Source organism: Salvelinus namaycush, chromosome 32 (assembly GCF_016432855.1).
Source record: "Salvelinus namaycush isolate Seneca chromosome 32, SaNama_1.0, whole genome shotgun sequence".
NCBI lineage: Eukaryota > Metazoa > Chordata > Actinopteri > Salmoniformes > Salmonidae > Salvelinus > Salvelinus namaycush.
The window spans coordinates 7191354-7244693 of NC_052338.1; the positions used below are offsets into that span (position 1 = coordinate 7191354).

The 53340-nt window shown below is 43.4% G+C and overlaps 4 protein-coding genes across 6 annotated transcripts in view; all 4 read right to left on the reverse strand.

Moving 5' to 3' along the window:
- Positions 1-3568: 3568 nt before the first annotated feature.
- Positions 3569-21874, reverse strand: LOC120026777 (intermediate filament family orphan 1-like). The gene is made up of 10 exons (XM_038971494.1): positions 21247-21874; positions 20895-21114; positions 10446-10506; positions 9827-9922; positions 9422-9562; positions 8962-9143; positions 7115-7235; positions 6381-6473; positions 5732-5862; positions 3569-3731 (listed from the first exon to the last, which is right to left on the reverse strand). Exons 1-10 carry the CDS (start codon positions 21872-21874, stop codon positions 3569-3571), a joined length of 1836 nt encoding a protein of 611 aa, XP_038827422.1.
- A 5029-nt stretch (positions 21875-26903) lies between these two features.
- Positions 26904-30373, reverse strand: LOC120027392 (glyceraldehyde-3-phosphate dehydrogenase-like). The gene is made up of 9 exons (XM_038972309.1): positions 30270-30373; positions 30092-30182; positions 29682-29797; positions 29025-29106; positions 28595-28734; positions 28357-28447; positions 27620-27703; positions 27256-27347; positions 26904-27149 (listed from the first exon to the last, which is right to left on the reverse strand). Exons 1-9 carry the CDS (start codon positions 30371-30373, stop codon positions 27083-27085), a joined length of 867 nt encoding a protein of 288 aa, XP_038828237.1. The 3' UTR covers positions 26904-27082.
- An 8571-nt stretch (positions 30374-38944) lies between these two features.
- LOC120026946 (glyceraldehyde-3-phosphate dehydrogenase-like) lies at positions 38945-46866 on the reverse strand. Its single transcript, XM_038971729.1, has 12 exons — positions 46788-46866; positions 46184-46229; positions 44185-44284; positions 43966-44075; positions 43580-43670; positions 43205-43320; positions 42871-42952; positions 40874-41025; positions 40634-40712; positions 40403-40486; positions 39787-39884; positions 38945-39229 (listed from the first exon to the last, which is right to left on the reverse strand). Exons 2-12 carry the CDS (start codon positions 46204-46206, stop codon positions 39160-39162), a joined length of 1005 nt encoding a protein of 334 aa, XP_038827657.1. The 5' UTR covers positions 46207-46229; positions 46788-46866; the 3' UTR covers positions 38945-39159.
- Positions 46867-51540: 4674 nt separating this feature from the next.
- Positions 51541-53340, reverse strand: part of LOC120027299 (inhibitor of growth protein 4-like) — a 5783-nt gene continuing 3983 nt past the window's right edge. For 2 of the 3 annotated variants that reach the window (XM_038972219.1, XM_038972220.1), the window contains 2 exons: positions 52978-53039; positions 51541-52824 (listed from right to left, as the gene is read on the reverse strand). In XM_038972219.1, the coding sequence (XP_038828147.1) occupies positions 52785-52824; positions 52978-53039 (102 nt within the window). In that variant the 3' untranslated portion in view covers positions 51541-52784. Of the gene's footprint in view, positions 52825-52977 lie in introns of all 3 variants that reach the window. The other variant, XR_005473280.1, reaches the window with a different exon arrangement.

Below are 53340 nucleotides of genomic sequence, written 5' to 3' on the forward strand. Positions count from 1 at the left end.
GGAAAACAAATGACTGCCATAGAAATGAATGGAAACAAATAAAACTCCAGGGACCACAGTCTCCTTCAAGATATTTTATTCTGTACACCCCTTCCATTAATACATAGATTGTTTACCTATTGTTTCCAGATTCCTGGAGGTTGTGATGTTACACAGATACATTGTATACACAGTCCCAGATTAATTATATTGGTCTCAACGGAGTACAAGTCTTTTTTTTGCAACCACTTAATCATTATAACGTCTCTGTACAATGCTGCTGTTTGACAAATTCATATTTGTAAGTCACCTGCATTTCAATCATGTTGACCGATATACACTGAGTGTACAAAACATGAAGAACACCTGCTCTTTCCATTACATAGACTGACCAGTCAGTGATGGGCAATTCCAGTCCGAGGGCCTGATTGGTGTCACAGTTTTGCCCCAGCCCCATCTAACACACCTGACTCCAATAATCACATAATCATGATCTTCAGTTTAGAATACAATTTGATTAATCAGCTGTGTTTGCTAGGGAGGGAGAAAAAGTGTGACACCAATCAGGCCCCCGAGGACTGGAGTTGCCCACCTCTGCGTGAACGCTATGATCCCTTATTGATGTCACTTGTTAAATCCACTTCCAATCAGTGTAGATGAAGGGGAGGTGACAGGTTAAAGAAGGCTTTTTAAGCCTTGAGACAATTGCGACATGGATTGTGTATGTGTGCCATTCAGAGGGTGAACGGGCAAGACAAAAGATTTAAGTGCCTTTGAACGGGGTATGGTAGTAGGTGCCAGGCTCACTGCTTTGTGTCAAGAACTGCAATGAACAAGAATGGTCCACCACCCAAAGGACATCCAGCCAACCTGACACAACTGTCGGAAGCATTGGAGTCAACATGGGCCAGAATCCCTGTGGAACGCTTTCGACACCTTGTGGAGTCCATTCCCTGACGAATTGAGGCTGTTTCAATATTAGGAAGTTGTTCCTAATGTTTGGTATACTCCGTGTATATCATTTGAGACTGGAAATGTAATGTTCAACTCTTTCACCACATATAATCGTAATTCTTACACAGCTGTTGCTAATATTCATATTTCAACATTGATGTTTTCAAAAGTTTACTTGCTGAGCTTCTGTACACAGTTGCATGACGAGGTATGGTAGTCTATTGATGGCTATGGCGATGCAAGTTTTAAGACTGCTTTTGGTGTTGTTGTTTTCTTCTGTACATTCTTCTGTGTTTACTCTTTTGCGGTAAAGATGAGAGAATTTACTAGGCAGACATTCAAGTTTTATAATATGAAAGATATGTTTTGAATCCCCAGAGAGGCGAACAAGTAAACTCTGAAACATTCTTGCAATACAAGACCGACAGCACTAGACAGAGGTACATGCACACCAACAAAGCTAGTCTTAGAACACCCAAAGACACTCCCTATACAATGGCCACCGTTTCATTCATACTGTCTGAAATCGCTTTCTGAAATCTCACATGCATTCCTGGCTTCTCTTACATGGATTTGTCTTCTCAGTGTACATTGACATGTTATTTACATTCAGTAACAGCTAGTACAGGTGTTATATGTTTGCACTTTTTATACAGTGTTTACCATTACTGTTGAATATAGATCCTTTTGTGCAACTTATATGTGGAGATGTACAAACTGTACAATATAGGGGGGGGGGGGGGGTATTTACAATAGGCTTTCAGACATTAATAAACAAAGGAGCGGCTCGATTCAATCCGGAGCGCGGACAATCTGTGTTGTAGTGTGATTGAAATGTAAAGGTCATTTCTGATTGAGCCGACCCATGCAGCGTTTACCGTGAATGGAGTCTCCGCGAACGCGGAAACATTGCTTTGAAATGTCAACGCTGATCTTCTGCGCTACTGATTTGAATCGAGCCCTAGATATGATTGTTGTTTACGTTTTCTCCAACTGTAAACACTGAGCATGTTCAAGTGCAATGAAACTGTGCAACATCCAGACACAAAACCACAGATCTCACAAAGCAGACGGTTAAACACACTAGGTGGTGTGCCCGTGTTCAGATAATGAAGGTCTCACGTGCTACATATAACATGTCACAGTTTGAGTGCCCTTGAATGAGCTCCTAAAGAAGTTATTCATCTGCTAGCAGTATGTTAGATTGTCCTGAAGAGGACCAACATCTACTGCAGCCTACTTGTCCCTTTGTCCACAGCCTTTAAACTCATACCTCTTGGCTGTCCATTTGAAAAGTGCACCAAAATTCGCCGTTGATTGATCAGAGAGCTTTTTTAAGTTCAAGATAAAGTCACTGCTGGCTGGGGTTTGATACGCTAGCATTGAGCGTGTGCTTTTGTAGGACTTGTTTATGTGGGTTGTGATATCAACACTATCCATGGGTCTAATGCAGTATGCTTCTATGTTTGCTTATAGTTTGGAATCACAGCAATGTGCATGACAGTGCAAAGCTAACGGTACCAATTTTTTACTTTTAACTCTAAACTTTATAGCAATGGCTTTTGTGAATTATCTTTGCAAAACTACATAATATTATCCCCTGCATTTCATATTAAAAAAATCTATCAACTATCATACTTTCTTTATAGTGATTTTAATATAAAATAAATACATAGCTATCTGAATTTCAATGACGACTGAAAAAGTGCTGAACTAAATGAATCAAGTGTGTATGAATATGTAATCAAATAAAGTAAATAATAATAAATTCAACATAAATACAAATGTTGTGAACTTCTGTTAATAACATGTTGTGTATATACGAATGTTGTGAACTTCTGTTAATAACATGTTGTGTATATACGAATGTTGTGAACTTCTGTTAATAACATGTTGTGTATATACGAATGTTGTGAACTTCTGTTAACAACATGTTGTGTATATACGAATGTTGTGAACTTCTGTTAATAACATGTTGTGTATATACGAATGTTGTGAGATTGAAGGATGTAAAGCCTTTTTAAGCAATCTTTCTACAGGTTTCCTAGAAGTGGTACTTTTAAAAAGGGAAAGTCGATCATGAGAAGGACATTAATTATAAAGAAAATACATTTTCATAGATGGCTATCAACAGCTAGGTCCTTTCCCTTTAGCAAATTGCAAATGCTCATTTTGTTTGACTGCAACAGACTACTAGATAATTACTTATCCTGTGCAAGTAGTTTGCAATTTTTTTTGTTTGCCTTCAAAAATTCAGCTGTGGTTTCAAATCTGTAACTGCAATGTAACATAAGGCATTTATTCCACAAAAACTGTGTGCAAATAGTTTTTGGTTGGACCTTGCTACGAACAGCAAGATCAATGTGCAAACTTAACAAAAATGTATATATTTTGATCGTTCATATCATATAAGAAGAGATATAAATAGCACAATGTTAAGAAATTCATTGAAATGTTTTTAAGTGCCATTTAGTCCTATCCTCAGATTAGGTGTTTTAATAACCTGAACCACAAGAGGGCAGTGGTGACATATGGCCCTGGAAAGAGTCTGCCGGTTTTACATAATTGATGGGAAAAATGTAAACAACAGCACTATCCAGACTATGGTACATCTACAGGGTATCATCAGTAAGGGTTAGGACTTCCTCCATGGTAAGTGAGGGACCGTACCACTATTAACCTGTGTTTCACAGTAGGGTTCATCACTTTCAGAGTCTGCGGGTGGAGACGCCTTTTTCCACTCCTTCTCTCCGTCATCAGAGTCTTCCATTGCCGCAGTAACGAGAGGGGGAGATTTCCTGAAAGGGAGACAGAGAGGTGGAGTCAATACAACAGGCAATGAATGTCCTCGAGACAAGATGACTCAACGGTCCGTATTCATAGCCTGGTCCCAAATCTGTTGAGCCGTCTTGCCAACTCCTATGGTCATTGGAGTAATAATGACCATAGGAGATGGCAAAACAGCACAAACTAATCTGGGACCAGGCTACCATACTCACAGACGGGTCAATGTAACGATAGTACAGTGAGGTACAGTGTGGCTAATGACAGTACCTGTATTCTCCATTGTGTATACCTGTCTACAATCTTGTGTGTTTATCGCTGCCATTGTATGATATGTTGTACTTATCCCTCTGGCATAGTGAAATAGAATATTGTGCTTCTGTCACTAGCATTTCTGTCTGTCTAGTATTGCATAGACATACCTACATCCACGTCTCTTTAATATACTGTATGAAATCTATCAGTACAGTTGGGAGAATTAAAGAGTTAACCTGAGTGCCAAATCTAGGTCAAAAAGGCTCATTAGCTTCTACCCCCAAGCCATAAGACTGCTGAACAATTAATCAAATGGCTACCCGGACTATTTGTATTGACTCCCCCCCCCCTCCTCGTTTATTATCCATGCATAGTTCCTTTACCCCTACCTACATGTACATATTACCTCAATTACCTCGACTAACCTGTACCCCCGACTCGGTACCGTGCCAATGTGACCACAGACAGTGTGGTGAAGAAGGCACAACAACGTCTCTTCAACCTCAGGAGGCTGAAGAAATTTGGCTTGTTACCTAAAACCCTCACAAACTTTTACAGGATACCTATGGCACCCATCCTGCCGGGCTGCATCATCGCCTGGTACGGCAACTGCACCGCCCATAACCGCAGGGCTCTCCAGAGGGTAGTGAGGTCTGCACAATGCATCACTGGGGACAAACTACCTGCCCTCCTGGACACCTACGGCACCCAATGTCACAGGAGGCCAAAAAGATCATCAAGGACAACAACCACCCGAGCCACTGCTTGTTCACCCCGCTACCATCCAGAAGGCGAGGTCAGTACAGGTGCATCAAAGCTGGGGCCGAGAGACTGAAAAATTGCTTTTTTCTCAAGGCCATCAGACTGTTAAACAGCCATCACTAACACAGTGAGGCTGCTGTCTACATAGAGACTTGAAATCATTGGCCACTTTAATAAATGGATCACTAGTCACTTTAATAATGCCACTTTAATAATGTTTACATATCGTGCATTACTCATCGCATATGTTTATACTGTATTTTATACCGTCTATTGCATCTTGCCTATGCCGCTTGGTCATTACTCATCCATATATTTATATGTATATATTCTTATTCCATTCCTTTACTTAGATCTGTGTGTATTACGTAGTTGTTGTGGAATTGTTAGATAACTTGTTAGATATTGCTGCACTGTCGGAACTAGAAGCACAAGCATTTCGCTGCACTCGCAATAACATCTGCTAACCATGTGTATGTGACCAATAAAATGAGATTTGATTTGATACCGGTACCCCCTGTATACAGCTTCGTTATTGTTATTTTATTCTGTTACTTTTTTAAACTTTAGTTTATTTAGTAAATATTTTCTTAAAACTGCATTGTTGGTTAAGGGCTTGTAAGTAAACATTTCACGGTAAAGCCTACACCTGTTGTATTCGGCACGTGACAAATTAACATTTGATTTGATTTTGATTTGACATCTTGCTATCTTTTACCTCTTTCTGGTATCTAATACCAGGGTATCTCTAGGTATCTCTAGGGTATCTCTAGGGTATCTCTAGGGTATCTCTAGGTATCTCTAGGGTATCTCTAGGTATCTCTAGGGTATCTCTAGGGTATCTCTAGGTACCTCTAGGGTATCTCTAGGGTATCTCTAGGGTATCTCTAGGGCATCTCTTTGACCGATTGGATATCTCATACAGGTATCTCATACCTAGGGTATCTTTTTGAGCGTTTAGGGTGAGTGTTCAGCACCATGCGGAGGTGTCTGATACCTGTCTCCACTCTGGGTGATGAGTCTCCTGCACGTCTCCATCTGCACGTCCAGGCCTCGCTTCATGGAACACATCTCCATGTACTCGTGCAGGTGTCTGTTCATGTCACTCTTAGCTGTGGCCAGCTCCAACTGTGGATACGTAACGTAAGACAATCCATACTGTAAGTTTGCTTTCTGGTTTAAAGTGTCACCACAAAAATGTGGGAGTGGTGAGGGGCAGGATCTTTGCAAAACCAAAAAGGCTGCAGTCGTTTGCATAAATCTTTTTTTCTAGTTTGTGTCTTCTTTTAGGTCGATTGTATTTGTACTTCCTATCGTTGCCACGGGGAATAGAGGAATTAGCAAATGAGGAAGCAAGAGAGCTTCTGGAAAGACTGCACTACCTTCAATGTGTTACTTCAATTTATCTTATCATCTACATAGGGACTCATTTCAACAGTGATTCATGTAAGCACATGGAATGGCTGTCTTGTTTATTTCCATAATTTAATCATCCCCGGGAAACGTCTATGTATTTATGGCTCTGTTTACATCTCTGCAGGCGTATAAATAGCCTTATCCTGCAGCAAAGTCCTCATATTGTACAAACTGCAGGCGGACAACTGGTACTTATAGAGAAGGGCTTTGTATGTTTGAGTGTGTCTCACCTCGATCTGGTCGATTGTCTCCTGATATTCCTTCTCTCTAGTCTGGAAGAGGGACTCTGTGTCCTTTATCACCTTCTCTATGGACTCCTCCTGCTGCGTGATGTGTGTGCGTGTGTATGTGTGTGTGCGCGTGCGTGTGAGAGAGAGAGAAAGAGAACACATTGTTTTGTGCTTATTTGCCTAATATACATGAGATAAAAGGAACGTCAATCAGTATATGGAAATGCAATATACTGCCAATCCATTGGATAAGTACAGCTCAATTCCAAAGTGTCTCTATTGCCCTGCCTCTCTTTGTGTGTGTGTGTGTGTGGGGGGGGGGGGGGGGGGGGGTGTGTGTGTGTGTGGGTGTGGGGTGTGTGTGTGTGTGTGTGTGTGTGTGTGTGTGTGTGTGTGTGTGTGTGTGTGTGTGTGTGTGTGTGTGTGTGTGTGTGTGTGTGTGTGTGTGTGTGTTTGCTACCAGCTTATCTAATTTACACTGTGATCCACGGATCAGGACATGCCAATGTCACAGTCATACATGCAATCTTTAAAGTAGGAGAGAGACACACAGACAAGGCAGCCCAACCATAAGAATAATTAACAAGCAGGAAGTATAGTGGCTTCGGTTGAAACACGCACTTTAACACAGTTCTGGGATCAGCTTACCCTAGCCAGCTCCTAACATTAACCATTACAGTGGTAAATACAAAACTTAGATCAGCCAGTGACTAGTGGCAGGTATAGTGGCTTACCTCTCCCTGGGTCTCCACTGCTCCCAGAGTGTATCCTGGAAAATCCTCCCACAGCAGCAGAGTCTCCTCAGTCTCCTCCCAGGCCAGGCTGTCACAGTCGTCCTCAAACTCACACTCCCTCCTGCAATAGTATGGATTACTAGTTGTACATCTATTCATATACTAAACAAAAATATAAATGCAACATGTAAAGTGTTGGTCCCATGCTGAAATAAAAGAACCCAGAAATGTTCCATACGCACAAAAAGCTTATTTCTCAGATTTTTCCTGCTAGTGAGAATTTCTCCTTTGCCAAGAAAATCCATCCACCTGACAGGTGTGGCATATCAAGAAGCTGATTAAACAGCATTATCATTACACAGGTGCACCTTGTGCTGGGGACAATAAAATGCCAGTCTAAAATGTGCAGTTTTGTCACACAACACAATGCCACAGGTGTCTCAAGTTTTTAGGGAGCATGCAATTGGCATGCTGACTGCAGGAATATCCACCAGAGCTGTTGCCAGAGAATTGAATGTTCATTTCTCTACCATAAGCCGCCTGCAACATCGTTTTAGAGAACTTGGCATTACATCCAACCGGCCTCACAACCGCAGACCACGTGTAACCACGCCAGCCAAGGCCCTCCACATCTGGCTTCTTCACCTGCGGGATGGTCTGAGATGAGCCACCCGGACGGCTGATGAAACTGGGTTTTCACAACCAAAGAATTTCTGCACAAACTATCAGAAACCGCCTCAGGGAAGCTCATCTGTGTGCTCGTCATCCTCATCAGGGTCTTGACCTGACTGCAGTTTGGCGTCGAAACCAACTTCAGTGGGCAAATGCCCACCTTTGATGGCAACTGGCAGGCTGGAGAAGTGTGCCCTTCATCGATGAATCCCGGTTTCAACTGTACTGGGCAGATGGCAGACAGCGTGTATGGCGCTGTGTAGGCGAGCGGTTTGCTGATGTCAAAGTTTTCAACAGAGTGCCCCATGGTGGCAGTGGGGTTATGGTATTGGCAAGCATAAGCTATGGACAACGAACGCAATTGTATTTTATCGATGGCAATTTGAATGCACAGAGATACCGTGACGAGATCCTCAGGCCCATTGTCGTGCCATTCATCCACTGCCATCACCTCATATTTCAGCATGATAATGCATGGCCCCACGTCGCAAGGATCTGTACATAATTCCTGGAAGCTGAAAATGTCCCAGTTCTTCCATGCCCTGCATACTCACCAGATGTCACCCATTGAACATGTTTGGGATGCTCTGGATCGACGTGTACGACAGCGTGTTCCAGCTTCACCAATATCGAGCAGCTTCACACAGCCATTGAAGAGGAGTGGGACAACATTCCACAGACCACAATCAACAGCCTGATCAACTTTATGCGAATGAGATGTGTTGCGCTGCATGAGGCAAATGGTGGTCACACCAGATACTGACTAGTTTTCTGATCCACGCCCCTACCTATTTTTTTAAGGTATCTGTGACCAACAGATGCATATCTGTATTCCCAGTCATGTGAAATCCATAGATTAGGGCCTAATTAATGTATTTCAATTGACTGATTTCCTTATATGAACTGTAACTCAGTAAAATCTTTGAAATTGTTGCGTGTTGCATTTACATTTTTGTTCAGTGTAGTTTACTGGCTGACTCTGGTCCGCTCATTGCTTACAAGTGACAGACTATAGTCCTGGTGATGAGCAGTGTGCAAGCTTTTTATCCAGACACACTCTTAACAGTCCTGATTTAAATAATCATGGTCTGAAATTTCGAGTGGCTCCCCAGTTGTGGTGTTTGATACTTTATCAGACCTCGATTGCTGACCATTTCCACATAGTTAGGACTCACAGCTGGTTCAGCATCCTCTGCATCTCCTCGTTGATCTGATTGGCTGACGTGCTACACGACTCCTCATCCTTGCCCCTTTCGCTCTCAGAGATGCTGGTTGGTTCATCCCCATCACCGCCTTTAACCGACTGGGCCGCCTGCTTTCGGGGCCGGCGAGTCAGAGTGGAAGGAGGTGTGGCCATCTGCTAGATAAAGGTGGAATAACAGTGTAATAGCAGTGTAATAAAGGTGTAATTAACATGAGTTGCCCTAGAAGATATGAGTGGACTTGCTTCCACAGAATCGGTCATGCTGTAATTATAACAATCGACGATTGCTCCAACAGATCTAGAATCAGCTTACCTTGGGAAAATCCTACACTTACCCATTATGGTGGTAAATGCTAAACTGATCTCATATCAGTTTCTAGGGGCTACCTAACATATAGTTAGGTGTATAGTTGCCTATAAGCAGTCCTGACCTGGAAGATCTGGATCATGTCCTCACAGTTCCTCTGCTGGGCCACATCACACAGGCGAGCCGTGATGTCGATGCGTCTACAGATGTCCATGTCCACCTTCATGGCCTTCTCCTGGATCTTACTGTCCAGATCCGACAGGTTCTGATAGAGAGAGAGAAGCAGAGGAGAGTGAGTGACCCCCGCCAAAGGAAATATGTGTTCCCAAATCTTATTTATATTTTAAAATACATTTTTGAAGTAAACCGCACCAATGAGTTACCAATTAGAGATGTTCTACGATTTTATAACTCAAAAGTGAGTTGGGCAAAATTCCTATTCTAAGCCATCTCTCATGGGACTACTTTTGAGGTATACAAATCTCAACAACTTGAGTGAGCTATTCCAACATTGCTATGAGGGACTCACGTTGCTCATTAGGCCTTTGAAGAGGACCAACTCAGCTTTCAGCTGTTTCACCCTGAGGGCCAGCTCATCCTGACACACCTCACTCTCCTGGAGATCCTGTACACACACACACACACACACACACACACACACACACACACACACACACACACACACACACACACACACACACACACACACACACACACACACACACACACACACACACACACACACACACACACCTTATTTGCATTGCATGTATGACAGAACATAACTAATTATAAGTATGCATAATAAATAGAATGGGTGGTGCATTGAATAGATCATTTGTAGTTCTTTCCAGCTCAAGTTACACAATACACTCTCTACCTCTATACTATTGCTTTCCAATCAACCCAGCTGATCTGAGGTGGAATCATAATGTTCGTGTGATGTGAAATATTAAAAGGGGTAACCTGCAGTTCAAACAATAACAAAGCAGTCGCCCACTTCTGAGGGGGTTTGACTGTTGAATTAAGCTCACGAGGCATTTCTATATGTTTTGTTTTTCAAGAATCAATGGCCATATATCATTGATTAAAACATGTATGTAGCAATCGCAGATTGCCCTTTATCATTGACACAGCTAAGGGCTTACCTCCTCCAGCTCAGCCACTTTCTCCTGGAGGTCCACTCTGAATGTATACTCTTCCTCCCATCTGTTGAAACACACACACACACACACACACACACACACACACACACACACACACACACACACACACACACACACACACACACACACACACACACACACACACACACACACACACACACACACACACACACACACGCAGTGATCATATAGATGAGAATGGAGATGGATGAGGAAGTCATCACCACAACATCGCACTATCATCACTGTCTCTTCTGGGGACACAACTTCCAATTACACACCCAATTTTAGCAGTTCAATCCCACAATCACCATTATTTTCTATTTAGGCTATTCTAGTACCTCAATTTTCCCGACCATCTGTGACTGAGGGTAGATAACGTTGTCAAAGGCCAAAATGTCTCACAAATAGTATAATAGTAACACTGAATCGCATCCCCAAGCTGACAAGGTAAAAATATGTCGTTCTGCCCCTGAACAAGGCAGTTAACCCACTGTTCCCTGGTAGGCCATCATTGTAAATAAGAATTTGTTCTTAACTGACTTGCCTAGTTAAATAATTGTTAAATAAAAAATAAATGTAAAAAAGTTACAAATAACAGATAGAAACCATGCAGATAGCCAAATACCATTTCCTATAGGCTACAGTGTTGTGCTAATGTGGTTCAATTAACCAATAAGGCCCGAGGGTGTGTGGTATATGGCCAATATACCACAGCTAAGGGCTGTACTTCTGCACGATGCATTGCAGAGTGCCTGAACATAGCCCTTAGCCGTGGTATATTGGCCATATATCATAAACCCCAGAGGTGCCTTATTGCTATTATAAACTAGTTGCCAACCAGTGGAGGCTACTGAGGGGAGAATGGCTCATAATAATGGCTGGAACAGCACAAATGGAATGGCATCAAACACCTGGAAACCATGTGTTTGGTGTATTCAATACCCTTCCACTGATTCCGCTCCAGTCATTACCACGAGCCCATTCTCCCCAATTAAGCTGCCACCAACCTCCTGTATTGCCAAAATAATTAGACCAGTAAAAATAAATGTTTTGTCATACCCATGGTATACGGTCTGATATACCACAGCTGTGAGCCAATCAGCATGCAGGGCTCGAACCACCCAGTTCATTCTGAAGTTTGATGGAGTTTGTGTATCCACGTTGTGTGCCTAATCTCCCTTACTCAGCTGTGTTACGGAACAGGACACCACGCAGTATGCATATAGAGCAACCTGCTGCAACACTTACTGAAGATGAAGTGGCCTAACCCAGGAGGGCGCATTGTGCCATAGTCCACATTGCCTATACACACTGTTATCAGTCTGCTCAAGTGTGGATGCAGTGTATAGGCCTACAGTAGCCTGTTGTTAATAACAGTATACTTGGGTAGCCTATGCTGTAAGTTCAACCTGGTCTCATAGCATTCTGTATTATTCCCTACGTAAATCCGAGACACTCCATTTAGTATGATATTGTCACGACTTCCGCCGAAGTCGGCCCTTCTCCTTGTTCGGGTGGTGTTCGGCGGTCGATGTCACCGGCTTTCTAGTCACCACCGATCCATTTTTCAGTTTCGTTTTGTTTTGTCTGTATTACACACACCTGGTTTCAATTCCCCTATCATGTTCCCTATTTACCCTCTGGCATACATTTCTGTTCTGTCCGTGATTGTTTGTTTCGTTAGTGGTTGTTGTTAGTGCTTGTGTGTTTGTTATATTCCCATTGAGGAATTTTTGCTTATATTTTGAGTAAACGCCGTTGTTTTGCTCAACACCTGTGTCCTGCGCTTGACTCCGCTACATCTCTGCACACAACCCTGACAGAATCACGGACCTGTTCAAATGGAGTCAGCAGGTGCAGCCAGCCCTTCTCTCCCAGTAGAGGAGCAAGTCCAACAGCACGCGACCATGTTACACAGTCTAGGGACAGCCATGGATCGCGTGCTGCAAACAATGGACAGATGGGAGAGAGGAGGTCTCCCGGTCAATCATACCCCATCACCTCCGCGCGCACCTCAACCTACACCGATGTCCACCCCTCCATCGTCAGGACCCAGTGGGATTCGGCTCTCGCTCCCAGGAGCGTATGACGGAACAGCAGCCGGGTGCCAGGGGTTCCTACTACAGCTGGAGCTCTACCTGGTGGCTGTTCATCCGTCCCCTTCGGGACGCGAGAGGGTGGGCGCCCTCATCTCCTGCCTGACTGGTAAAGCTCTGGAGTGGGCCAACGCCATCTGGGGAAGGGAAGGCCTAACTCTGGATGACTATGAGGACTTCTCTCGCCGCTTCCGGGCAGTCTTTGATCATCCACCTGAAGGGAGAGCGGCGGGAGAGCGATTGTTCCATCTGAGACAGGGGATGAGGAGCGCTCAAGAATTCGAACTCTGGCAGCTGGTGCGGGATGGAATGAGCGGGCCCTGATCGATCACTACAGGTGTAGTTTACGAGAGGACGTTCGTAGGGAGCTAGCCTGCAGGGACACCACTCTCAACCTGGACCAGCTGGTGGATTTATCTATCCGGCTGGATAACCTAGATCGGGGTCCGCCCGTTCCATTACCCAGCACCTTGGATCCAACACCTATGGAGTTAGGAGGGGCTGCTAGGAGGGAGACCGGAGGGGGGACCATTCCCTGCACCAACTGTGGTCGCAGAGGGCACACTGCTGGTCGGTGCTGGGGTGTTTCTCCTGGAAGTCGAGGTAGCAGGCGGAGCACTGGTGGGTCATCCCAGGTGAGTAGGCACACAACTCACCCAGAGCCCTCTGTTGCACACATGTGGTTACCCATAGAATTTCCTGAGTTTTCCCCGCATCCCCAGCATAAGGCGCTAGTAGATTCAGGCGCAGCTGGGAACTTTATTGACCGCTCTTTGGCACATAGATTAGGGATCCCTATTGTTCCTGTTGATGTTCCCTTCCCTGTACATGCCTTAGATAGTCGTCCTTTGGGGTCGGGCTGATTGGGGAGGTCACAGCGCCCATTGCTATGAGAACGCGGGGGGATCACGAGGAGAGAATTAGTCTCTTCTTGATCGACTCTCCTGCGTTTCCTGTTGTGTTGGGTCTTCCCTGGTTGGCCTCTCATGATCCGATTATTTCGTGGCAACAGAGGGCTCTCAAGGGATGGTCCTGTCAGTATTCACGGAGGTGTGTAGGTGTTTCCTTAGGTGCCACTACGGTGGAAAGTCCAAACCAGGTTTCCACCATGCACATTCCCCCAGAATATGCCGATTTGGCACTCGCCTTCTGTAAAAAGAAGGCGACTCAATTACCACCCCATCGACCGGGGGATTGTGCGATAGATCTCTTGGTAGACGCTGCACTTCCCAGGAGTCACGTGTATCCTCTGTCACAGGAGACGGTGGCTATGGAGACATATGTCACCGAATCTCTGGGACAGGGATACATTCGGCCTTCCATCTCACCTGTCTCCTCGAGTTTCTTTTTTGTGAAGAAGAAGGATGGAGGTTTGCGCCCGTGTATTGATTATCGAGGTTTAAATAAGATCACGGTAAAATACAGTTACCCGCTACCACTCATAGCCAGTATGACCGAGTCATTACACGGGGCGCGCTTCTTCACAAAATTGGACCTCAGGAGCGCTTACAACCTGGTGCGTATCAAGGGGGAGATGAGTGGAAGACAGCATTTAGCACCACTTCTGGGCATTATGAGTACCTCGTCATGCCGTACGGGTTAATGAATGCTCCATCAGTCTTCCAATCCTTTGTAGATGAGATTTTCAGGGACCTGCACGGGCAGGGTGTAGTGGTGTATATAGATGACATTCTAATATACTCCGCTACACGCGCCGAGCATGTGTCCCTAGTGCGCAGGGTGCTTGGTCGACTGTTGGAGCATGACCTGTACGTCAAGGCTGAGAAATGTCTGTTCTTCCAACAGTCCATCTCCTTCCTAGGGTACCGCTTTTCAGCGTCAGGGGTAGAGATGGAGAATGACCGGATTTCAGCCGTGCGTAATTGGCCGACTCCAACCACGGTAAAGGAGGTGCAGCGGTTTTTAGGGTTTGCCAACTACTACCTGAGATTTATCCGGGGTTTTGGTCAGGTAGCGGCTCCCATTACCTCACTGCTGAAGGGGGGACCGGTGCGACTGCAGTGGACAGCTGGGGCGGACAGGGCTTTTGGTCACCTGAAGGCTCTGTTTACCTCGGCTCCCGTGCTGGCTCATCCTGATCCTTCCTTAGCATTCATAGTTGAGGTGGACGCGTCCGAGGCAGGGATAGGGGCTGTGCTGTCTCAGCGCTCGGGTACGCCACTAAAGCTCCGCCCCTGTGCATTCTTTTCGAAGAAGCTCAGCCCGGCGGAGCGAAACTATGATGTGGGGGACCGGGAGTTGCTGGCTGTTGTCATGGCTCTGAAAGCGTGGAGACATTGGCTTGAGGGGGCTAGACACCCTTTTCTCATTTGGACTGACCACCGCAATCTGGAGTACATCCGGGCGGCGAGGAGAATGAACCCTCGCCAGGCAAGGTGGGCCATGTTTTTCACCCGTTTTGATTTCACCCTTTCCTACAAACCAGGTTCCCAGAACGTTAAGGCAGACGCACTGTCCCGGCTGTATGATACAGAGGAGCGGTCCACAGATCCCACTCCCATAATTCCAGCCTCTCGCCTGGTGGCACCGGTGGTGTGGGAGGTGGACGCGGACATCGAACGGGCATCACGTGCAGAGCCCACTCCACCTGACTGTCCAGGTGGACGTCTGTACGTTCCGTTTGATGTCCGCGATCGTTTGATCTGTTGGGCTCATACGTCACCCTCCTCTGGTCATCCTGGTATCGGTCGGACGGTGCGCTGCCTTGCTGGGAAGTACTGGTGGCCCACTTTAGCTAAGGACGTGAGGGTTTATGTTTCCTCCTGTTCGGTATGCGCACAGTGCAAGGCACCTAGACATCTGCCCAGAGGGAAATTACAACCTCTTCCCGTTCCACAGCGACCGTGGTCACACCTATCGGTGGATTTCGTGACGGATCTTCCCCCGTCGCGGGGTAACACCACGATCCTGGTCGTTGTGGATCGGTTTTCTAAGTCCTGCCGTCTCCTTCCTTTGCCCGGTCTCCCTACGGCTCTACAAACTGCGGAGGCCCTGTTCACCCACGTATTCCGGCACTACGGGGTGCCTGAGGATATAGTTTCTGATCGGGGTCCCCAATTTACGTCTAGAGTCTGGAGGGCGTTCATGGAACGCCTGGGGATCTCGGTCAGCCTTACCTCAGGTTTCCACCCCGAGAGCAACGGGCAGGTGGAAAGAGTCAACCAGGATGTGGGTAGGTTTCTGAGGTCCTATTGCCAGGACCGGCCGGGGGAGTGGGCGGTTTACATCCCCTGGGCGGAGATGGCCCAAAACTCCCTCCGCCACTCCTCTACCAACCTATCACCTTTTCAGTGTGTGCTGGGTTATCAGCCGGTCCTGGCACCATGGCATCAGAGCCAGATTGAGGCTCCTGTGGTGGATGAATGGTTTCGGCACTCAGAGGAGACATGGAACACTGCCCATGTGCGGCTACAACGGGCCATCAGGAGGTAAAAGGCGAGTGCCGACCGCCACCGCAGTGAGGTCTGGCTCTCGACCCGAAACCTGCCCCTTCACCTGCCCTGCCGGAAGCTGGGTCCGCGGTTTGTGGGGCCATTCAAAGTCCTGAGGAGACTGAACGAGGTTTGTTATAGGTTACAACTCCCCCCTGATTATCACATTAACCCCTCGTTCCATGTGTCTCTCCTCAGGCCGGTGGTGGCTGGTCCGCTCTAGCAGTCTGAGGTGCGGGAGGTTCCTCCGCCCCCTCTTGACATCGACGGGGTCCCGGCGTATATCGTAAGAGCCATCATGGACTCAAGGCGTCGGGCGAGGGGCCTTCAGTACCTCGTGGAGTGGGAGGGGTACGGCCCGGAGGAGAGATGCTGGGTACCGGTGGAGGACATTCTAGATCCGTCAATGTTACAAGAGTTTCACCGTCTCCACCCGGATCGCCCTGCACCTCGCCCTCCGGGTCGTCCCCGAGGCCGGTGTCATCGCGCTGCTGGAGCCGCGCGTCAAGGGGGGGGGTATTGTCACGACTTCCGCCGAAGTCGGCCCTTCTCCTTGTTCGGGTGGTGTTCGGCGGTCGACGTCACCGGCTTTCTAGTCACCACCGATCCATTTTTCTGTTTTGTTTTGTCTGTATTACACACACCTGGTTTCAATTCCCCTATCATGTTCCCTATTTAACCCTCTGGCATTCATTTCTGTTCTGTCCGTGATTGTTTGTTTCATTAGTGGTTGTTGTTAGTGCTTGTGTGTTTGTTATATTCCCATTGAGGGATTTTTGCTTATATTTTGAGTAAACGCCGTTGTTTTGCTCAACACCTGTGTCCTGCGCTTGACTCCGCTACATCTCTGCACACAACCCTGACAGATATGTTATGTTTCGTATGGCATGTATTACATTGTGGATGTCCATCACTCATTTCGTATAATATGTTACGAATTACAATACGTACTATATGTTACGAATTTGAAAAATTATATATGTTAACCTTTGGGTAGACGATCGCATTATATGCCCACCCATCCACCCAGACCAACTACTCTTTTACCCCACAGGCCATAAACCTCCTGAATCTGCACATCAAATTAAATAATGTATATTTATTGCTGCATTTTTACACAATGAACTTAATCCTAGTAAAAATTCCCTGTCAGTTAGGATCACCACTTTATTTTAAGAATGTGAAATGTCAAAATAATAGTAGAGAGAATTATTTATTTCAGCTTTTATTTCTTTCATCACATTCCCAGTGGGTCAGAAGTTTACATACACTCAATTAGTATTTGGTAGCATTGCCTTTAAATTGTTTAACTTGGGTCAAACATTTCAGGTAGCCTTCCACAAGCTTCCCACAATAAGTTGGGTGAATTTTGGCCCATTCCTCCTGACAGAGCTGGTGTAACTGAGTCAGGTTTGTAGGCCGCCTTGCTCGCACATGCTTTTTCAGTTCTGCCCACACATTTTCTATAGGATTGAGGTCAGGGCTTTGTGATGGCCACTCCAATACCTTGACTTTGTTGTCCTTAAGCCATTTTTCCACAACTTTGGAAGTATGCTTGGGGTCATTGCCCATTTGGAAGACCAATTTGTGACCAAGCTTTAACTTCCTGACTGAGGTCTTGAGATGTTGCTTCAATATATCCACATAATTTTCCTGCCTCATGATGCCATCTATTTTGTGAAGTGCACCAGTCCCTCCTGCAGCAAAGCACCCCCACAACATGATGCTGCCACTCCCATACTTCACGGTTGGGATGGTGTTCTTTGTCTTGCAAGCGTCCCCCTTTTTCCTCCAAACATAATGATGGTCATTATGGCCAAACAGTTCTATTTTTTGATTCATCAGACCAGAGGACATTTCTCCAAAAATTACGATCTTTGTCCCCAAGTGCAGTTGCAAACTGTAGTGTGGCTTTTTTTATGGCGGTTTTGGAGCAGTGGCTTCTTCCTTGCTGAAAGGCCATTCAGGTTATGTCGATATAGGACTCGTTTTTACTGTGGATATAGATGCTTTTGTACCTGTTTCCTCCAGCATCTTCACAAGGTCCTTTGCTGTTGTTCTGGGATTGATTTGCACTTTTCGCACCAAAGTACGTTCATCTCTAGGAGACATAACGCGTCTCCTTCCTGAGCGGTATGACGGCTGCGTGGTCCCATGGTGTTTATACTTGCGTACTATTGTTTGTACAGATAAACGTGGTACCTTCAGTCATTTGGAAATTGCTCCCAAGGATGAACCAGACTTGTGGAGGTCTACAATTTTTTTTCTGAGGTCTTGGCTGATTTCTTTGGATTTTCCCATGATGTCAAGCAAAGAGGCACTGAGTATGAAGGTAGCCCTTGAAATACATCCACAGGTACACCTCCAATTGACTCAAATGTTGTCAATTAGCCTATCAGAAGCTTCTAAAGCCATGACATCATTTTCTGGTATTTTCCCAGATGTTTAAAAGGCACAGTCAACTTAGTGTAAGTAAATTTCTGCCCCACTGGAATTGTGATACAGTGAATTATAAGTGAAATAATCTGTCTGTAAACAATTTTTGGAAAAATTACTTGTGTCATGCACGAAGTAGATGTCCTAACCGACTTGTCAAAACTATAGTTTGTTTCCAAAGAAATGTGTGGAGTGGTTGAAAAACGAGTTTTAATGACTCCAACCTAAGTGTATGTAAACTTCCGACTTCAACTGTATATGGTTGTCACTGTTTTTAATGTTGTTTTTTATTGTTGAACCCTGACTGCACAACACATTTCCCAATTGGGACAATAAAGATAACTTGAACCCTACTTTCGGTTTTGCCTTAGGTATACACTGTATAAATTGAATGGAAAATGAGGTTACATTCTATTCTAGCTTCCCACAGCCCCCTGGAGACTTATTACACAAAAATTAATTGTATGTTATTGTATTTGTCACGACTTCCACCGAAGGTGGCTCCTCTCCCTGTTCGGGTGGCGCTCGGCGGTCTTCGTCGCCGGCCTACTAGCTGCCACCGATCTCCTTTCTTTTTCGTTTGGTTTTGTCTGTCTTGTGTTCACCTGTGTCTAGTTTAGGCTAATCAGTGGGGTATTTAATCTCGCCCTACCCACTAGGTTTTGTGCGGGATTGTTTGTGTTACTGTCGTTGGCTTGCAGTTTTCCCAGTTAAGCTGGTTTATTTTCACGGGACTGTTTTTCCCGCACGTTAGTTTAGTAGAGGAGTGTGTTCCTCCGTTTTCGACTAGACTGCGTTCCTGTTTTCTAGTGGCTGCTTTTGTGGTCCTGTACCTGTTTTGTTGGTGGACCAGCAAATAAAACGCCCTTCTTGAAATTCTTGCTCTCCTGCGCCTGACTCCACACCCACCTCTCCTAGGGAGATACTGACAGTATTGTTATGAGACAGTTGTTTTTCATGTGATCTAAGGCAGATGATTGGAAATGTTCCCATGTTGAACAATTTGATCTTCTCAATAAAAGAGAATTACAGGAAGGTGTTTCGGCTGGCAAGGCTTGAGGCTGTTAAACAGAGAGTTAACGTTGCCTTGTTGCCATTAACATTCAGACAGTGGACTATAGACTGTAGCGAAGGTTACTGGTGTCATTTAGTGATTTCAGCGTCTTCTCACAGATGCTGCAGAAGGCGAGTGCTCGTATGCGAGGGGTGAGAGCGAGAGAGCGAAAGAGAGAGGAACAGGGAGTTTGTGAGTGTAAGAGCGAAATATAGTGGGAGAGGGTTCAAGTGAAAAAAGAGAGAGAGGGAGTGATAGAGTGTGAGAGGAAGAGAAAGTGGGAGCGAGAAAAAGAGAGAATAATGTGAACAGCCTCTAGCGGCACCACTAGCGGTCACAGATTTCAGTACAGTGCTGCATTGCAGGTGGTGAGACGAAACGCAGATGGGCGGGAGAGGGAGCGCGAGAGAGAGAGAGATAGAGGCCATGTGAGAGAGAGAACCCAGTGTACTGTTGAGTTCTCCCCAGCCAATTCAGCCCTCTCTAGATAATCCTCCTATTGGATAAGATATTGGCCAGTGCTGTTCTTTTAAACGCTGTGATTAACCATGTTTGAACTATGATCCCCAACCAGCCTATAGCGAAGCCTTGTAACGGCATATAATTTGGGAAGTACAGGGGCATTTTGAAGACAAAAAGTAGAGTGGCTGAAACACTTCAAGATTTCCAGAGTAACCGGAAGCCATCATATGGAGGATGATGATGATGATGATGACAAAAACAACAACAGAACAGATGCCTCATTTCAACTCAGTTGTAAGATAGTAGTATTTTGGCAGCATGATCATAAGCTGGACAACCATAAAGCCTGTAATATAGCGCTGCCTTATATTTCAAGATGCGTACGCAAATCATGTAGACCTTGCATGATGATGTAATGTTCTTTTCTTGTGTTCTGGGGTGTAATTTGGTATGAAGAAAGCAAAAACACACTACGGTTGATTAGGCTCATATCAGGCTACTGTTAGTTCAGATACATTCCACCCCACATTTGTAACAGGAGAACCCACTGTAAGTTGATACAAACCTTAATAGACAATATGTCTAACTCAACGTTTTTGATTGTTTTCTATGACAAGACAACTTTTATAATCCTATTCTGACAAGACTTCGGCAGAAGGACACAGGTGTTATGGTATCTGTAACTATAAAAAGGATCACTGATTAGTAGAATCGGGTGTGTAATTAGAGCAGGGCTGGGGGGGAAAGCCTGCACACCCCTTCACTCTCCAGGAGGAGGGTTGGTCAATCCTGGGGTAGGGGTGTTGCCCTAATAATGGTGGGATATAGAGACAATAAATGACATCACACATCAGGCCTACAGTTGACAATAACATAGGCTTAAAGCCCCAGGCCTTTAACTATAATGGTTAGACCGCTTCATCCATACCTGCGTTTATACTCATCCCTCTCTCGTTTCACCTTGCCCAACACGTTGTACAGGGCCCGTATCTCAGGGGTGATGGTGTCGATTTGTACACCTACTCCGTCCGTTTGGGCACAAGGCACACCCATGTCTGTAACGCGCGACTCCCTCCCCGCGCCAAACCTGCGGTCGTGGTTGTAGGACCAAACGGTGCCGGGAAGGAACCGGGGAGGCGGGTTAGTAGACATACCAGTCCCAAAACGGACATATTTCTCGTTAATGTTGGATATAGTCTCGAAAGGATCAGTAGGGGTTAATAAAGGACTGATGGAAATATGTGGAGTGAGTTGGTTGGAATTGAGGTTGCAATTCGAGTCCGTCAGAGTCGAGTTCCTAAATAGTGATTTGCTGTTGGACTCAAAGACGGGAGTTGTAGGTCTGTTGAGTGATGGAGAGAGAAGCCCTCCGGGCAGGTATGCAGAATTATTGACGTTCTGGAGGGGGATATGTCCAGGCCTAACTGCGATGGGCCCTACGAAACCAGTCTGGACTCCCATTTCCTTAGTCAATGGCTTTTTCCTGTGTCCTTCTCCTGAATTGTCCTCGTTATTTTCCAAAGCCTGCTGAAGCTGTTTCTCTAAAGCTTTATTCCGACGCTCCAGCTCATGAACTTTAGCCAAAAAGCAACGGAAGCGCAAATTCAAGGTCTTGAGAACACTGATGTTGGAGCCCAAGTCGTTACGCAGGGCCATCGCTGCGGGGGGCGGCGGCGCACGGTGCATGTTGTTCAGGTGCAGATACGCGAGTCCCGAAGGTGGCAGCGCACTAAATTCCAGGCCAGATAGCCCATCTTGTCCAAAGCCAGTGTGCTCACCCAAGATGAAGCCTGAGTCAGGTGCACCGTATGAGTCTAGGCCTGTCATGGAAGAATCCAAATTGCTGCCCATCTGGTTATGCTGCTGTTGCTGAACCAGGTACGCGTTCTCTCCCAATAACGGATTCATGCTTGAGTATGAAAACCTGAAATGTTCAAAATCCGGCATGAAAACAGACTTCTTAATTTAGCTTGAAAGCTAACTCCTGATGCAAATAATAGCCTTACTTGCTCTATCCCTAATAGCCTTGCCCTGTGAAGACTTAGCCTATGCGTCCTACCAAGACAGAATAAGATAACTGAACTAAATAAAATAATTTATAGGCTATTGAACAAGTAGAATATTCCACGTCTTAAAATTACACCCGTCAGTGACTGAAAAAGCCGCAGCAATCAAGCGGTGAAGGCTACCTGGCTGGCCGCAGCGCAACTACTAACTTTGGCGTAGGGATGGATGTCTGCCGAAGTAACAGTACAGTCAAGACCATGTCCAGGCAGAAATAAACAAGCTACTGCGGGTTTTAACTACCGCCATGACTAGAGTAAACGCGCAATCACCTACTGCTTGGCTTGAGTAAATTCTCGACACGTTTCATTAATATCACATTGTGTGTTTATTTTACCCTACACGTGAGTAATATCAATGGCATTATTGTCTGTAAGTCTAACTTTGTCACCATTATTTCAATCAATGATGGCTCACGATTTAGGAGTTTTACGGCACCCTCAGCAACCCTTGGGGACGTCAGAGAGAGCCCATATTGACGTTGCCTGTAAGGTTCTCTGCTCATATTGTCTAGAAGCTATGGGCTACTGGCTTACTGAAACTTTTGGACTGTGCTATGTGCAAAAGTAGGCCTACACCTAGTTGAAATGTATGCTACACATGCTCCATTAGACAATTTCCTGTTGTTTGATCGAGGAGGGCTGAAATATGGTAAAATACATTTGATTTTATTTGACAACCTTTGACACATACATAAAACAATAGAGAACATACTCAAAAAAAGTTGAATGTTGTCAATTGGATCAGTGGAGAGAAGGGCTAAACAGACTTGAATTTATGGATGTTGGTATCTTCTCAGGGGTTGTATTCTGCATTCTGGTAGCATAGGGAAGGGCATAAATCCAAGATGTAGTTGGTCTCTTCTCAATAGTAGCTATGTTACCATGGTCCTGTCCTGAGCGAGTGAAAGGACAGAAACAATCAACTTAAAGTGATCGTTTTCTACAGAAAGCCCTGTGAAGTAAACAATGCATAGAATGTGTTTGCCACGCTTCTCTAAAAACATCCCAAAATACCTTGTCGATACTTAAATCAGACTTCTGTTGCCACAATATCCCTCCAGGAGATCTGTGTTCATCTATGTTTATGGAACAGAACTTTTCCCAAAGATTTTTAGTATATGTTTTTACTCCCAAGCCATACATAGTTTACTTCATAGGGCTTTCTGTAGAGCCTGTATTTTAAACAAGTCGTCTGTATTTTAAATAAGTTAGAACACAAACCAATTAAGATTGCAGTAAAAACCCAGAAAGCTATCCCTTTAAGTCGTAGTTAAAGGTATGTATATTAATTAAAGGTGAACTCATCTTCTACAGTGACAATGTCAATCTGACCTACCTGTGTTAGTAAAGTAGACAGAGGCAGTTAGAGAGCTGGAATGGAGGAAAGTGTTTTTTCCTCAACATCTTTCTCCTCAACATGCCACGGTTTTGTCTTTGCACTGACTTGTGGATGTGGCACTGGTAGGAACAACTGTAGTCGGACTGGAATAGGTTTTCCCAACATGATAATCCTCCTCTATGAGACAGAGGAAGATAGAAAAGTAGAGCGAGAGATGGGGCAGGGAAACCCATTTAGCTTTCAAATTTAAAGCCACAATCTGTAACTTTGGCAGCAAGATGAAGAAAAAGTACTTGCTCTCACTTCGAAAGCACTTTCACCCATTTTATGTAGCCTAATATTTAAGACTTCACCAAATGGTAAATAAGAGATTGCGAGGACCGTTTTAACAAGTTACAACAAATATATATTTTGAAGAAATGCAAATATGTAAAAAAAAAAATATATATATATTATAGCCTTAAATATTGGTTTGGGATTGCCACAAAACTGCACCTCACTTCAATTATTTTGTAGTGCCTTTATAAGGCTAATGTGCCCTCTCAAATTGTCCAAAGGTAAATAAAAGTAGGTATTTCATGGCCTCCCAAGTGACGCAGCGGTCTAAGGCTGCGGTCACTACTGACCCGGGTTTGATCCCAGGCTGCATCACAGCCGTCCGTGACTGGGAGGCCCATGAGGCAGCGCACAATTGGCCCAGCGTTGTCCGGGTTAGGGGAGGGTTTGGACTGGCTGAGTTGTCGTCGTCCAATTGCGCTCTAGTGACTCTTTATGGCGGGCCGGGCACCTGCACGCTGACTTCGGTTGCCAGTTGTACGGTGTTTCCTCTGACACATTGACGCGGCTGGCTTCTGGGTAAAGCGAGCAGTGTGTCAAGAAGCAGTGCAGAGTGGCAGGGTCGTGTTTCGGGAGGACGCGTGGCTCTCGTCCTTCGCCTCCCTTGAGTCCGCACGGGAGTTGAAGCGATGGGACAAGACTGTAACTACCAATTGGGAGAAAAAGGGGTAAGAAGTAGCTATTTCAGCTCATACTTACCCTGGGTGATTTCATCTTGATCACTGTCTATATTTATAAACTATATCACAGATGCAGAGATCGGATACTAGTGGGAGAGATCAGATATATTATCAGTGATGAACTATTATCTATCAGCTATAAGGGACTACCCCGAAACCAGTAACAAAGCCATTAAAACATACAATTAAAAAAGTAGATTTAAATAGAACAACTATTTTCTTCAACCAAATGCCCCAGTTGTCCCTGTCTTGGAAAAAACAATAGTACATTTACAACAACAGTCATGAATAAAGTATAATAAAGTTAAAATACTTACATGAACAACATATAATCTCTTTTCTTGTTGTCTTGTTCCTGTCCTGTTTTTTAAAGAGCAGTGATATGTCTGTGATTTGAATGCACTGATCTCTTCTTGAGTTGTCTGGCTCACGTCACCTGTTTTTCCTCTTCCAAGGAACCAAAAATAAGTTCATTCTTCTTCTTTAGAAGTCAATGCACCACTGTACATTTCTTGTTGCCCTGGGAATGGTTGCTCTAAGCAGAAGGGTTGCTTCACAAAAACAGTTACACCCATGTGTAAACGTGATATCTCAAGAACAAGAGATTCTGGATGACAGTTAAAATGACTCAGCAACTGCTACCTTTCACTACCTAGCTGTCAGTGACGGTCAGTACCGTTTCACGAGAATGGCCTTATTTCTATTACAGCATGTTGGATGACTCATTCAAAAACAGAAATATACAAACAAGAGTAAATAAACCTAACAGACAGGGGTATTACAAATCGAGATACATTTTCAATCTGTCAAAAACTTTAATGGTGCGTATTTCTTTTTTGTTTTTACATTTAATGATCATTTCAAAATAATATTTAAATTCTATCTTCAACAATGTGAAGAGGGGTTTGTTCTCTGCCCACTTCATTTGATGGATAAAGAATCTTCCATGAAAGATAAACAAACTAACAACGAAAGTTAAATCAGGGTCCATATCATTTGGATCAAAATTAACATTAATAGTTGTTTCTTTTAAAATAAAATCTTCTAACTCACTCCAAAATATTCTGATATAACAATAGTCCCAAAATAAACATATCAGAGTCTCTCAGATTAACATTAATAGTCGTTTCTTTTAAAATAAAATCTTCTGATATAAGAATATAAGAGTTTCTGGGTCACAACCACAGATATAAGAGTTTCTGGGTCACAACCACAAAATACACATTTGTTATCAATAGCTATTTTAAATCTGTGTATTATAAAGGTCTTTACAGGGTAGATTCTATGAATGAGTTTGTATGAGACTTCTTTCACGTTATTAGATATACAATATTTACCAGACAACGAGACTTTGTTCCAGTTCACTTGTCCTAGGACTGCATTCCAGTACATTTTAGCAGAGGGAATAGTAACATATTGACATAGTTTCCTTATATAAATGTTATTATATATATAGTTTAAAATGTCAAATCCTTCTAATTGTATTGAGGCTACAAAATCCTCAACAGTTTTACTTGGAGTACTGTTATATTCTCCTAAAAGAAGAAGAACACCTTTGGGACAGCTCTAACAACTATTTGATACTCCCCAGGAGTGAATGTAACATTGTGTGTTCTCATAAATTCTGGATAATCATATAGTTGTCCATCATTATTCAATAATTATTTAACCCAGATAATGTTGTTGTCAAACCAGTTCTGGGAAAAATAAAGACTTGTTTTTGTATTTTATGTCTTTATTATTCCAGATTGTATACCTATGAGGGGGAGAATTGTGTTTGTACATGAGGTTCCAAGTTAGAAGTACTTGTTTAGGAAAGTTTGCAGCTTATTAATAGGGATTTTACCCACATCGAAGTTGCATTTGAATAAGAATTCTAGACCACCAATCTGTTGGAATATTAAATGAGGGATTATATTCCAAATGCAATCCTTACTTCTTTAATAGTTTTGTAATCCATTTGATCTTAAAGATTATATTAGAGGTTTTAAAATCCAGAGCATTCAACACCATGGTGCTACCCTACAGAGTGCTGTTGAGGCTACTGTAGACCTTTGCAAAATAGTGTGTTTTAAATCTATTTGGTGACATGTGACAATATTTAGTATAGCTTGATCTAAAAAGGTTCACTTTAAATGTTTTACCATTTTAATTTTGGGGAAATTCAATGAGGATGGTCCTCCCCTTCCTCCTTTGAGGAGCCTCCACTGCTAGCTCTTGAAAATAAATAGTTTAACCATTATCTTGTCATGATAATTAAATGAGTTTACTATAGGTGGAAGAAGGTTCCTGTTGTCAGACTGGAGTAAATGACTGGCAGATTTTGGCATGCCATTCATGGTCCAAATGCTTTGTTTCACAGCCTCTGTGCAGCTTTAATGAAATGTACCATGACAAGTCTGCTAGAATGTACCATGAGAACACTTCAACAACAGAAGACGACAAACACTTCACAAACAGAATACTTTTATTGTGTGACCGAGTGAATTAAGGACAGAAATATTTTGCAGGCAAAAACAAGACTCCATCCTCTGAACAGAAATGTCACTTATTTTAAATCTGTTGCCATGTACTTTGCTACCGGTTCTTTCTCTGGCGGTGGACTGGTGGGATGTCCGTTCAGGAGAAGGAAGATGTCATGGGATGTTGGTGGTGTGCTGTGGAGACTTTACACCTTGACCTATGCACATGGCACTCAAGGAGTAAAGGAGTAAAGGTAAAGGTCAATAACACGGTTGCTATTGCCATACTCATTGTCGTACCTATGGGAGAGGGAGCGAGAGGAAGGAATCTTTATAATGTATATATACACTCAAAATTACTACATATATTGTGTGTGTGTGTGTTTGTTTAGGTCTGGATACATACCATGAGACCAGCTTGACAAAGTGGTCATTGAGTGCAATGCCTGCGCCGGCGTCGGAGATTGAGGAACGTTTGTCACCGTTGAAGTCAACAGGCTCATTACGTGAAAAACAGAAATGTTTTAGTTCATATGACCTTTAGGTTCAGCACATAAGAGCAGGGAAAGCTTGGGCCCTGTTCACGTAGTCTTAAAATGCATCCTTCCTTATTTCCTTCATTGTGGTACTCACTGACATGATTAGGGACTGCAACACAGACCCTTGCTTACACCTATCAAATCACGTTCGATCAGTGATTTCTATAAGTATGGAAGGTATGATGCATTTGATAGTATTCAAGCAGAGTCTTGGAATGGGAAAATATTTACCTGGTCCTCTGTGTATCCCAGAATTCCTTTCATGGGTCCTTTGGAGGCCTCCTTGATGACTCTCTTGATCTCTTCATAAGGGGCCTGAGGCAGACAGGAGAAAACATTACATGTAGAACAAGAATGTACCTAAATGGAAACAAATTACTATGTATTAAGTGCCTGTTGTGTGTTACGTTTACAGTAACTTAAGGAAAGGTGCAAAAACAAGGGTAGCTTGTAGTTGGGTTGGGAGGGTGGTCAAGGGGAATTAAGTAGAGCTACTCTGAATTCCTGTTTTTTTACCCCTTTTTCGTGATATCAAATTGGTAGTTACAGTCTTGTCCCATCGCTGCAACTCCCCTACGGACTCGGGAGAGGCGGAGATCAAGAGCCATTCATCATCCGAAACACGACCCTGCCAAGCCGCACAGTTTCTTGACACACTGCTCGCTTAACCCGGAAGCCTGACACATCAATGTGTCAGAGGAAACACCATCCATCTGGCGACTGAAGTCAGCTTGCAGGCACCCGGCCCGCCACAAGGAGTTGCTAGAGCGAGATGGGATAAGGACATCCCGGCCGGCAAAACCCTCCCCTAACCCGGACGACGCTGGGCCAATTGTGCGACGCTGGACCCTCGTGGGTCTCCCGGTCACGGCCGGCTGTGACACAGCCTGGGATCAAAGAGTAGTGCTACTTGTGTAGAACATCTTGTATTTCAATAAAAAAAAGTGTAGAGAGGTGACAAGACTTACGGCCTTCTCAAGACGGACAGTCAGGTCAACCACGGACACGTTGGGGGTGGGGACACGGAAGGCCATGCCGGTCAACTTGCCGTGGGTCAAAAGGTTCAGTTAAAAATGTTCATGCTTTCGAATATTGAGACACGCCCTTAGTGAAAAGGACTATAAAAATCCCATCCATTATCACTATGGATAAAACCTCCATTACGAAACCAATGGTCCTGGATTGGTTCATACCCATTCAGCTCAGGGAATAACCTTGCTCACCGCCTTAGCAGCGCCGGTGGAGGCAGGGATAATGTTCTGGCTGGCACCACGTCCATCTCTCCACAGCTTACCGGAGGGCCCGTCAACAGTCTTCTGAGTGGCTGTGACGGAGTGAACTGTGCTCTGGGGGAGGAAACAAGTGATATGGATGCTAGTCTAAGCAGGGTTTTGTTTATTAGGCACCAAAAGGAAGAAAACAGGAAGTTACTATCTGAAATTAACCACATTTTCTTTTTCTGTTGTGTGCTCTGATAAACACGACTCAGGACTTGTGCAGAGCAGAAACATGAGCATTGTTAGCATGTACATTAATCGAGATGTCAATGTTAGCATCAGTGCTGACCCACTTTTATCACTACATCCCAGTCCGTGTGATAATTGTGCTTTTTAACACAATTATCATCTGTTCTTACCATGAGACCCTCAACAATGCCAAAGTTGTCGTTGATAACCTTGGCGATGGGAGCCAGGCAGTTAGTTGTGCAGGAGGCATTGCTGTGAGGACATGACATCATTATCAACATAATCTATATCCTCCCACTAGGAAAAACCCTACATCATTTCAACTGTATCGTCAGCAGCACGAAATCACGCCTCCACCCACCTTTGACCCACATTAAATCCTGCCTTTCCGAAGTAAAATAGTTTCCCCTGTTACCCAATCTGAATTGTTTTCTTACCTCGAGGAGTTATGCAGCTGCCATAGAATTTGAATATAAGGTTTATGGAAAGCAATGTAAAATAAACAATGCATAGAATGAGAGTACATTTTTCTTTACAAAACCATTGTTGAAAACAGTTCTGCTCCAAAATCTGTCAAACACAGGACCTTGTTTAGTGATATTGTCCCAAAGTTTAATTGAAGTGTGTGAGCAATTGTAGGATGTTTTTAGGCCATGTTTCACACTCGCATTCTCAGTAAGACTGAGGGATGATTTTTGTCCTGCTGGAACTGAGTGACTGTGTGCGTCTGTTTGTACATGTGACATGTCACCCTGTGGCAGGAATGTTTGTACATGTCACACTGCTCCTTTAAAATAATGTCATGGGTGGAGGGGAGAGGGGCTTACCTGACAACCTTCAGGCAGTTATCGTAATGATGGTGGTTGACACCCATCACGAACATGGGGGCATCGGCGCCTGGGGCGGAGATGATGACTCTTTTGGCACCTCCCTGCAGGTGAGCCTGTGGGGGTAATGGGTAGGGTGAGAGGTCAATGGGTATGTTTGTGTAACAACAAATACACAGCATCAAGGCTGCCTTGCTTTGTTCAGTCGCATACAGCTGATGATATGGAAAAACGGCAAAAATTAAGGTATCAATGTAAACAATTTACAGCATAAAAATACATACAGCATTGTGCTCACTTGCTGCTCACCCACAACCTTATAGCCATGAAGTCTTATATATATATATATCCACCAAATTCAAGTATAGACCATTGTCAATATGACCTACTGCTAGCGAAGAGGTACTTACAGAGGCCTTGTCGATGGTGGTGAACACACCGGTAGATTCCACAACATAGTCAGCTCCAGCCTCGCCCCACTTGATCTGGGAAGGGTCCCTCCTGAAGATGGCAAAGAGATAGAAGTTAGGATTATACCATAAAACTAGTGTTAGAATTACAGAGGTAAAGAAAAGGAACAACACTTACTCATGGAAAACTGGGATGTGGATGTTGCCAATGATCAGCTTGTCATTCTCTTGCCTCACTTTCCTGTGCTTCCAAACACCGTGGGTGGAGTGATATTTGAACATGTAGACCTACGGAACAGTGGCAGTGGTAGAGAGCTGGTCAGGGATATTACATACAATCTTTAGGGAGGTGTTGAATATGTGTACAGTAAACTTGTGCACCTGAGATATTTCTTGTTTAACCGAAACAAACCTGACCCACTCAAGGTCTGACTTCAGTGAAACAGGTTTATATTTTTCAATTTATTTCAATTTCCGTACCCTATAAATGGTATATTTGTCAGTATATAAAGCAGTAGCGAAATCAGATAGTTTTACGATTAATCCCCATGTATCCATATGACCACACCATACCAGCAGGTGGCAGCAGCCCTATACTGACAGCTCTACAAGGCCTGCCAACCTTGACTGATAACAATACTTGACATTTGCAGCCCAGAGCCTTTGTTTATGCCTAATATGGTTGGGTTTGTGCTGCGTACTGACCCATAGAACAGACAAGTGCGGGTTGAGCACACAAATTGTAGAAGCAGGGAAGGGACAAGGCTGGTCAGTGTAACACGGACTTCAACAGAAGACCACTTATGTATGAAAACAGTTCAGCAACATGGAGTGTAATTCCCCTTTAAATGCCCAGTTGCAGCATAACTTGGGTGTAAAGTTCAGTGGAATACATACTGTATGCACGGTATGCACCGTTCCCTTTACTGTTTAACTCGAGCAGACTACTGATAGGCCCACATTAGTCAAACACTGTCAATGCTGGAGACTTAAGTTGTCACCACTCACAAGCAGTTGAGAAATGTCTAGATTAGACTATTCGCCATATTGCAGACTCTTGTAGCCAGCTAGTGAAACGATATAGAGAGAGCTAGATAGACCAATCAAGTCCACCGACAGTGGAAGATCAAATCTTTGTGATTGAGGAGTTGGTGTGACGATCGTTGTTCTAATAGAACATATTGGAACGTTGCCCAGTGACACAAGCAGACAAACCCCCAACTAAAATGAGTCCTGCACACAAGGGTCAATGTATGGCCCAGCAAAATAGTCAAAGTAGGTCAGAAAGGAGTCAGTGTACAGTATGTCAGAAACAGTGGAGGCTGCCGAGGGGAGGACGGCTCATAATGGCTGGAACAGAGACGAATGGAATAAAACTGTGAAACCAGGTATTTGATACAATTCCAACTCTTCCGTCCCAGCCATTACCACGAGCCCGCTCTCCACAACTAAGGTGCCACCAACCTCCTGTGGTCAGAAACAACACAGGGCGAAAAACAAGTGTTTGGTGACAGTTTGGTCAAAGTCATTTTGTTCTGCGCCCGCTTTCCCAAAAGCCTTAAGATGCTAAGTTCATTGTTAGAACCATAGAACCATAGGATCCTATGGTTCTATGATTAACTTAGCCCTAAGATGCTTTTGGGAAACCTGGCCCAGGTCAATAAAGTTAAATCACAACTATACTCCGCAAACCATTTTTCAATGGGTCAACAAGATTGGCTTTACCGGAACTGTGAACAGTCAGCATGATCAATTAGTCAGTCATTACGAGACATCATTTAGTTACCATACTAAGGTTGATCAGCAGGAGTGAAATATCCAGCTGCAAGGCACAGCGTTTGGTCTTTCAAGTAGGTACAGTTAAACATTCAGGTTGATTTGTGGAAAGGACCTATCAAAACAAACGTTCATCTTCCTGTGGCTCAGTGACAGCTGCAGATTGGTCAAATAAAGGTTAGAGGGATATGATTGGTCCAACAGCTCCTCCAAACAAGTCTCAGTGTGACCTCTGAACTTTAGCTGAGAAGGTTAGCAGGATATTATTAGATGGATAGCATAAAGGAATGTGACAGCTGAGGAGAGATACAAGAGTGTTGCAGAGAGGCGGTTGGAAAGAAGTAGAGAATGGTATTGGCCAGACCAGGGTCTTATTCATTAGGGCACAAGGTGGCAAAAAAAATTGCAATGGAAAATGAAAAGCAGCATCTTATTGGACAAGTTCAGGTAATCCCTTCTCATTTCGTCCTGTTTGCTTCCGTTTCGTTTCTAGTGAAAACTGTACAACCCAGGCTTGTGAATTTAAGAGCAAGCACCTATGGTATGTACAGTACAGAAGTGCAACACAATCCAGGATCTGTCCTGTGACCCGATCCTGTCAACAGCCATTCCTTATGTTCTCTTTAAGATATGCAATTTTAAAAATGCAATTTTAAATATGCCATATAAAAAAAAATTGCCCAGTGACAGAAGCAGACACACCCCCAACTAAAAAAGGAGTCCTACACACAAGGGTCAATGTACGGCCCAGCAGTTTGGTCAGGCTTCATTTTAATAAGCAACTAAAATCCTCTAGGTACATCACTACATTAAGCATCACTGATTAACAGTCACTATAGAAAGAAACTAGCAGTGATAGATACGGATCTATTTTGTGGCATCTATAGAATCCCCAAGAATTGTACAGTGCAGACATTACAATCATTTCAAAGAGCCCAGTTAAAATGTTTTGCTCCCCTAAAATATTCAACTATGCATGCCAGGTAATTTATTCTCTCATCTACACCAATTGTAGCCTACATCTTTTCAAATTGCAGTCATACAAGACACCTATTCAAAACGCCAGGTAGGACTTCACCTGCCGAAGTGCAAACTGCCACATGTAATCAACGCATAATTGTATAATTAAATGTCAAGTTGGTTACGAAGGCATAACGAGCTAAAAATAACAAAATTAAAAAAATACAGTTTGTGCGTTGCTCTGTCCACAATGTTGGCAAGGTGTGCTCGCAATTTATGCTCCTATAGGGTACATGGACACACCCCCGCGTGAACACAAACTCATATGCGCACGCCCCTTCAGAATGTCAAGCCACAGATGGACAGCAGAGCCAACTGGTCGTTGTCCCAATCGACTTTAATTTTAATTACAGAACAGGACATTCATTTGGATGACACCCCCCCACTACTGATGTGGTCGTCATGGCAACATTGCATATGTAATGAACTGGATGCATCTTTGCAAAAAAGAGGAAGATGAGGAAAACCCCCAAAAACAAGAGTCACTGGTGGTTGACATTTACCCCCCCCACTACAATAGGCTACTATGCATGCAGCATTCAAGCCTAATTTATAGCCTACGTAAGTATGCAACGCAAGAGCTACAATTAGCTACAGTTGAAGTCGGAAGTTTACATACACTTCGGTTGGAGTCATTGAAACTCGTTTTTCAACCACTCCACAAATTTCTTGTTAACAAACTATAGTTTTGGCAAGTCGGTTAGGACATCTACTTTGTGCATGACACAAGTAATTTTTTCCAACAATCGTTTACATACAGATTATTTCACTTATAATTCACTGTATCACAATTCCAGTGGGTCAGTGGGATCGAGGATAGCGGACGTGACTTGGATGGTGAGTCTCTTGAGTCGCTATGCCTCACACCCTCGTTCCTCACACTCTTCCTCCTGTTCTACTGTCCGTTAAGAAAACCTGTTTAGGCCCCCGAATGACGCAGCGGTGTGCTTGAGGCATCACTACAGACCCGGGTTCGATCCCAGGCTGTGTCACAACCGGCAGTGAACGGGAGTCCCATAGGGCGGCGCACAATTGGCCCAGTGTCGTCCAGGTTAGGGTTTGGCCGGGGGTGCTTTACTTGGCTCATTGCGCTCTAGCGACTCCTTGTGGTGGTCAGTGTTTCCTCCAGCACATTGGTGCAGCTGGCTTCTGTGTTAAGCGGGCGGGTGTTACGAAGTGTGGGTGTTTCGGAGGACCTTTCGCCTCTCCCGAGCTCGTTGGGGAGTTGCAGCAATGAGACAAGATCATAATTGGATTGCAATTGGATATCCCGAAATTGGTTAGGAAAAGGGGGTAAAATAAAATAATAATTATTTTTTTTTTAAACAGTTTAGAGCTATGCTGGTAAGCTCTGACACCCACTTCAGCTCTTTCTCAAGCTCCCCGAAACTAAGCCTTGCTGCAGAAGATAGCAGAGACATAAAACAGGGGGATGGTAAGCTTCCCACTGTGCCCAGACTTCTAGGTTTCTAGATATAACAATAATATATTATTATTAATAATAATACACTGACACGTACAGTATCTCAAAGTGCTTAAAACTCGAAACAAAAAGCAAATTCAAACATACTGTAGCGTACAAAAACAGAAATATGAGATCAGGAAGGGAGTTGAAGCAGTTTGTCTTTGGAGGAACGGAGCATCTCAGCCACCTGTAACTCTCTGTAACTCTCAGTGACCTGAATGACCAGGCATCCCATCGGTCCCATTACAGCCTGCCCAGAAAATCTCCTCACCTCTCCCGCTAGCCACGGTTTCCCGGCAGCCGTTCTGAGTCTCAACACCTGGCACCCTATCTTCTGAGCGGCTCTCATAAAGTTGAGTGCATATTCAACTGTAAGTTCGGCATTGCTGTTCCTATTCTTATTCATTGGGTCGAGTTTGTATTGCTACCTTTATACAGTCCTTTGTTATCTTAACGTGGTTGTTTCTCTACTGTGCTATTGATAGTGTGTTTATTATTCAATTTCATCTGCACTTCCATTTCATACTTATTCTTCCTGTTGTATTCATTACATTCATGCATATAATCCTACTTCTGTGTCAGGAGGATGGTTTCTTACCACAGTCATATCACCCAGCAGAGGAATCTACGGTGGATCCAGAATTGCTGCTGGAGGTTGGACCAGGGCCAGGCAAAGATCTGGGGAGGGCTTTGGCAACCACTGCTGGTGCCGGACAAGACTCCACAGTTGGAATCTTCTAAGGTTTCCGTCCAAGTCATAATATGTCTCAATTAAAGCCAAAGGCAAATGTTTACATAGTGATTTGTATACGGGCTATTTGGCTGAAATACCTCTGGCATCCTTTACAGTAAAGCCTTTCAACTCCGTTCCTTCAGGGTCAGATGTTGGCAATTCCTCCAGCACCACTCTTCATACCATCACTCATGACGCATTTGACAATTTAGTTATGTAGCAGATGCTCTTATGCAGAGCGACTTGCAACCACATAGCTTAGTCATTGCATCTAGACCCTTCTTCAAAAGGTTTGATTCGTTTGATAAAACCCACATTTCCATTTAACGACACACCACTTTTAGGATGTTATTTGAGCTTTCAACATCATGTCTCGACTAGACTGAACTTGGGAGATTTTGGGGTATTAAATTTGATAAATTGATGAGTAACAATACGACATTTGCTGCATAGTCAGTGTCCCTGCGGATATTATCACTCACTGAATGGAGATGAGTGATTCGACTGTAGCTTGTTCAACTTGCACCCTACAGTGAGCTTCAAAAGTATTGGGACAGTGACAAATTTTTTGCTGTTTTGGCTCTGTACTCCAGCACTTTGGATTTTAAATGATTCAATGACTATGAGGTTAAAGTGCAGACTGCTACCGCTATGGTTAATCCTGAATGAATCGTGAATAATGATGAGTGAGAAAGTAAGACGCACAAATATCATACCCCCCAAAAAATGCTAACCTCCCCTGTTATTGGAATGGTGAGAGGTTAGCATGTCTTGGGGGTATGATATAAAATGCTAACCTCCCCTGTTATTGGAATGGTGAGAGGTTAGCATGTCTTGGGGGTATGATATAAAATGCTAACCTCCCCTGTTATTGGAATGGTGAGAGGTTAGCATGTCTTGGGGGTATGATATAAAATGCTAACCTCCCCTGTTATTGGAATGGTGAGAGGTTAGCATGTCTTGGGGGTATGATATAAAATGCTAACCTCCCCTGTTATTGGAATGGTGAGAGGTTAGCATGTCTTGGGGGTATGATATTTGTGCGTTTCTTAACTTTCTCACTCATTATTCATGAATAATTCAGGAATATCTGTAATCATGGTAGCATCCACATGAATGTAGAAGTGTTTAGAAACATATTCTATTTTTATGTACGATAATAGTGTCTCCAACATGACACAGTACATTATTTACCATTCATTTCTATTGGGCACAGAATAATCTGAAACGCAACCAAAGCAAACATCAAATGCATCCAACAAGTTTGTAGTCACAAGCTTGATGTAGTGATTGCGTGCTAGGAATATGGGACCAAATACTAAACGTTTGACTACTTTAATACATATACTGTATAAGTGAATTTGTCCCAATACTTGTGGTCCCCTAAAATGTGGTGACTATGTACAAAAAGGGTTGTAATTTCTAAATGGTTCACCCGATATGGACAGTCTGCACTTTAACCTCATAGTCGTTGTATCTTTTGAAATCCAAAGTGCTGAGTACAGAGCCAAACTACAAGTTATAACCAATAGGGCCATGGTCTGCCCTCTTCATGGACTACAAGTTCTAACCAATAGGGCCATGGTCTGCCCTCTTCATGGACTACAAGTTATAACCAATAGGGCCATGGTCTGCCCTCTTCATGGACTACAAGTTATAACCAATAGGGCCATGGTCTGCCCTCTTCATGGACTACAAATTATAACCAATAGGAAGGTGGTTTGTTGGAGGGAAAAGGATGCTCAGTTCATAGTTGAGGGATAGCTACATTTTTAAAATTCAGTTTAACCAACTCAGGGTTAGCTTTGAGTTCAGGGAATACTTAAGTGAAAAGTACAGCAATTATTTTCAGTCTAGAGAAGACGTTACAGTATCAATGTAGCTTTTATGTTATTTAAAATGGTTATAGTTCCCAAGTGTAAATGGTATCAAAAAGCTTTTGACGAGCAATTCAACTTCACATTTCAACATTGGTTTAGCGTTCGGAGCTTTAATGATTCCAGAGCAGTGGTGAATCCAAAATAGATTATTATAGCCTATGGAGCTTTTATGCAAATAGTTATAGGTAAAAATTGATAAATTGAATGTTTAAGTTGGTTTGGTGATTGTGACTTAAACACTAGACAAGCACATTTGACCCTGTTCGCTTACTTTCACATGAAATGAAAACATTCAGACAGGTTATGGATGAGCATATAGTGCCTTCAGAAAGTATTCACACCCCGCAATTTTCTGGCACCTATGTGCAGTGTGGGCATGGGTGAATGGTGGGTTTGGATGGTGGTTGGGCCTTCTTTCGAAGCTGCCACTTGTCTTCTGCAGCATGGCGGAGAGCTTCTTCGTACCGGGCTACTCCCTCGTGGACAGTTTTCCTCCACGTCAACTTCTCTTTTCCAGTGTCCTCCCAGCTGTTCAATATTACTGAGCACTGAAGCTGACATCATGCATCAGTCGCAGTATTCTGGTGCATTTGTCAGGGCAGCCAATGACAGAATCAGCCAGAGGGCAAAGCAGTTCAGAGTCAAAGGCTTTTTAAGGTCTAAATGGTTGTTCCTGGCATTTTTCTTGCAGTTGTGCTGTGAAGCTCATGTCTGGTGCCAATTGGGGTTTTGCAAAGATGAGTAAGTTCCTGCATACACACCAAGAGAGCCCCTTGACATAGGTCAAGTGTGATGGCGTCGTGGATTGAGCAGCAGACACTTGAAGTCTGGACACCACCTGAGGGATGGTGTGAAAAAAAATGACTACTGCTCCCGTGTCTGAGGTTAGATTTGACCGTTTATGACTGAGGCACAGGACATGAGTAAGGAAAGCTTGGGCCTTTTTCAAGACTCTTAAATGCATCCTTACCTCCCTTTCTTGAATCCGACATGGTGAAAGCGAAGGAAGGCTTACACATCAATCCAGGTCAGTGATTTTTCCCGAAATTACCAGGAAGTGGTTTAACTTTGAACCGTCGTTAAGCACTGCTTTTTATCCGCAACAAGTTGTGCAAAGACAACTGGTGGGAAAAAGCTAATTTTATTAATGTGGGAATCTGTTCCCAATTTGATGGGAACCTAGCTTTTAAGTATTAACATGGAATTTGTTGATTTAGTAATTGAACCAACCCTGACCCTTGACACTAAACGTGTAGGAAATACTGAGACTTGCTTGGCTACCCAGATGCCTTGCTCCAACCAAGCGCTATGCCACGCCCACAGACGTTACGTTTCCTACAATGAGTCTGGATCCGAGTACCTCCTTAAACCCGTCCAATTTCATTCTGCTACTCAGTTCTGGATCAGTCAGGCTAGACTTACAAGATGGGTTGTCAGGTCACAGACAAGGGTGGTCCATGGAAGGCCATGCTGGCCGGCTTGCAGGGCAAAGTTTAATTTAGAACCACACTAAACAAATGTCCTAAATTTACCAAAGAATATGTAAAATACTGTAGTTTATCTTAAGTTAAACCCTTTTTATAAGTCACAGTCGGGTACGTCAACTACTTCAGACCAGCTGCATAGAGCTGCATCTCCATATGACTGATTTAGAATTGAGATTTCACCCGAGTGAAAAGCAGTACAAAAATCCTATCCATCACAGGTGATAACCTATTAGGGACCCAGTGGTCCTGGATTGATTCATACCACAGCCTTAGCGACTGGAGTGATGTTCTAGCTGGCGCCTCTCTCCAGCTTACTGGAGTGCCCGTCTGTTCTACGGCGACGTGAACAGTGGGCTAGGGACGTTAGTCCATGCAGGGTGGTTTATTAGGCAGCAGCTGGAATAAAACAGTGATTTATTTTCCGTTGCAAAAAGTAAAGATAATCAGAATGCCGTTGAGCACCGTAATGAAAATGTGCTCTGGAAGAACGAGGACAGTTTTCACAAACGGGACTTTTATTGTCTGAGTGCAAAATTAAGCCATAGTGCAGTAAAGATATCCTCTTCAAGCAAAAATCACACTAGTGATATTTTATGAAAATGTTGCCTTGGAGTTGCCTATAGGCTCTTTCTCTGGCGGCGGATTGGTGGGATGTCCGTTCAGAAGGAATATTTCACGAGATGTGGGGGTTCGGAGTTGTGGAAGCTTCACTCCTTGGAGGCCATGTGCAGACACAAATCAACGACACGGTTGCTGTAGCCAAACTCGTTGTCGTACCTATGGAAAAGAGAATTTAACGAAAACACAAAACCCTACAAATTACAGAAAAGGCTATACTAATTCAATGATTGTTGTTATTCTGTGCCAGCACACCATTGATTGTATCTGGGTGAGCGACTTAAACCCATGAACTGCATTCAACAATGTGGTCCAACAAAAGTAATTCATTTTCAAGGTAGGCAGTCCTGTCCTTTTAACACCAGCTGCTACACTAGGCATTGTTTGCCACAAGTTAAAATTGTCCACCAAACCACACTTGTTGCATTTCACCACCCCACAATAACAGGACATTTTATTTAATAAGCTATTGTGTATACAATTTTTGGCCTGGTTTAGATTCTGACAAGGCATCAACTTGTTGATTGAAACTCAAATTAAAGGGAAGTTGGTGTTACTCAAGGCTCTGCTCATTATATATACACTGACCTTGGCAAGGTTATAACAGCACATTCACTGCAATGCGAACAATACACCGCTGTACATCTCAATGAAACTTTGAGTCGGTGGACACCTAGTGAGCGATTGCAAGGGTGTGTAGGTTCCTGCATACATACCATGAGACCAGCTTGACAAAGTGGTCGTTGAGTGCAATTCCTGCACCGGCGTCAAAGATTGAGGACCGGCAGTCACTGTTGAAGTCTGTGGACACCACCTGCGGGGGGGGGGGGGGGGGGGGGGGGGGGGGGGGGGGGGGGGGGCACTTGGAGCTTAGACATTTCAGCCTGACTTTGAGGCCTCGGGCATTAGAGTTAGGAAATGTTGCCTGTTCTTTAAGTGTGCACTACATCCACAGTCGATGCATTCTAGAACTAGCACAGTGGTCAAATTGTCAACTAATAATCCCTCATTCAAATCAGATGGGCTAGTTCTGGAATACATCAAATACGAATGGCTGGGGACTTAAGTTTGAGGAAACTGATCCAAACTGCACGTTTTGGTTTTTGCCCTAGCACTAGACAGCCGACTCAAATAATCAAAGCTTGATAATGAGTTAGTTATATGAGTCAGCTGTGTAGTGCAAAGCAAAAACAAGCATTGGGGGGCCCCAGGTCAGTTTGGTAAACGGATCTAGACTAATCTAATAATTGTTTTACTCATAAGGAATAGTATACAAGTGCACACTAAGAAGAAAAATAGACAGATTGGGATGGAGTTAGTGGGGAAATTTACCTGGTCCTCTGTGTATCCCAGAATTCCCTTCATGGGTCCTTCAGCAGCAGCCTTGATGACCTTCTTGATCTCGTCATAAGGTGCCTAAAGCAGACGAACATGTTAAAAAAGGTAGACCATACATATATGAAGTGCCGGTTGCTGTAATGCCGGTAACTTATCCCAAACTCCCAGTTTAACCCTAGTAGACAAGCAAAAGTATATATTTGTTTAAAGTGGTTGGAGACTTACAGCCTTCTCAAGACGGACAGTCAGGTCAACCACAGACACATTGGGAGTGGGGACACGGAAGGCCATGCCCGTCAGCTTGCTGTGGGTTAGAAAGACCAACAAGGTTCAGGAGCCACACCATTACACAATTCAAGTATTAAAAAACAACTTGTCACTAGTAAAAAAACTAGGGCCATATAAATCCCAGCCGTTATCACCATTGTCAAAACCGTCATTAAAGTGATCCTGATTGGTTCATACCCGTTCAGCTCGGGGATAACCTTTCCCACGGCTTTGGCGGCACCGGTGGAGGCAGGGATAATGTTCTGGCTGGCACCACGGCCATCTCTCCACAGCTTACCGGAGGGCCCGTCAACAGTCTTCTGTGTAGCTGTGACGGCATGAACTGTGCTCTGGGGGGAACCAGTGGTAGGGATGTTAGTCTAGGCATGGTTTATGGACGGCACCAAAATTAAATGGATATAACATTCCAGAATCTACAATTTGGAAATGTTCATACCTCAAAAGTAGTCAATTGAGAGACGCCCATTACTCATCAATACTTTTACGATCTGAATTTCAGAGAAATTGATCATTCATTGATATACTAATAAATGAACCAGGAGGGTTTGGATAGATTGATACACTAATTTGAAAATTTGATTTTGGGCAGTAATGACCTTTAATGTTCACACTGATAATGTAAATGCTAAGTACACACTTTACTACTGAACAAAAAAAGTTTATTTTTCAGGACCGTCTCTCAAAGAATTTGTAAAAATCCAAATAACTTCAGATCTTCATTGTAAAGGGTTTAAACACTTTCCCATGCTTGTTCAATGAACCATTAACAATTAAACATGCACCTGTGGAACGGTCATTAAGACAACAGCTTACAGACGGTAGGCAATTAAGGTCAGTTATGACAACTCAGGACACTAAAGAGGCCTTTCTACTGACTCTGAAAAACACCAAAAGAAAGATGCCCATAGTCCCTGCCTTAGGCATGCTGCAAGGAGGAATGAGGACTGCAGATGTGGCCAGGGCAATACATTTCAATGTCCGTACTGTGAGATGCCTAAGACAGCACTATAGGGAGACAGGACGATCAGCTGTTCATGCTCGCAGTGGCAGACCCCGTGTAACACCTGCACAGGATCAGTACATCCGAACATCACACCTGCGGGACAGGTACAGGATGGCAACTGCCCGAGTTACACCAGGAACGCACAATCCATCCATCAGTGCTCAGACTGTCCACAATAGCCTGAGAGGCTGGACTGAGGGCTTGAAGGCCTGTTGTAAGGCAGGTCCTCACCAGACATTACCGGCAACAACGTCACCTATGGGCACAAACCCACCGTCGCTGGACCAGACAGGACTGGCACAAAGTGCTCTTCACTGACAAGTCACAATTTTGTCTCACCAGGGGTGATGGTCAGATTTGCATTTATCATCAAAGGAATGAGCATTACACCGAGGCCTGTACTCTGGAGCGGGATCGATTTGGAGGTGGAGGGTCCGTCATGGTCTGGGGCGGGTTGTCACATCATCATCAGACTGAGCTTGTTGTCATTGCAAGCAATCTCAACGCTGTGCGTTACAGGGAAGACATCCTCCTCCCTCATGTGGTACCCTTCCTGCAGGCTCATCCTGACATGACCCTCCAGCATGACAATGCCACCAGCTATACTGCTCGTTCTGTGCGCTATACTGCTCGTTCTGTGCTGGCCATGGCAGAATATTGACATTTCTGTCTTGCAGGAGCAAGACAGAAATGTCAATATTCTGCCATGGCCAGCGAAGAGCCCGGATCTCAATCCCATTGAGCATGTCTGCGACCTGTTGGATCGGAGGGTGAGGGCTATTCCCCTGCAGAAATGTCGGGAACTTGCAGGTGCCTTGGAGGAAGAGTGGGGTAACATCTCACCGCAAGAACTGGCAAATCTGGTGCAGTCCATGGGGACATGCACTGCAGTACTTAATGCAGCTGGTGGCCACACCAGATACTGACTTGATTTTGACCCTCCCTTTGTTCAGGGACACATTCAATATTTGTTAGTCACATGTCTGTGGAACTTGTTCAGTTTATGTCTCAGTTGTTGAATCTTGTTACGGTCATACAAATATTTACACATGTTAAGTTTGCTGAAAATAAACTCAGTTGACAGTAAGACATTTCTTTTTTTGCTGAGTTGACATTCCAGTAAGTACTGCACTTCGACAAAGTCAAACACTGAAGGAAAATCTGTTCTTACCATGAGACCCTCAACAATGCCAAAGTTGTCGTTGATAACCTTGGCGATGGGAGCCAGGCAGTTAGTTGTGCAGGAGGCATTGCTGTGAGGACATCACATAATTACTATCATACCAGCACAAATGTTAAATAAATAAACATTTTGCAACAAATGCATTAAACTCAGCTTAAATGCACGGTTTATTTAAATTGAAATAGTATTACCTCAGGACTGAGGGTAGGAGTCTAAATAGAGCACACTAAGATGGTTTCAGCCATTCCATGTACACATTATCTTTTGGCCATAGGGAATTACCACTGCTCTTTTAAGATGCAACGAAGGGGGGGGGGCTTACCTGACGACCTTCAGGGAGTTGTCGTACTTCTCGTGGTTGACGCCCATTACAAACATGGGGGCATCTGCGCTGGGGGCGGAGATGATGACCCTCTTGGCACCTCCCTGCAGGTGAGCCTGTTGTGGCAGTTGGGGTTAGAGGGCAAAGGACATTGTGGAATAGCAAAGCCAGTGAATGAACCGGGACAGACAACCTTTAGGCACAGAGTTAAAAAACCCAGCTATGTTAAAAAGCAGTAGTCTAGAGGTAAAAAAATGGTGTTAATGTGAAGTGGGGTCACGGCAAAACATGCCTACCAAAATTATGACTGATCGCCAATATAACTATAAAAATGTGACCATGGCCTTCCTACTGCTAGTGAACGGATGTTCTTACAGAAGCTTTGTCGATGGTGGTGAACACACCAGTAGACTCCACAACATAGTCAGCTCCAGCCTCGCCCCATTTGATGGCAGTGGGGTCCCTCCTGAAGATAGAAGTTGGGATTAAGAGCCACAAACCTAGCATTCAATTAAAGATATCAAATGGTTCCATTTGGTGTGAAACCCATAGGCATCCTAACATAAGTGGTCTAGACCGATCAAGCACTCCCAAGCGTCAGCCTTGGCACGCCCAAGAGTCAATGGGGCAGTTTCCCAGAACCAGGGAGAAATTTCCATTGTAAGTGCTTTTTAGTCGACCTCTAAGCTTAATATGGGTGCAGGAAAGCATCCAAATGTGTAATTTGAACCAATGTACTTAAAAGAAAAAGGAAAACTCACTCATGGAAAACTGTGATGGTGAGGTTCCCAATGATCAGCTTTCCACCCTCCTGCTTCACTTCACTGTGCTTCCAAACACCGTGGGTGGAGTCATACTTGAACATGTAGACCTACGGAACAGGGGCAGGTACAGTCAGTCATGGTACAGTAAAAACCTGAGGTTTAGTTTACATTTTTTAAAAGTGTACTGCACTTCTTAATGCAGTATGAAGTTCTCACCATGTAGTCCAGGTCGATGAAGGGGTCATTTATGGCGACAACCTCAACTTTTCCACTCTTGGCAGCAGCACGGGTAACCAGGCGCCCAATACGGCCAAATCTGAGAAGCGAAATCAGATCATTTTACGATTAATCCCCATGTATCCATATGACCATACCAGCAGGTGGCAGCAGCACTATAATGACAGCTCTACAAGGCCTGCCAACCTTGACTGATAACAATACTTGACATTTGCAGCCCAGAGCCTTTGTTTATGCCTAATATGGTTGGGTTGGTGCAGCGTGACGAGAAAGTGCGGGTTGAGGACAAATTGTAGAATCAGGTTAGAGAAGACAGATATGTAAGCTTGGTTGGCCTGCGCAGTTAGTGACATTACCGACCAAATGCAAATAAATGTTATCATAGTGTTTAAACTAGATTAAGACACATTGCCATCAGTTGTGTAGGTCTAGTTTCAGCATAATGTCAGTGAAGTGTTTAGCGCAATCCACATAGGTGAAATAACTTAAGTCTGATGGTTACTGTAACTCAAGCGGATTACTGACAGAACCACAGTCAAATACTGAATGCAGGAGACTTCAGTTTCAGTTAGTGGTTGAGAAATGTTTAAGGTCAATAATAAGGCATATGAATCTAGATGACACAAAGTAAACTGGATTGTAGTCTAGAATTGTTTTCAGTCTTAATTTATAAAGATAATGTCAGTTCTGGGCAGCTGAAGTATTAACTTCCTTGTAGATACCGTCAGCAGTCAATTAGCGCAGAGCTGTCTTGTGGTATATAGATATATATAGAACAATCAAGTTCACAGCGTGTATACTAAAACTCTTGAGGATTCACTGTCATGAATTGTGATTATCGTTATGTTTAAACTCATTTGAACTTTGTCCAGTGACGCAAGCCGACACACCCCCAACTCCAAGGGTGTCCTGTTCACAAGGGTCAATGTATTGACCAAGAAAGGACTCAGTGCGTCAGAACAGAGTAAAAACAGTGAAAAACAAGTAGCCCACTTGGTAACGAGGTAAACAGTTGGTGTTCTGGAACAAAACCCTTGTTATCCATTCCCATTAACAAGTCCTGTTCTAGTCAATTGATGTCATGGACGTCCATGACATCAGTTGAGGGAACAAAAAAACAGAAAACAAAACACGTCCATGACATCAGTTGTGGGAACTGAACAGTCAGGAGGATTTATTGCACTCTGATAAGAACATTTAGTTTCCACACCATATAAAGGTCAATCAATACAATCTCATATCAGTGTTTCCGGTTTAAAATGTTACAGGTTGTCTTGGACTTCATGTTTATTTGAGAAAGGGCCTATCATATCCAACTTTAATCTTTGTGCAGCTCAAATATTCAGTCATTGGGCTCCCAAGTGGCGCAGCCATCTAAGGCACTCTGTGCAAGAGGTGTCACTTCAGTCCCGGGTTCAAAACCAGGCTGTATCACATCCGTCCGTGATCGGGAGTCCCATAGGGCGGCACTCAATTGGCCCGGGTTTTCCCGTCATTCTAAATAAGAATCTGTTCTCAACTGACTTGCCTAGTTAAATAAAAGGTTACATTTAAATAATATATTAACTTATAGCCATCTATTTGCCAAATAAAGGTTATAAGGATAGGATTGTCTAAGAGCTCCTCCAAACAATCTGAACTGAACTTTAACAGGGTATTATTAGATAGAATAAAGACATGACAGCTGAGGAGAGGATTTCTACAGGAGTGTTGCAGAGGCGGTGTGACACCCAAACTATAAATAAGTAGAGAATGGACAGGGGAAGTGTCCAGACTTGGCGTATGAACTAGTAGCTACAGTATGGCTGTCCACCACCTTGGTTCCAAAGTACACAAACTGTATCAAGGGATTTGTGCAATGCAAGCCAAGGTCTCGTGACCTTTTACAACTTGGTTATCTAGCTTTGACACAAGTCAAATTCAGCCAGTGTTAAAATATTCAAGACTATTTAAGCTAAATATAACAAATGCAACTTACCCATTGATCCCAATCTTCACCATTTCGCCTGATATGGTCTAGTCCGCTGAAAGTAGAAAGTAGTAAACTTTGTATCACAAGTAATATGAGCATAATGCAAAATTTGAATTAGCATCCATGTCAGTGTTACTCAAACTAGTTTTGTCTTTCACCCTAATAGTAGACAGCTGATTCAAATGATCAACTCATCAAGTTGATTAGGCTATTATGATTCGCTGTGTCGTGAAAGCAACAAAAACGTTCACTAATTGGGGTCCCCAGGACTGAGTTTGGGAGACGGTGTACGTCAATCAAGACACTGAATAAGAGTCATAGAAAAAAGAAAATATTAAAATTGCCATGAGAATCTAGTCTGTGGCAGTGAGTCATTTATTAATGTAGACAGTTGACCAAACAGTCTTGGAAAACGTTGAAAGAAAAATGAAGTGACTAAATATGCATGCCAAAGAAAACATTTAAAAAACGATGCGCAGTCATAGAAAGCAATTAAAAACGCCAGATAAGCCTAGGCCTACAATGAGTAGTGCGTAAATCACATACAATAAACACATATGAAACTGTCAATTAAAGTTATTTTTTAAGGAATAACAAAGTTTTAAAGTACCGTTCTTGTATAGCCTCTGTCTGTCCACTTGTTTGCAAGGGGAAGCGGGGACGAGCAAAGGTGCGCTCGCATTTTATCTTCCCATTGAGTCCTTGGACACGCCTCCGCGTCCGCACGCCCTGTCAGAATGTCAAGGTCGTTGTCGCTTATCAATCGACAAGGAAGTACAGAACTAAAAACCTACATTAATTTGGACGGTGGGTGCATCTTGGCAAAATCATGTTTTAAATCATTTTCAGTCTAATTTTATATTTAAATTAATTTACTAATCAATTAAAATGGTGGGTTTGGATGGATTGATTAACTAATTTGTCAATTTTTAATACACATGGACTAAAAGCCAATGTATTATTGATCTGGCAATACATTTCTGGAGGGTGTGACACAATAGAGTCCCAAGGTGGAGGTGTCATAATACCCATAAAACCTAGCATTCAAACAGGGAAATGGTTCCAATTGTTTTTCCACCATTCATTTTCCCCATAGGGAATATTAGAAACACTTAAAATAAGGGCTGTGTTTTGTGTAGGCTTGCCCTGGCGTAACATTTTGATAACCATGTAAATCTCTCTCGGACAACGCGACATTTATCAAAATGACATTAATTGACGTAGTCAATATAACAATTTGTTCAGTACTTTTGAAATGTACAGCGACATAATTCAGAACATGGGCCGTACAGTATTCTCCCTGTACACCAAGTCAGAACCGTAGGATAAATAAAGGGGGCATTTTAGCAGACAAAGGAAGCTCTTACAATATCCAATGATTCAATTTCTCAAAAACATGCTATAGGCTACATGTGCACCACCAAGTCAGAACAGTAGGCTGAATTCTGAAGGGAAAAGGGACCAAATTATTAGGGTGAAGCACATGGGCTACTAACAGCTTACTACACAACATACACTTAGTATTACTTTCTTGGCTACAGTATACATATCTCCCTGGAATATTGCATCATTTATTGTTGTGCTGTGCTCACTTGAACAGGAAGGTGGCGCGGCGGTTCTTCGTGGGAAAATTTTGTCATCAATCTTTGTCATCAAAGTCTGGCATTCTCTGGATTTGTGGTGCTTTCAAGACAAATGGGAACTCTTAAAAAAACAAGGTTGAATCATGATGACGTCAGTGATCTTCAGGTCAGAGATGTAGAAAGAGGCCCAAGTTCCCAACTTGCCATTCCGAGTTGGATGACCGTTCAAAACATATTTTCTCAGTCTGAGATCGTTTTTTTCCGAGTTCCCAGTTGTCTTGATCTCACTGAAGTCTGAGATTTCCCATTTCCGAGTTTCCAGTTGTTTTGAGCGTGGCAGAAGTCATGCGTGAATGACAGCATGGTCAATGTTGAATGTGTATCCTTTTTAGCTTGGAAAAGAGACCCTTAACCCTAGACTTGGACCACACGCCCACTCCACTGAATAGCAGGCTAGTGATTGCTTTGCAATGCTTGCAGTTAGCCACTGATTCCTTCCAAACCACTCATTGTTGAATTAGCGATTTCCAACTTGTGTAAAGTTTATGTCCAATGGTCGATGAGCGCCGATACATTTGATCTATAATTTCTCTTCATTATTTCTCTCCACATGACAAGGATTGAAAAGGATTTGCCAGTAGATTGTCTACTTGATTCATGATGTTGATTGCTAGCTTGCTAGCTAAGATTTTGAAAGTATGACGTTGACATGATCAGTCCAATCAAAGCTACTGTAGATATAATGTGATTTGACATCATTGTATCTGTGGCCAATGACCTTGAGCCTTCTTGGATGGCACTTCTAATGTAACTCTGTGGCAGCACCCAAGAGGCTTGAATTTTCAAGCTCTACCCGTAGATTTTGCGGTGACGCTGTGTCCCCATGAGTGACCGAACACTGAGCCAATCACAGCGCAACTAAAGAACATTACCAACCCCTAAACTCCATATTTTCCGCTGGCTGCCCCACCACCAGAGAAAGCACTGTGCTAGGCTGAAACACCTGCATTTTGGAGCTGCCTTACTCAAGAAAGCAAAAAACTGACCAAGTTTGTTTGCAGCTTTATTAACTAAATTATAATTTTTTACATTGTTTGTAAACTGATACGTGACACGTATTAATGCAAAAATAACATGCAAAACCCTGAATGACGGGTCGCCACTGATTATGACTCATACTGTGGTACTCTACTGCGAAGCCTCCGGAGGTTTTGCAGAGGCCAAATCAAGCGCCATACCACATTGCCGTGTGCTTCCCAAATGTTTTAACACTGCGGCAGCTGTATTGACATGATTGGTTGATGTTAGGTGGGGGTGGGAGGTCCTGTATAAACACAAACTCACTTCCTTGACAACTTCCTTCACAACAGCTCTGCTCTGCTACACAAAGCGCAAGAAGTATGAATGCCCTGACTTCTGCAGAGGCCAAATTGACGTAAATGCTGTTCGGCCACTGCAGATATTGGATTGACCATGCAGAGCCTTTAAAAGGTAGACTCAGCCAAATTAAGTTACCGGAGGCATGCCTGCCAGATCTTACAATGCCTGTAGGCAGGTCCGTCGTTTCTGGGCCCGCCCTACCGAACCTCCTTGCTTGTCCAAATAAAATATTGATCATTTATTTGACCAAGACACGTGCCGACAGAAAACGCATCAATCTTAGTTAACGTATCCGAGCGAGCAAAACAGTGCCCCTCTGTCTAAGTATGTGTAGACTATGTATCTGATGCTTTTTGGCAGGAATGAAATGCTTTTTGACATGTCCCTCCCACTTTCTGAAATTGCATTTTTGTCCCTCCCAGTTTAATAATTGGAATGTAATACAAAACGTGGCAACGGTGTGCTTTAGGACGATGTGGACGCCTCCGAGCAGTCAGGAAGGCTGTTTGGAGTGTTTATCCGACTAGATAAAAAATTCAAACAGTTATGTCGCCCCCACATCTAAAACCAAAGTTGCGCCCCTGCTTTTTGGACCAAAAGAGTATGGAATGTCATACTATTACTGGCAGACAGCATAAGATACATGGGCTACATATAGAGGGGCACTGTTTCTCTTGCTCGGATGCTTTCTCCAGTGACATAGTTTGAGCAGAGAGGAAGAGACAAAATGAGATGGCTCACTCTCACCAAAAGCTATCCAGAATAATCCCAATGCGTTTCTATGGGCGTAATATGCAGACCTAAGCTTGTCGACTGCCCTCCGGCCTTTGGGACAAAGACTTCCATTGTTAGGAAGGAGACATGAAAATTTGTCAGTGATAAGCATCTAAAATATGTGTGAAGATAATGCCTTCAGTATAATGTAAAATTTGATTTGAAATGTTGCAACAAGAAGCGGAGGGGTGTGTGGAAAACATATGGTGTGTCTCTCTCCAGAATGCAGGCACTCAGCTCTCCAGAATGTGTTCAGCTCTCCCACCAATTATTGTACATTCATTGTTTCATTGTGTGAATTGGTTGCCCTATGAATTTGTTTTGTTTTTTATCAATTCCCCATTACATACACTACTGGTCAAAAGGTTTAGAACACCTACTCCTTCAAGGGTCTACATTGTAGAATAATAGTGAAGACATCAAAACTATGAAATAACGCAAGGAATCATGTAGTAACCAAAAAAGTGGTAAATCAATCAAAAAATATTCTATATTTGAGATTCTTCAAATAACCACCCTTTGCCTTGATGACAGCTTTGGACACGCTTGGCATTCTCTCAACCAGCTTCACCTGGAATGCTTTTCCAACATCCCAAACCATCTCAATTTGGTTGAGGTCGGGGGATTGTGGAGGCCAGGTCATCTGATGCAGCACTCCATCACTCCCCTTCTTGATAAAATAGCCCTTACACAGCCTGAAGATGTGTTGGGTCATTGTCCTGTTGAAAAACAAATGATAGTCCCACTAAGTCTAAGCCAGATGGGATGGCGTATCGCTGCAGAATACTGTGGTAGCCATGCTGGTTAAGTGTGCCAAGAATTCTAAATAAGTCACAGACTGTGTCAGCAGCAAAGCACCCCCACACCATAACACCATGAAGAACGGGGGAGGAGGTGTTATGGTGTGGGGGTACCTACGCATTAGTGTCTGGAACTCTGGTGTCGCATCCTTCCAAAATTCTTCCACGAGAAATTTAATAATTTAATCCACTCGTGCCTAGTGGATGGTGGTATAGCCATTGTAGCCAAAATAATGGGCAACTGGGCCTGCCCAGCATTTTTATACATGACCCTATGCATGATGGAATGTTACTTGCTTAGGAATTTCTCAGAAACATCTGTGTGGAAGCACCTGCTTTCAATATACTTCGTATCCCTCATTCACTCGTGTTTCCTTTATTTTGGCACATGTATTTTATATGATTCACTAGTGTCATATGAAAAAGGGAAGACAGACACCTTCTGGAATTTTGGAAAGCACAGGACATGATAGAGCAGTGATGAGACTTTTAGCCGGATTGAACACTGCACTGGAGTGGGGGTGATGGGGTTTGAAATAGTACGGGGATTTTACACTTAGGGAATGGGCCAGCTGTGTACAATGTTGGAATTATGAAGTTATTTGATGTCTACCAAAATAACAGTGGGTAGAAGGAAAGAACATCTTAGAGTGATAAACTATTGGAGGACTTCAGATTGATATTCTGTCAATACTATCCATGCAAAGATGTGTCTATCTTTCTTAGACATCTCGCACATTGGGCCAAAAAAATATTACAGGCAGGAAATACAGCAGGAATACACATGCTAAGCTAATGAGAATAGAGCAACTTCTAGAAACAAATGTCACTTTACTATTTTTTTTAAAGCTTTATTGCTTAATGGAAAAACACCAAACAGCACCCAATGTTTCAGTACAGTATTCAATTACACTTTGAATACAAAAAGTAAATGTCAACAAAATACATTTTCATTAGTTTAACTTGAAATAATATTCTTGAGGCACCAGTCAAAACCTACTGAGCAAAGTATCAAGTAACTCTGATACTTTTAAGCATATTTAAATTGTTATTCTTACAGTAATGATCAATAAGGCTCTTCATAAACACAGCCAGTCAAAGATATGCCTCTCCATAATAGAAATATACAGGACATTGTTGAATGATGTGAGTTGGGGCCTATCAAAATGTCCATATATATTTCAAAGTGTTAGCATTTAGATTCCTTTAAGCAATTCCATTTCCAGCGCACTCATTTTGTGCAAACAACCTGCAATTCAGGTCATTGCTGTTTAAGTGAATGTGCGAGAGAAATTCTGTCCAGTTTGCTTCCGACTGCATTCTGAACTAGGACATCTAGATCTGTATATTCTCATTGAGTCAAATCTATCAACTAAATCAATGACTCTGCTTAATCAACAAATGTTCTGTCCCCCAAAAGTCTGATATGGAAATAACCAGGGGTGAATTAAGAGAACAGATGGAAAATAAAAGAGTTAACATGTGATCTGCGTGTATCAGGGCTGAATAGTGTTCAGTATAAAAGCATCCAGTAGGAGTCGCTGTTACAGTCTGTCATGAAGCAACCGAGTGGCTGAGAGCCATATAGAACCACCGGCTGTAAAATAAGGGTATACGTCCCTGTATTACTCTGCATATTAAAGCATTAAAGCAACCGCCAAAAAAAGTTCCAAAATAAAATGCAACATAATAGTCATGATTGGGGAACGTCTGTAACTTCACCTCTGCCAAATGTCCTTCATTGCTTCTTTCTGTTTAGCAAAGAGAATTATACAGGATAACAGACCGGAAGGACCCTAATACTGGGGGGGGGGGGGGTCGTATTCATTAGACACTGAACTGAAGAATATGGACTGATACAGGGAAGGGGCTACTCTGGACTTGTCCAATAGGAAATGCTCATTTTGGTTTTGCGTTTGAAAACAATTTGCGACGGTGTGACCTATTAAACATGACCCTGCGGAGTCCATGTTAGGATTTATGGAGGGTTTCCCCATGTTCCAATACAAACACTGAACCCTCCTTTGTAAACTCTAGCGTTATGATTGTTGGTTATGATTGTCTCTGGGTTCATTTTTTCTTCCTCTCCTGAGTACACCTTGGACAGTACCTGGGCGTAAGAAATGATAGAGAGGAAAAGAGAAAAGAAAGGGTGAGAGATAAATGGTGGTATGTTCAGGGTCTTGATCTCTTCCATGTTATAGGTGAAAAATCCATATTTTCCAATCCTAAATTCCTGATTTCCATCTCTTCCTTGACTTACCATTTTCCTCTGGGTTTTGTTGTCAGCCCCACGCAGGCGAAGTGGAACCACTCAATGGAGCACTGCAATGAGTCCAACACAATACATTCTGCTTAGTATTCCATTAGTGCCGGGAGAGACTTTTATAATGCTTTACTGCCCTCTAGTGGGCCAAAAGGAACTAGTCTTTATTTAGGTTTTACTTAATTCATCTTTGATTGAAGTGCCAAAAATTCCAAAGCCATCGCTCATTTCTAAACACTATTTTATAAATCAGACTTTTAGGTAAAATCACGCATTCATGTCAATGTGGTATTTTTTGTAGGAACATTCTAGTGCCCAGATAACAGGTTAGGATTTGGATCATAGTGAATAGTTGACCCA

Excerpts from the sequence above, each read along its gene's own strand:
- LOC120026777 (XM_038971494.1), bottom strand. The coding sequence starts at position 21,874 with ATGAATCCGTTATTGGGAGAGAACGCGTACCTGGTTCAGCAACAGCAG. Across the intron at positions 9,563-9,826 it reads TCAAAGGCCTAATGAGCAAC|AACCTGTCGGATCTGGACAG; the intron begins GTGAGTCCCTCA and ends TCTCTCTATCAG. Across the intron at positions 6,474-7,114 it reads CAGTGGAGACCCAGGGAGAG|CAGGAGGAGTCCATAGAGAA; the intron begins GTAAGCCACTAT and ends CACATCACGCAG.
- LOC120027392 (XM_038972309.1), bottom strand. The coding sequence starts at position 30,373 with ATGTTCAAATATCACTCCACCCACGGTGTTTGGAAGCACAGGAAAGTG. Across the intron at positions 28,735-29,024 it reads GCATTGTTGAGGGTCTCATG|AGCACAGTTCACTCCGTCAC; the intron begins GTAAGAACAGAT and ends TTCCTCCCCCAG. Across the intron at positions 27,704-28,356 it reads CTGTCCGTCTTGAGAAGGCC|GCCCCTTATGAAGAGATCAA; the intron begins GTAAGTCTTGTC and ends TGTCTGCCTCAG.
- LOC120026946 (XM_038971729.1), bottom strand. The coding sequence starts at position 46,206 with ATGGTGAAGATTGGGATCAATGG. Across the intron at positions 41,026-42,870 it reads GCATTGTTGAGGGTCTCATG|AGCACAGTTCATGCCGTCAC; the intron begins GTAAGAACAGAT and ends GGTTCCCCCCAG. Across the intron at positions 39,230-39,786 it reads TTTGTCAAGCTGGTCTCATG|GTACGACAACGAGTTTGGCT; the intron begins GTATGTATGCAG and ends TCTTTTCCATAG.